Here is a 71,372-nt window from a genome sequence, read left to right as displayed (position 1 = left end):
TCCGGGAGCGGTGTTGTGAGGTCTCAGATGTGACGTAAGAAGTCAAGGTTTTTACACAATACCTGACGAGTATTTAACTTTTGAGCTTCCGTGGCGCAATGGTTAGCGCGTTCGGCTGTTAACCAATAGGTTGGTGGTTCGACCCCATCCGGGAGCGGTGTTGTGAGGTCTCAGATGTGACGTAAAAAGTCAAGTTTTTTGCACAATACCTGACGAGCATTTAGGTTTTGGGCTTCCTTGGCGCAATGGTTAGCGCGTTCGGCTGTTAAGCAATAGGTTGGTGGTTCGAGCCCATCCGGGAGCGGTGTTGTGAGGTCTCAGATGTGACGTAAAAAGTCAAGGTTTTTACACAATACCTGACGAGCATTTAAATTTTGGCTTCCTTGGCGCAATGGTTAGCGCGTTCGGCTGTTAACCAATAGGTTGGTGGTTCGACCCCATCCGGGAGCGGTGTTGTGAGGTCTCAGATGTGACGTAAAAAGTCAAGTTTTTTGCACAATACCTGACGAGCATTTAGGTTTTGGGCTTCCGTGGCGCAATGGTTAGCGCGTTCGGCTGTTAAGCAATAGGTTGGTGGTTCGAGCCCATCCGGGAGCGGTGTTGTGAGGTCTCAGATGTGACGTAAAAAGTCAAGGTTTTTACACAATACCTGACGAGCATTTAAATTTTGGGCTTCCTTGGCGCAATGGTTAGCGCGTTCGGCTGTTAACCAATAGGTTGGTGGTTCGACCCCATCCGGGAGCGGTGTTGTGAGGTCTCAGATGTGACGTAAAAAGTCAAGTTTTTTGCACAATACCTGACGAGCATTTAGGTTTTGGGCTTCCGTGGCGCAATGGTTAGCGCGTTCGGCTGTTAAGCAATAGGTTGGTGGTTCGAGCCCATCCGGGAGCGGTGTTGTGAGGTCTCATATGTGACGTAAAAAGTCAAGGTTTTTACACAATACCTGACGAGCATTTAAATTTTGGGCTTCCTTGGCGCAATGGTTAGCGCGTTCGGCTGTTAACCAATAGGTTGGTGGTTCGAGCCCATCCGGGAGCGGTGTTGTGAGGTCTCAGATGTGACGTAAAAAGTCAAGGTTTTCCACAATACCTGACAACCATTTAATTTCTGAGCTTCCGTGGCTCAATGGTTAGCGCGTTCGGCTGTTAACCAATAGGTTGGTGGTTCGACCCCATCCGGGAGCGGTGTTGTGAGGTCTCAGATGTGACGTAAAAAGTCAAGGTTTTTACATAATACCTGACGAGCATTTAACTTTTGGGCTTCCGTGGCGCAATGGTTAGCGCGTTCGGCTGTTAACCAATAGGTTGGTGGTTCGAGCCCATCCGGGAGCGGTGTTGTGAGGTCTCAGATGTGACGTAAAAAGTCAAGGTTTTTACACAATACCTAACGAGCATTTAACTTTTGGGCTTCCGTGGCGCAATGGTTAGCGCGTTCGGCTGTTAACCAATAGGTTGGTGGTTCGACCCCATCCGGGAGCGGTGTTGTGAGGTCTCAGATGTGACGTAAAAAGTCAAGTTTTTTGCACAATACCTGACGAGCATTTAGGTTTTGGGCTTCCGTGGCGCAATGAATAGCGCGTTCGGCTGTTAAGCAATAGGTTGGTGGTTCGAGCCCATCCGGGAGCGGTGTTGTGAGGTCTCAGATGTGACGTAAAAAGTCAAGGTTTTTACACAATACCTGACGAGCATTTAAATTTTGGGCTTCCTTGGCGCAATGGTTAGCGCGTTCGGCTGTTAACCAATAGGTTGGTGGTTCGACCCCATCCGGGAGCGGTGTTGTGAGGTCTCAGATGTGACGTAAAAAGTCAAGTTTTTTGCACAATACCTGACGAGCATTTAGGTTTTGGGCTTCCGTGGCGCAATGGTTAGCGCGTTCGGCTGTTAAGCAATAGGTTGGTGGTTCGAGCCCATCCGGGAGCGGTGTTGTGAGGTCTCAGATGTGACGTAAAAAGTCAAGGTTTTTACACAATACCTGACGAGCATTTAAATTTTGGGCTTCCTTGGCGCAATGGTTAGCGCGTTCGGCTGCTAACCAATAGGTTGGTGGTTCGACCCCATCCGGGAGCGGTGTTGTGAGGTCTCAGATGTGACGTAAAAAGTCAAGTTTTTTGCACAATACCTGACGAGCATTTAGGTTTTGGGCTTCCGTGGCGCAATGGTTAGCGCGTTCGGCTGTTAAGCAATAGGTTGGTGGTTCGAGCCCATCCGGGAGCGGTGTTGTGAGGTCTCATATGTGACGTAAAAAGTCAAGGTTTTTACACAATACCTGACGAGCATTTAAATTTTGGGCTTCCTTGGCGCAATGGTTAGCGCGTTCGGCTGTTAACCAATAGGTTGGTGGTTCGAGCCCATCCGGGAGCGGTGTTGTGAGGTCTCAGATGTGACGTAAAAAGTCAAGGTTTTCCACAATACCTGACAACCATTTAATTTCTGAGCTTCCGTGGCTCAATGGTTAGCGCGTTCGGCTGTTAACCAATAGGTTGGTGGTTCGACCCCATCCGGGAGCGGTGTTGTGAGGTCTCAGATGTGACGTAAAAAGTCAAGGTTTTTACATAATACCTGACGAGCATTTAACTTTTGGGCTTCCGTGGCGCAATGGTTAGCGCGTTCGGCTGTTAACCAATAGGTTGGTGGTTCGAGCCCATCCGGGAGCGGTGTTGTGAGGTCTCAGATGTGACGTAAAAAGTCAAGGTTTTTACACAATACCTAACGAGCATTTAACTTTTGGGCTTCCGTGGCGCAATGGTTAGCGCGTTCGGCTGTTAACCAATAGGTTGGTGGTTCGACCCCATCCGGGAGCGGTGTTGTGAGGTCTCAGATGTGACGTAAAAAGTCAAGGTTTTTACACAATACCTGACGAGCATTTAAATTTTGGGCTTCCTTGGCGCAATGGTTAGCGCGTTCGGCTGTTAACCAATAGGTTGGTGGTTCGACCCCATCCGGGAGCGGTGTTGTGAGGTCTCAGATGTGACGTAAAAAGTCAAGTTTTTTGCACAATACCTGACGAGCATTTAGGTTTTGGGCTTCCGTGGCGCAATGGTTAGCGCGTTCGGCTGTTAAGCAATAGGTTGGTGGTTCGAGCCCATCCGGGAGCGGTGTTGTGAGGTCTCATATGTGACGTAAAAAGTCAAGGTTTTTACACAATACCTGACGAGCATTTAAATTTTGGGCTTCCTTGGCGCAATGGTTAGCGCGTTCGGCTGTTAACCAATAGGTTGGTGGTTCGAGCCCATCCGGGAGCGGTGTTGTGAGGTCTCAGATGTGACGTAAAAAGTCAAGGTTTTCCACAATACCTGACAACCATTTAATTTCTGAGCTTCCGTGGCTCAATGGTTAGCGCGTTCGGCTGTTAACCAATAGGTTGGTGGTTCGACCCCATCCGGGAGCGGTGTTGTGAGGTCTCAGATGTGACGTAAAAAGTCAAGGTTTTTACATAATACCTGACGAGCATTTAACTTTTGGGCTTCCGTGGCGCAATGGTTAGCGCGTTCGGCTGTTAACCAATAGGTTGGTGGTTCGAGCCCATCCGGGAGCGGTGTTGTGAGGTCTCAGATGTGACGTAAAAAGTCAAGGTTTTTACACAATACCTAACGAGCATTTAACTTTTGGGCTTCCGTGGCGCAATGGTTAGCGCGTTCGGCTGTTAACCAATAGGTTGGTGGTTCGAGCCCATCCGGGAGCGGTGTTGTGAGGTCTCAGATGTGACGTAAAAAGTCAAGGTTTTTACACAATACCTGACGAGCACTTAACTTTTGGGCTTCCGTGGCGCAATGGTTAGGGCGTTCGGCTGTTAACCAATAGGTTGGTGGTTCGAGCCCATCCGGGAGCGGTGTTGTGAGGTCTCAGATGTGACGTAAGAAGTCAAGGTTTTTACACAATACCTGACGAGTATTTAACTTTTGGGCTTCCGTGGCGCAATGGTTAGTGCGTTCGGCTGTTAACCAATAGGTTGGTGGTTCGACCCCATCCGGGAGGGGTGTTGTGAGGTCTCAGATGTGACGTAAAAAGTCAAGTTTTTTGCACAATACCTGACGAGCATTTAGGTTTTGGGCTTCCGTGGCGCAATGGTTAGCGCGTTCGGCTGTTAAGCAATAGGTTGGTGGTTCGAGCCCATCCGGGAGCGGTGTTGTGAGGTCTCAGATGTGACGTAAAAAGTCAAGGTTTTTGCACAATACCTGACGAGCATTTAAATTTTGGGCTTCCTTGGCGCAATGGTTAGCGCGTTCGGCTGTTAACCAATAGGTTGGTGGTTCGACCCCATCCGGGAGCGGTGTTGTGAGGTCTCAGATGTGACGTAAAAAGTCAAGTTTTTTGCACAATACCTGACGAGCATTTAGGTTTTGGGCTTCCGTGGCGCAATGGTTAGCGCGTTCGGCTGTTAAGCAATAGGTTGGTGGTTCGAGCCCATCCGGGAGCGGTGTTGTGAGGTCTCAGATGTGACGTAAAAAGTCAAGGTTTTTACACAATACCTGACGAGCATTTAAATTTTGGGCTTCCTTGGCGCAATGGTTAGCGCGTTCGGCTGTTAACCAATAGGTTGGTGGTTCGAGCCCATCCGGGAGCGGTGTTGTGAGGTCTCAGATGTGACGTAAAAAGTCAAGGTTTTCCACAATACCTGACAACCATTTAATTTCTTAGCTTCCGTGGCTCAATGGTTAGCGCGTTCGGCTGTTAACCAATAGGTTGGTGGTTCGACCCCATCCGGGAGCGGTGTTGTGAGGTCTCAGATGTGACGTAAAAAGTCAAGGTTTTTACATAATACCTGACGAGCATTTAACTTTTGGGCTTCCGTGGCGCAATGGTTAGCGCGTTCGGCTGTTAACCAATAGGTTGGTGGTTCGAGCCCATCCGGGAGCGGTGTTGTGAGGTCTCAGATGTGACGTAAAAAGTCAAGGTTTTTACACAATACCTAACGAGCATTTAACTTTTGGGCTTCCGTGGCGCAATGGTTAGCGCGTTCGGCTGTTAACCAATAGGTTGGTGGTTCGAGCCCATCCGGGAGCGGTGTTGTGAGGTCTCAGATGTGACGTAAAAAGTCAAGGTTTTTACACAATACCTGACGAGCACTTAACTTTTGGGCTTCCGTGGCGCAATGGTTAGCGCGTTCGGCTGTTAACCAATAGGTTGGTGGTTCGAGCCCATCCGGGAGCGGTGTTGTGAGGTCTCAGATGTGACGTAAGAAGTCAAGGTTTTTACACAATACCTGACGAGTATTTAACTTTTGGGCTTCCGTGGCGCAATGGTTAGCGCGTTCGGCTGTTAACCAATAGGTTGGTGGTTCGACCCCATCCGGGAGCGGTGTTGCGAGGTCTCAGATGTGACGTAAAAAGTCAAGTTTTTTGCACAATACCTGACGAGCATTTAGGTTTTGGGCTTCCGTGGCGCAATGGTTAGCGCGTTCGGCTGTTTAGCAATAGGTTGGTGGTTCGAGCCCATCCGGGAGCGGTGTTGTGAGGTCTCAGATGTGACGTAAAAAGTCAAGGTTTTTACACAATACCTGACGAGCATTTAAATTTTGGGCTTCCTTGGCGCAATGGTTAGCGCGTTCGGCTGTTAACCAATAGGTTGGTGGTTCGACCCCATCCGGGAGCGGTGTTGTGAGGTCTCAGATGTGACGTAAAAAGTCAAGTTTTTTGCACAATACCTGACGAGCATTTAGGTTTTGGGCTTCCGTGGCGCAATGGTTAGCGCGTTCGGCTGTTAAGCAATAGGTTGGTGGTTCGAGCCCATCCGGGAGCGGTGTTGTGAGGTCTCAGATGTGACGTAAAAAGTCAAGGTTTTTACACAATACCTGACGAGCATTTAAATTTTGGGCTTCCTTGGCGCAATGGTTAGCGCGTTCGGCTGTTAACCAATAGGTTGGTGGTTCGAGCCCATCCGGGAGCGGTGTTGTGAGGTCTCAGATGTGACGTAAAAAGTCAAGGTTTTTACACAATACCTGACGAGCACTTAACATTTGGGCTTCCGTGGCGCAATGGTTAGCGCGTTCGGCTGTTAACCAATAGGTTGGTGGTTCGAGCCCATCCGGGAGCGGTGTTGTGAGGTCTCAGATGTGACGTAAGAAGTCAAGGTTTTTACACAATACCTGACGAGTATTTAAATTTTGGGCTTCCGTGGCGCAATGGTTAGCGCGTTCGGCTGTTAACCAATAGGTTAGTGGTTCGACCCCATCCGGGAGCGGTGTTGTGAGGTCTCAGATGTGACGTAAAAAGTCAAGGTTTTTACACAATACCTGACGAGCACTTAACTTTTGGGCTTCCGTGGCGCAATGGTTAGCGCGTTCGGCTGTTAACCAATAGGTTGGTGGTTCGAGCCCATCCGGGAGCGGTGTTGTGTGATCTCAAATGTAACGTAGAAAGCCAAAGTTTTTCCACAATACCTGACGACCATTTAATTTTTGGGCTTCCGTGGCGCAATGGTTAGCACGTTCGGCTTTTAACCAATAGATTGGTGGGTTCGAGCCCATCCGGGAGCGGTGTTGTGAGGTCTCAGATGTGACGTAAAAAGTCAAGGTTTTCCACAATACCTGACAACCATTTAATTTCTGAGCTTCCGTGGCTCAATGGTTAGCGCGTTCGGCTGTTAACCAATAGGTTTTTGGTTCGACCCCATCCAGGAGCGGTGTTGTGAGGTCTCAGATGTGACGTAAAAAGTCAAGGTTTTTACATAATACCTAAACGAGCATTTAACTTTTGGGCTTCCGTGGCGCAATGGTTAGCGCGTTCGGCTGTTAACCAATAGGTTGGTGGTTCGAGCCCATCCGGGAGCGGTGTTGTGAGATCTCAGATGTGACGTAAAAAGTCAAGGTTTTTACACAATACCTAACGAGCATTTAACTTTTGGGCTTCCGTGGCGCAATGGTTAGCGCGTTCGGCTGTTAATCGAAAGGTTGGTGGTTCGAGCCCACCCGGGAGAGGTGTTGTGGGGTCTCAAATGTAACGTAGAAAGCCAAAGTTTTTCCACAACACCTGACAACCATTAAATTTCTGAGCTTCCGTGGCTCAATGGTTAGCGCGTTCGGCTGTTAACCAATAGGTTGGTGGTTCGAGCCCATCCGGGAGCGGTGTTGTGAGGTCTCAGATGTGACGTAAAAAGTCAAGGTTTTTACACAATACCTGACGAGCACTTAACTTTTGGGCTTCCGTGGCGCAATGGTTAGCGCGTTCGGCTGTTAACCAATAGGTTGGTGGTTCGAGCCCATCCGGGAGCGGTGTTGTGAGGTCTCAGATGTGACGTAAGAAGTCAAGGTTTTTACACAATACCTGACGAGTATTTAACTTTTGGGCTTCCGTGGCGCAATGGTTAGCGCGTTCGGCTGTTAACCAATAGGTTGGTGGTTCGACCCCATCCGGGAGCGGTGTTGTGAGGTCTCAGATGTGACGTAAAAAGTCAAGTTTTTTGCACAATACCTGACGAGCATTTAGGTTTTGGGCTTCCGTGGCGCAATGGTTAGCGCGTTCGGCTGTTAAGCAATAGGTTGGTGGTTCGAGCCCATCCGGGAGCGGTGTTGTGAGGTCTCAGATGTGACGTAAAAAGTCAAGGTTTTTACACAATACCTGACGAGCATTTAAATTTTGGGCTTCCTTGGCGCAATGGTTAGCGCGTTCGGCTGTTAACCAATAGGTTGGTGGTTCGACCCCATCCGGGAGCGGTGTTGTGAGGTCTCAGATGTGACGTAAAAAGTCAAGTTTTTTGCACAATACCTGACGAGCATTTAGGTTTTGGGCTTCCGTGGCGCAATGGTTAGCGCGTTCGGCTGTTAAGCAATAGGTTGGTGGTTCGAGCCCATCCGGGAGCGGTGTTGTGAGGTCTCAGATGTGACGTAAAAAGTCAAGGTTTTTACACAATACCTGACGAGCATTTAAATTTTGGGCTTCCTTGGCGCAATGGTTAGCGCGTTCGGCTGTTAACCAATAGGTTGGTGGTTCGAGCCCATCCGGGAGCGGTGTTGTGAGGTCTCAGATGTGACGTAAAAAGTCAAGGTTTTTACACAATACCTGACGAGCACTTAATATTTGGGCTTCCGTGGCGCAATGGTTAGCGCGTTCGGCTGTTAACTAATAGGTTGGTGGTTCGAGCCCATCCGGGAGCGGTGTTGTGAGGTCTCAGATGTGACGTAAGAAGTCAAGGTTTTTACACAATACCTGACGAGTATTTATTTTTTGGGCTTCCGTGGCGCAACGGTTAGCGCGTTCGGCTGTTAACCAATAGGTTAGTGGTTCGACCCCATCCGGGAGCGGTGTTGTGAGGTCTCAGATGTGACGTAAAAAGTCAAGGTTTTTACACAATACCTGACGAGCACTTAACTTTTGGGCTTCCGTGGCGCAATGGTTAGCGCGTTCGGCTGTTAACCAATAGGTTGGTGGTTCGAGCCCATCCGGGAGCGGTGTTGTGTGATCTCAAATGTAACGTAGAAAGCCAAAGTTTTTCCACAATACCTGACGACCATTTAATTTTTGGGCTTCCGTGGCGCAATGGTTAGCACGTTCGGCTTTTAACCAATAGATTGGTGGTTCGAGCCCATCCGGGAGCGGTGTTGTGAGGTCTCAGATGTGACGTAAAAAGTCAAGGTTTTCCACAATACCTGACAACCATTTAATTTCTGAGCTTCCGTGGCTCAATGGTTAGCGCGTTCGGCTGTTAACCAATAGGTTTTTGGTTCGACCCCATCCAGGAGCGGTGTTGTGAGGTCTCAGATGTGACGTAAAAAGTCAAGGTTTTTACATAATACCTAAACGAGCATTTAACTTTTGGGCTTCCGTGGCGCAATGGTTAGCGCGTTCGGCTGTTAACCAATAGGTTGGTGGTTCGAGCCCATCCGGGAGCGGTGTTGTGAGATCTCAGATGTGACGTAAAAAGTCAAGGTTTTTACACAATACCTAACGAGCATTTAACTTTTGGGCTTCCGTGGCGCAATGGTTAGCGCGTTCGGCTGTTAATCGAAAGGTTGGTGGTTCGAGCCCACCCGGGAGAGGTGTTGTGGGGTCTCAAATGTAACGTAGAAAGCCAAAGTTTTTCCACAACACCTGACAACCATTAAATTTCTGAGCTTCCGTGGCTCAATGGTTAGCGCGTTCGGCTGTTAACCAATAGGTTGGTGGTTCGAGCCCATCCGGGAGCGGTGTTGTGAGGTCTCAGATGTGACGTAAAAAGTCAAGGTTTTGACACAATACCTGACGAGCACTTAACTTTTGGGCTTCCGTGGCGCAATGGTTAGCGCGTTCGGCTGTTAACCAATAGGTTGGTGGTTCGAGCCCATCCGGGAGCGGTGTTGTGAGGTCTCAGATGTGACGTAAGAAGTCAAGGTTTTTACACAATACCTGACGAGTATTTAACTTTTGGGCTTCCGTGGCGCAATGGTTAGCGCGTTCGGCTGTTAACCAATAGGTTGGTGGTTCGACCCCATCCGGGAGCGGTGTTGTGAGGTCTCAGATGTGACGTAAAAAGTCAAGTTTTTTGCACAATACCTGACGAGCATTTAGGTTTTGGGCTTCCGTGGCGCAATGGTTAGCGCGTTCGGCTGTTAAGCAATAGGTTGGTGGTTCGAGCCCATCCGGGAGCGGTGTTGTGAGGTCTCAGATGTGACGTAAAAAGTCAAGGTTTTTACACAATACCTGACGAGCATTTAAATTTTGGGCTTCCTTGGCGCAATGGTTAGCGCGTTCGGCTGTTAACCAATAGGTTGGTGGTTCGACCCCATCCGGGAGCGGTGTTGTGAGGTCTCAGATGTGACGTAAAAAGTCAAGTTTTTTGCACAATACCTGACGAGCATTTAGGTTTTGGGCTTCCGTGGCGCAATGGTTAGCGCGTTCGGCTGTTAAGCAATAGGTTGGTGGTTCGAGCCCATCCGGGAGCGGTGTTGTGAGGTCTCAGATGTGACGTAAAAAGTCAAGGTTTTTACACAATACCTGACGAGCACTTAACTTTTGGGCTTCCGTGGCGCAATGGTTAGCGCGTTCGGCTGTTAACCAATAGGTTGGTGGTTCGAGCCCATCCGGGAGCGGTGTTGTGAGGTCTCAGATGTGACGTAAGAAGTCAAGGTTTTTACACAATACCTGACGAGTATTTAAATTTTGGGCTTCCGTGGCGCAATGGTTAGCGCGTTCGGCTGTTAACCAATAGGTTGGTGGTTCGACCCCATCCGGGAGCGGTGTTGTGAGGTCTCAGATGTGACGTAAGAAGTCAAGGTTTTTACACAATACCTGACGAGTATTTAACTTTTGGGCTTCCGTGGCGCAATGGTTAGCGCGTTCGGCTGTTAACCAATAGGTTGGTGGTTCGAGCCCATCCGGGAGCGGTGTTGTGAGGTCTCAGATGTGACGTAAGAAGTCAAGGTTTTTACACAATACCTGACGAGTATTTAACTTTTGGGCTTCCGTGGCGCAATGGTTAGCGCGTTCGGCTGTTAACCAATAGGTTGGTGGTTCGACCCCATCCGGGAGCGGTGTTGTGAGGTCTCAGATGTGACGTAAAAAGTCAAGTTTTTTGCACAATACCTGACGAGCATTTAGGTTTTGGGCTTCCGTGGCGCAATGGTTAGCGCGTTCGGCTGTTAAGCAATAGGTTGGTGGTTCGAGCCCATCCGGGAGCGGTGTTGTGAGGTCTCAGATGTGACGTAAAAAGTCAAGTTTTTTGCACAATACCTGACGAGCATTTAGGTTTTGGGCTTCCGTGGCGCAATGGTTAGCGCGTTCGGCTGTTAAGCAATAGGTTGGTGGTTCGAGCCCATCCGGGAGCGGTGTTGTGAGGTCTCAGATGTGACGTAAAAAGTCAAGGTTTTTACACAATACCTGACGAGCACTTAACTTTTGGGCTTCCGTGGCGCAATGGTTAGCGCGTTCGGCTGTTAACCAATAGGTTGGTGGTTCGAGCCCATCCGGGAGCGGTGTTGTGAGGTCTCAGATGTGACGTAAGAAGTCAAGGTTTTTACACAATACCTGACGAGTATTTAAATTTTGGGCTTCCGTGGCGCAATGGTTAGCGCGTTCGGCTGTTAACCAATAGGTTGGTGGTTCGACCCCATCCGGGAGCGGTGTTGTGAGGTCTCAGATGTGACGTAAAAAGTCAAGGTTTTTACACAATACCTGACGAGCACTTAACTTTTGGGCTTCCGTGGCGCAATGGTTAGCGCGTTCGGCTGTTAACCAATAGGTTGGTGGTTCGAGCCCATCCGGGAGCGGTGTTGTGTGATCTCAAATGTAACGTAGAAAGCCAAAGTTTTTCCACAATACCTGACGACCATTTAATTTTTGGGCTTCCGTGGCGCAATGGTTAGCACGTTCGGCTTTTAACCAATAGATTGGTGGTTCGAGCCCATCCGGGAGCGGTGTTGTGAGGTCTCAGATGTGACGTAAAAAGTCAAGGTTTTCCACAATACCTGACAACCATTTAATTTCTGAGCTTCCGTGGCTCAATGGTTAGCGCGTTCGGCTGTTAACCAATAGGTTGGTGGTTCGACCCCATCCGGGAGCGGTGTTGTGAGGTCTCAGATGTGACGTAAAAAGTCAAGTTTTTTGCACAATACCTGACGAGCATTTAGGTTTTGGGCTTCCGTGGCGCAATGGTTAGCGCGTTCGGCTGTTAAGCAATAGGTTGGTGGTTCGAGCCCATCCGGGAGCGGTGTTGTGAGGTCTCAGATGTGACGTAAAAAGTCAAGGTTTTTACACAATACCTGACGAGCACTTAACTTTTGGGCTTCCGTGGCGCAATGGTTAGCGCGTTCGGCTGTTAACCAATAGGTTGGTGGTTCGAGCCCATCAGGGAGCGGTGTTGTGAGATCTCAGATGTGACGTAAAAAGTCAAGGTTTTTACACAATACCTGACGAGCATTTAAATTTTGGGCTTCCTTGGCGCAATGGTTAGCGCGTTCGGCTGTTAACCAATAGGTTGGTGGTTCGACCCCATCCGGGAGCGGTGTTGTGAGGTCTCAGATGTGACGTAAAAAGTCAAGTTTTTTGCACAATACCTGACGAGCATTTAGGTTTTGGGCTTCCGTGGCGCAATGGTTAGCGCGTTCGGCTGTTAAGCAATAGGTTGGTGGTTCGAGCCCATCCGGGAGCGGTGTTGTGAGGTCTCAGATGTGACGTAAAAAGTCAAGGTTTTTACACAATACCTGACGAGCACTTAACTTTTGGGCTTCCGTGGCGCAATGGTTAGCGCGTTCGGCTGTTAACCAATAGGTTGGTGGTTCGAGCCCATCCGGGAGCGGTGTTGTGAGGTCTCAGATGTGACGTAAGAAGTCAAGGTTTTTACACAATACCTGACGAGTATTTAAATTTTGGGCTTCCGTGGCGCAATGGTTAGCGCGTTCGGCTGTTAACCAATAGGTTGGTGGTTCGACCCCATCCGGGAGCGGTGTTGTGAGGTCTCAGATGTGACGTAAAAAGTCAAGGTTTTTACACAATACCTGACGAGCACTTAACTTTTGGGCTTCCGTGGCGCAATGGTTAGCGCGTTCGGCTGTTAACCAATAGGTTGGTGGTTCGAGCCCATCCGGGAGCGGTGTTGTGTGATCTCAAATGTAACGTAGAAAGCCAAAGTTTTTCCACAATACCTGACGACCATTTAATTTTTGGGCTTCCGTGGCGCAATGGTTAGCACGTTCGGCTTTTAACCAATAGATTGGTGGTTCGAGCCCATCCGGGAGCGGTGTTGTGAGGTCTCATATGTGACGTTAAAAGTCAAGGTTTTCCACAATACCTGACAACCATTTAATTTCTGAGCTTCCGTGGCTCAATGGTTAGCGCGTTCGGCTGTTAACCAATAGGTTGGTGGTTCGACCCCATCCAGGAGCGGTGTTGTGAGGTCTCAGATGTGACGTAAAAAGTCAAGGTTTTTACATAATACCTGACGAGCATTTAACTTTTGGGCTTCCGTGGCGCAATGGTTAGCGCGTTCGGCTGTTAACCAATAGGTTGGTGGTTCGAGCCCATCCGGGAGCGGTGTTGTGAGATCTCAGATGTGACGTAAAAAGTCAAGGTTTTTACACAATAGCTAACGAGCATTTAACTTTTGGGCTTCCGTGGCGCAATGGTTAGCGCGTTCGGCTGTTAATCGAAAGGTTGGTGGTTCGAGCCCACCCGGGAGAGGTGTTGTGGGGTCTCAAATGTAACGTAGAAAGCCAAAGTTTTTCCACAACACCTGACAACCATTTAATTTCTGAGCTTCCGTGGCTCAATGGTTAGCGCGTTCGGCTGTTAACCAATAGGTTGGTGGTTCGACCCCATCCAGGAGCGGTGTTGTGAGGTCTCAGATGTGACGTAAAAAGTCAAGGTTTTTACACAATACCTGACGAGCACTTAACTTTTGGGCTTCCGTGGCGCAATGGTTAGCGCGTTCGGCTGTTAACCAATAGGTTGGTGGTTCGAGCCCATCCGGGAGCGGTGTTGTGAGGTCTCAGATGTGACGTAAGAAGTCAAGGTTTTTACACAATACCTGACGAGTATTTAACTTTTGGGCTTCCGTGGCGCAATGGTTAGCGCGTTCGGCTGTTAACCAATAGGTTGGTGGTTCGACCCCATCCGGGAGCGGTGTTGTGAGGTCTCAGATGTGACGTAAAAAGTCAAGTTTTTTGCACAATACCTGACGAGCATTTAGGTTTTGGGCTTCCTTGGCGCAATGGTTAGCGCGTTCGGCTGTTAAGCAATAGGTTGGTGGTTCGAGCCCATCCGGGAGCGGTGTTGTGAGGTCTCAGATGTGACGTAAAAAGTCAAGGTTTTTACACAATACCTGACGAGCATTTAAATTCTGGGCTTCCTTGGCGCAATGGTTAGCGCGTTCGGCTGTTAACCAATAGGTTGGTGGTTCGACCCCATCCGGGAGCGGTGTTGTGAGGTCTCAGATGTGACGTAAAAAGTCAAGGTTTTTACACAATACCTGACGAGCATTTAAATTTTGGGCTTCCTTGGCGCAATGGTTAGCGCGTATGGCTGTTAACCAATAGGTTAGTGGTTCGAGCCCATCCGGGAGCGGTGTTGTGAGGTCTCAGATGTGACGTAAAAAGTCAAGTTTTTTACACAATACCTGACGAGCACTTAACTTTTGGGCTTCCGTGGCGCAATGGTTAGCGCGTTCGGCTGTTAACCAATAGGTTGGTGGTTCGAGCCCATCCGGGAGCGGTGTTGTGTGATCTCAAATGTAACGTAGAAAGCCAAAGTTTTTCCACAAAACCTGACGACCATTTAATTTTTGGGCTTCCGTGGCGCAATGGTTAGTACGTTCGGCTTTGAACCAATAGATTGGTGGTTCGAGCCCATCCGGGAGCGGTGTTGTGAGGTCTCAGATGTGACGTAAAAAGTCAAGGTTTTCCACAATACCTGACAACCATTTAATTTCTGAGCTTCCGTGGCTCAATGGTTAGCGCGTTCGGCTGTTAACCAATAGGTTGGTGGTTCGACCCCATCCGGGAGCGGTGTTGTGAGGTCTCAGATGTGACGTAAAAAGTCAAGGTTTTTACATAATACCTGACGAGCATTTAACTTTTGGGCTTCCGTGGCGCAATGGTTAGCGCGTTCGGCTGTTAACCAATAGGTTGGTGGTTCGAGCCCATCCGGGAGCGGTGTTGTGAGGTCTCAGATGTGACGTAAAAAGTCAAGGTTTTTACACAATACCTAACGAGCATTTAACTTTTGGGCTTCCGTGGCGCAATGGTTAGCGCGTTCGGCTGTTAATCGAAAGGTTGGTGGTTCGAGCCCACCCGGGAGAGGTGTTGTGGGGTCTCAAATGTAACGTAGAAAGCCAAAGTTTTTCCACAACACCTGACAACCATTAAATTTCTGAGCTTCCTTGGCTCAATGACTAGCGCGTTCGGCTGTTAACCAATAGGTTGGTGGTTCGAGCCCATCCGGGAGCGGTGTTGTGAGGTCTCAGATGTGACGTAAAAAGTCAAGGTTTTTACACAATACCTGACGAGCACTTAACTTTTGGGCTTCCGTGGCGCAATGGTTAGCGCGTTCGGCTGTTAACCAATAGGTTGGTGGTTCGACCCCATCCGGGAGCGGTGTTGTGAGGTCTCAGATGTGACGTAAGAAGTCAAGGTTTTTACACAATACCTGACGAGTATTTAACTTTTGGGCTTCCGTGGCGCAATGGTTAGCGCGTTCGGCTGTTAACCAATAGGTTGGTGGTTCGATCCCATCCGGGAGCGGTGTTGTGAGGTCTCAGATGTGACGTAAAAAGTCAAGTTTTTTGCACAATACCTGACGAGCATTTAGGTTTTGGGCTTCCGTGGCGCAATGGTTAGCGCGTTCGGCTGTTAAGCAATAGGTTGGTGGTTCGAGCCCATCCGGGAGCGGTGTTGTGAGGTCTCAGATGTGACGTAAAAAGTCAAGGTTTTTACACAATACCTGACGAGCATTTAAATTTTGGGCTTCCTTGGCGCAATGGTTAGCGCGTTCGGCTGTTAACCAATAGGTTGGTGGTTCGACCCCATCCGGGAGCGGTGTTGTGAGGTCTCAGATGTGACGTAAAAAGTCAAGTTTTTTGCACAATACCTGACGAGCATTTAGGTTTTGGGCTTCCGTGGCGCAATGGTTAGCGCGTTCGGCTGTTAAGCAATAGGTTGGTGGTTCGAGCCCATCCGGGAGCGGTGTTGTGAGGTCTCAGATGTGACGTAAAAAGTCAAGGTTTTTACACAATACCTGACGAGCATTTAAATTTTGGGCTTCCTTGGCGCAATGGTTAGCGCGTTCGGCTGTTAATCGAAAGGTTGGTGGTTCAAGCCCACACGGGAGAGGTGTTGTGGGGTCTCAAATGTAACGTAGAAAGCCAAAGTTTTTCCACAACACCTGACAACCATTAAATTTCTGAGCTTCCGTGGCTCAATGGTTAGCGCGTTCGACTGTTAACCAATAGGTTGGTGGTTCGAGCCCATCCGGGAGCGGTGTTGTGAGGTCTCAGATGTGACGTAAAAAGTCAAGGTTTTTACACAATACCTGACGAGCATTTAAATTTTGGGCTTCCTTGGCGCAATGGTTAGCGCGTTCGGCTGTTAACCAATAGGTTGGTGGTTCGACCCCATCCGGGAGCGGTGTTCTGAGGTCTCAGATGTGACGTAAGAAGTCAAGGTTTTTACACAATACCTGACGAGTATTTAACTTTTGGGCTTCCGTGGCGCAATGGTTAGCGCGTTCGGCTGTTAACCAATAGGTTGGTGGTTCGAGCCCATCCGGGAGCGGTGTTGTGAGGTCTCAGATGTGACGTAAAAAGTCAAGGTTTTTACACAATACCTGACGAGCATTTAAATTTTGGGCTTCCTTGGCGCAATGGTTAGCGCGTTCGGCTGTTAACCAATAGGTTGGTGGTTCGACCCCATCCGGGAGCGGTGTTGTGAGGTCTCAGATGTGACGTAAAAAGTCAAGGTTTTTACACAATACCTAACGAGCATTTAACTTTTGGGCTTCCGTGGCGCAATGGTTAGCGCGTTCGGCTGTTAATCGAAAGGTTGGTGGTTCGAGCCCACCCGGGAGAGGTGTTGTGGGGTCTCAGATGTGACGTAAAAAGTCAAGGTTTTTACACAATACCTGACGAGTATTTAACTTTTGGGCTTCCGTGGCGCAATGGTTAGCGCGTTCGGCTGTTAACCATTAGGTTGGTGGTTCGATCCCATCCGGGAGCGGTGTTGTGAGGTCTCAGATGTGACGTAAAAAGTCAAGTTTTTTGCACAATACCTGACGAGCATTTAGGTTTTGGGCTTCCGTGGCGCAATGGTTAGCGCGTTCGGCTGTTAAGCAATAGGTTGGTGGTTCGAGCCCATCCGGGAGCGGTGTTGTGAGGTCTCAGATGTGACGTAAAAAGTCAAGGTTTTTACACAATACCTGACGAGCATTTAAATTTTGGGCTTCCTTGGCGCAATGGTTAGCGCGTTCGGCTGTTAACCAATAGGTTGGTGGTTCGACCCCATCCGGGAGCGGTGTTGTGAGGTCTCAGATGTGACGTAAAAAGTCAAGTTTTTTGCACAATACCTGACGAGCATTTAGGTTTTGGGCTTCCGTGGCGCAATGGTTAGCGCGTTCGGCTGTTAAGCAATAGGTTGGTGGTTCGAGCCCATCCGGGAGCGGTGTTGTGAGGTCTCAGATGTGACGTAAAAAGTCAAGGTTTTTACACAATACCTGACGAGCACTTAACTTTTGGGCTTCCGTGGCGCAATGGTTAGCGCGATCGGCTGTTAACCAATAGGTTGGTGGTTCGAGCCCATCCGGGAGCGGTGTTGTGAGGTCTCAGATGTGACGTAAGAAGTCAAGGTTTTTACACAATACCTGACGAGTATTTAACTTTTGGGCTTCCGTGGCGCAATGGTTAGCGCGTTCGGCTGTTAACCAATAGGTTGGTGGTTCGAGCCCATCCGGGAGCGGTGTTGTGAGGTCTCAGATGTGACGTAAAAAGTCAAGGTTTTTACACAATACCTGACGAGCATTTAAATTTTGGGCTTCCTTGGCGCAATGGTTAGCGCGTTCGGCTGTTAACCAATAGGTTGGTGGTTCGACCCCATCCGGGAGCGGTGTTGTGAGGTCTCAGATGTGACGTAAGAAGTCAAGGTTTTTACACAATACCTGACGAGCATTTAAATTTTGGGCTTCCTTGGCGCAATGGTTAGCGCGTTCGGCTGTTAATCGAAAGGTTGGTGGTTCGAGCCCACCCGGGAGAGGTGTTGTGGGGTCTCAAATGTAACGTAGAAAGCCAAAGTTTTTCCACAACACCTGACAACCATTAAATTTCTGAGCTTCCGTGGCTCAATGGTTAGCGCGTTCGGCTGTTAACCAATAGGTTGGTGGTTCGAGCCCATCCGGGAGCGGTGTTGTGAGGTCTCAGATGTGACGTAAAAAGTCAAGGTTTTTACACAATACCTGACGAGCACTTAACTTTTGGGCTTCCGTGGCGCAATGGTTAGCGCGTTCAGCTGTTAACCAATAGGTTGGTGGTTCGAGCCCACCCGGGAGCGGTGTTGTGGGATCTGAAATGTAACGTAGAAAGCCAAAGTTTTTGCACAATAAATGACGACCATTTAATTTTTGGGCTTCCGTGGCGCAATGGTTAGCGCGTTCGGCTGTTAACCCATAGGGTGGTGGTTCGACCCCATCCGGGAGCGGTGTTGTGAGGTCTCAGATGTGACGTAAAAAACAAGGTTTTTACATAATACCTGACGAGCGTTTAACTTTTGGGCTTCCGTGGCGCAATGGTTAGCGCGTTCGGCTGTTAACCAATAGGTTGGTGGTTCGAGCCCATCCGGGAGCGGTGTTGTGAGGTCTCAGATGTGACGTAAAAAGTCAAGGTTTTTACACAATACCTGACGAGCATTTAAATTTTGGGCTTCCGTGGCGCAATGGTTAGCGTGTTCGGCTGTTAACCAATAGGTTGGTGGTTCGAGCCCATCCGGGAGCGGTGTTGTGAGGTCTCAGATGTGACGTAAAAAGTCAAGTTTTTTGCACAATACCTGACGAGCATTTATCTTTTGGGCTTCCGTGGCGCAATGGTTAGCGCGTTCGGCTGTTAAGCAATAGGTTGGTGGTTCGAGCCCATCCGGGAGCGGTGTTGTGAGGTCTCAGATGTGACGTAAAAAGTCAAGGTTTTTACACAAGACCTGACGAGCATTTAAATTTTGGGCTTCCTTGGCGCAATGGTTAGCGCGTTCGGCTGTTAATCGAAAGGTTGGTGGTTCGAGCCCACACGGGAGAGGTGTTGTGGGGTCTCAAATGTAACGTAGAAAGCCAAAGTTTTTCCACAACACCTGACAACCATTAAATTTCTGAGCTTCCGTGGCTCAATGGTTAGCGCGTTCGACTGTTAACCAATAGGTTGGTGGTTCGAGCCCATCCGGGAGCGGTGTTGTGAGGTCTCAGATGTGACGTAAAAAGTCAAGGTTTTTACACAATACCTGACGAGCACTTAACTTTTGGGCTTCCGTGGCGCAATGGTTAGCGCGATCGGCTGTTAACCAATAGGTTGGTGGTTCGAGCCCATCCGGGAGCGGTGTTCTGAGGTCTCAGATGTGACGTAAGAAGTCAAGGTTTTTACACAATACCTGACGAGTATTTAACTTTTGGGCTTCCGTGGCGCAATGGTTAGCGCGTTCGGCTGTTAACCAATAGGTTGGTGGTTCGAGCCCATCCGGGAGCGGTGTTGTGAGGTCTCAGATGTGACGTAAAAAGTCAAGGTTTTTACACAATACCTGACGAGCATTTAAATTTTGGGCTTCCTTGGCGCAATGGTTAGCGCGTTCGGCTGTTAACCAATAGGTTGGTGGTTCGAAGCCATCCGGGAGCGGTGTTGTGAGGTCTCAGATGTGACGTAAAAAGTCAAGGTTTTTACACAATACCTAACGAGCGTTTAACTTTTGGGCTTCCGTGGCGCAATGGTTAGCGCGTTCGGCTGTTAATCGAAAGGTTGGTGGTTCGAGCCCACCCGGGAGAGGTGTTGTGGGGTCTCAAATGTAACGTAGAAAGCCAAAGTTTTTCCACAACACCTGACAACCATTAAATTTCTGAGCTTCCTTGGCTCAATGGTTAGCGCGTTCGGATGTTAACCAATAGGTTGGTGGTTCGAGCCCATCCGGGAGCTGTGTTGTGAGGTCTCAGATGTGACGTAAAAAGTCAAGGTTTTTACACAATACCTGACGAGCACTTAACTTTTGGGCTTCCGTGGCGCAATGGTTAGCGCGTTCGGCTGTTAACCAATAGGTTGGTGGTTCGACCCCATCCGGGAGCGGTGTTGTGAGGTCTCAGATGTGACGTAAGAAGTCAAGGTTTTTACACAATACCTGACGAGTATTTAACTTTTGGGCTTCCGTGGCGCAATGGTTAGCGCGTTCGGCTGTTAACCAATAGGTTGGTGGTTCGATCCCATCCGGGAGCGGTGTTGTGAGGTCTCAGATGTGACGTAAAAAGTCAAGTTTTTTGCACAATACCTGACGAGCATTTAGGTTTTGGGCTTCCGTGGCGCAATGGTTAGCGCGTTCGGCTGTTAAGCAATAGGTCGGTGGTTCGAGCCCATCCGGGAGCGGTGTTGTGAGGTCTCAGATGTGACGTAAAAAGTCAAGGTTTTTACACAATACCTGACGAGCATTTAAATTTTGGGCTTCCTTGACGCAATGGTTAGCGCGTTCGGCTGTTAACCAATAGGTTGGTGGTTCGACCCCATCCGGGAGCGGTGTTGTGAGGTCTCAGATGTGACGTAAAAAGTCAAGTTTTTTGCACAATACCTGACGAGCATTTAGGTTTTGGGCTTCCGTGGCGCAATGGTTAGCGCGTTCGGCTGTTAAGCAATAGGTTGGTGGTTCGAGCCCATCCGGGAGCGGTGTTGTGAGGTCTCAGATGTGACGTAAAAAGTCAAGGTTTTTACACAATACCTGACGAGCATTTAAATTTTGGGCTTCCTAAGCGCAATGGTTAGCGCGTTCGGCTGTTAATCGAAAGGTTGGTGGTTCGAGCCCACACGGGAGAGGTGTTGTGGGGTCTCAAATGTAACGTAGAAAGCCAAAGTTTTTCCACAACACCTGACAACCATTAAATTTCTGAGCTTCCGTGGCTCAATGGTTAGCGCGTTCGGCTGTTAACCAATAGGTTGGTGGTTCGAGCCCATCCGGGAGCGGTGTTGTGAGGTCTCAGATGTGACGTAAAAAGTCAAGGTTTTTACACAATACCTGACGAGCACTTAACTTTTGGGCTTCCGTGGCGCAATGGTTAGCGCGTTCAGCTGTTAACCAATAGGTTGGTGGTTCGAGCCCACCCGGGAGCGGTGTTGTGGGATCTGAAATGTAACGTAGAAAGCCAAAGTTTTTGCACAATAAATGACGACCATTTAATTTTTGGGCTTCCGTGGCGCAATGGTTAGCGCGTTCGGCTGTTAACCCATAGGGTGGTGGTTCGACCCCATCCGGGAGCGGTGTTGTGAGGTCTCAGATGTGACGTAAAAAACAAGGTTTTTACATAATACCTGACGAGCGTTTAACTTTTGGGCTTCCGTGGCGCAATGGTTAGCGCGTTCGGCTGTTAACCAATAGGTTGGTGGTTCGAGCCCATCCGGGAGCGGTGTTGTGAGGTCTCAGATGTGACGTAAAAAGTCAAGGTTTTTACACAATACCTGACGAGCATTTAACTTTTGGGCTTCCGTGGCGCAATGGTTAGCGTGTTCGGCTGTTAACCAATAGGTTGGTGGTTCGAGCCCATCCGGGAGCGGTGTTGTGAGGTCTCAGATGTGACGTAAAAAGTCAAGTTTTTTGCACAATACCTGACGAGCATTTATCTTTTGGGCTTCCGTGGCGCAATGGTTAGCGCGTTCGGCTGTTAACCAATAGGTTGGTGGTTCGAGCCCATCCGGGAGCGGTGTTGTGAGGTCTCAGATGTGACGTAAAAAGTCAAGGTTTTTACACAATACCTGACGAGCATTTAACTTTTGGGCTTCCGTGGCGCAATGGTTAGCGCGTTCGGCTGTTAACCAATAGGTTGGTGGTTCGAGCCCATCCGGGAGCGGTGTTGTGGGATCTCAAATGTAACGTAGAAATCCAAAGTTTTTGCACAATAAATGACGACCATTTAATTTTTGGGCTTCCGTGGCGCAATGGTTAGCGCGTTCGGCTGTTAACCAGTAGGTTGGTGGTTCGACCCCATCCGGGAGCGGTGTTGTGAGGTCTTAGATGTGACGTAAAAAGTCAAGGTTTTTACACAATACCTGACGAGCATTTAACTTTTGGGCTTCCGTGGCGCAATAGTTAGCGCGTTCGGCTGTTAACCAATAGGTTTGTGGTTCGAGCCCATCCGGGAGCGGTGTTGTGAGGTCTCAGATGTGACGTAAAAAGTCAAGGTTTTTACACAATACCTGACGAGCACTTAACTTTTGGGCTTCCGTGGCGCAATGGTTAGCGCGTTCAGCTGTTAATCGAAAGGTTGGTGGTTCGAGCCCACCCGGGAAAGGTGTTGTGGGGTCTCAAATGTAACGTAGAAAGCCAAAGTTTTTCCACAATACCTGACAACCATTTAATTTTTGGGCTTCCGTGGCGCAATAGTTAGCGCGTTCGGCTGTTAACCAATAGGTTGGTGGTTCGACCCCATCCGGGAGCGGTGTTGTGAGGTCTCAGATGTGACGTAAAAAGTCAAGGTTTTTACACAATACCTGACGAGCATTTAAATTTTGGGCTTCCTTGGCGCAATGGTTAGCGCGTTCGGCTGTTAACCAATAGGTTGGTGGTTCGAGCCCATCCGGGAGCGGTGTTGTGTGATCTCAAATGTAACGTAGAAAGCCAATGTTTTTCCTCAATACCTGACGACCATTTAATTTTTGGGCTTCCGTGGCGCAATGGTTAGCACGTTCGGCTGTTAACCAATAGGTTGGTGGTTCGAGCTCATCCGGGAGCGGTGTTGTGAGGTCTCAGATGTGACGTAAAAAGTCAAGGTTTTCCACAATACCTGACAACCATTTAATTTCTGAGCTTCCGTGGCTCAATGGTTAGCGCGTTCGGCTGTTAACCAAAAGGTTGGTGGTTCGAGCCCACCCGGGAGCGGTGTTGTGGGATCTGAAATGTAACGTAGAAAGCCAAAGTTTTTGCACAATAAATGACGACCATTTAATTTTTGGGCTTCCGTGGCGCAATGGTTAGCGCGTTCGGCTGTTAACCCATAGGGTGGTGGTTCGACCCCATCCGGGAGCGGTGTTGTGAGGTCTCAGATGTGACGTAAAAAACAAGGTTTTTACATAATACCTGACGAGCGTTTAACTTTTGGGCTTCCGTGGCGCAATGGTTAGCGCGTTCGGTTGTTAACCAATAGGTTGGTGGTTCGAGCCCATCCGGGAGCGGTGTTGTGAGGTCTCAGATGTGACGTAAAAAGTCAAGGTTTTTACACAATACCTGACGAGCATTTAACTTTTGGGCTTCCGTGGCGCAATGGTTAGCGCGTTCGGCTGTTAACCAATAGGTTGGTGGTTCGAGCCCATCCGGGAGCGGTGTTGTGAGGTCTCAGATGTGACGTAAAAAGTCAAGTTTTTTGCACAATACCTGACGAGCATTTATCTTTTGGGCTTCCGTGGCGCAATGGTTAGCGCGTTCGGCTGTTAACCAATAGGTTGGTGGTTCGAGCCCATCCGGGAGCGGTGTTGTGAGGTCTCAGATGTGACGTAAAAAGTCAAGGTTTTTACACAATACCTGACGAGCATTTAACTTTTGGGCTTCCGTGGCGCAATGGTTAGCGCGTTCGGCTGTTAACCAATAGGTTGGTGGTTCGAGCCCATCCGGGAGCGGTGTTGTGGGATCTCAAATGTAACGTAGAAAGCCAAAGTTTTTGCACAATAAATGACGACCATTTAATTTTTGGGCTTCCGTGGCGCAATGGTTAGCGCGTTCGGCTGTTAACCAGTAGGTTGGTGGTTCAACCCCATCCGGGAGCGGTGTTGTGAGGTCTTAGATGTGACGTAAAAAGTCAAGGTTTTTACACAATACCTGACGAGCATTTAACTTTTGGGCTTCCGTGGCGCAATGGTTAGCGCGTTCGGCTGTTAACCAATAGGTTGGTGGTTCGAGCCCATCCGGGAGCGGTGTTGTGAGGTCTCAGATGTGACGTAAAAAGTCAAGGTTTTTACACAATACCTAACGAGCATTTAACTTTTGGGCTTCCGTGGCGCAATGGTTAGCGCGTTCGGCTGTTAACCAATAGGTTGGTGGTTCGAGCCCATCCGGGAGCGGTGTTGTGAGGTCTCAGATGTGACGTAAAAAGTCAAGGTTTTTACACAATACCTGACGAGCATTTAACTTTTGTGCTTCCGTGGCGCAATGGTTAGCGCGTTCGGCTGTTAACCAATAGGTTGGTGGTTCGAGCCCATCCGGGAGCGGTGTTGTGAGGTCTCAGATGTGACGTAAAAAGTCAAGGTTTTTACATAATACCTGACGAGCATTTAACTTTTGGGCTTCCGTGGCGCAATGGTTAGCGCGTTCGGCTGTTAACCAAAAGGTTGGTGGTTCGAGCCCATCCGCGAGCGGTGTTGTGAGGTCTTAGATGTGACGTAAAAAGTCAAGGTTTTTACACAATACCTGACGAGCATTTAACTTTTGGGCTTCCGTGGCGCAATGGTTAGCGCGTTCGGCTGTTAACCAATAGGTTGGTGGTTCGAGCCCATCCGGGAGCGGTGTTGTGAGGTCTCAGATGTGACGTAAAAAGTCAAGGTTTTTACACAATACCTAACGAGCATTTAACTTTTGGGCTTCCGTGGCGCAATGGTTAGCGCGTTCGGCTGTTAACCAATAGGTTGGTGGTTCGAGCCCATCCGGGAGCGGTGTTGTGAGGTCTCAGATGTGACGTAAAAAGTCAAGGTTTTTACACAATACCTGACGAGCATTTAACTTTTGGGCTTCCGTGGCGCAATAGTTAGCGCGTTCGGCTGTTAACCAATAGGTTTGTGGTTCGAGCCCTTCCGGGAGCGGTGTTGTGAGGTCTCAGATGTGACGTAAAAAGTCAAGGTTTTTACACAATACCTGACGAGCACTTAACTTTTGGGCTTCCGTGGCGCAATGGTTAGCGCGTTCAGCTGTTAATCGAAAGGTTGGTGGTTCGAGCCCACCCGGGAAAGGTGTTGTGGGGTCTCAAATGTAACGTAGAAAGCCAAAGTTTTTCCACAATACCTGACAACCATTTAATTTTTGGGCTTCCGTGGCGCAATAGTTAGCGCGTTCGGCTGTTAACCAATAGGTTGGTGGTTCGACCCCATCCGGGAGCGGTGTTGTGAGGTCTCAGATGTGACGTAAAAAGTCAAGGTTTTTACACAATACCTGACGAGCATTTAAATTTTGGGCTTCCTTGGCGCAATGGTTAGCGCGTTCGGCTGTTAACCAATAGGTTGGTGGTTCGAGCCCATCCGGGAGCGGTGTTGTGTGATCTCAAATGTAACGTAGAAAGCCAATGTTTTTCCTCAATACCTGACGACCATTTAATTTTTGGGCTTCCGTGGCGCAATGGTTAGCACGTTCGGCTGTTAACCAATAGGTTGGTGGTTCGAGCTCATCCGGGAGCGGTGTTGTGAGGTCTCAGATGTGACGTAAAAAGTCAAGGTTTTCCACAATACCTGACAACCATTTAATTTCTGAGCTTCCGTGGCTCAATGGTTAGCGCGTTCGGCTGTTAACCAAAAGGTTGGTGGTTCGAGCCCACCCGGGAGCGGTGTTGTGGGATCTGAAATGTAACGTAGAAAGCCAAAGTTTTTGCACAATAAATGACGACCATTTAATTTTTGGGCTTCCGTGGCGCAATGGTTAGCGCGTTCGGCTGTTAACCCATAGGGTGGTGGTTCGACCCCATCCGGGAGCGGTGTTGTGAGGTCTCAGATGTGACGTAAAAAACAAGGTTTTTACATAATACCTGACGAGCGTTTAACTTTTGGGCTTCCGTGGCGCAATGGTTAGCGCGTTCGGTTGTTAACCAATAGGTTGGTGGTTCGAGCCCATCCGGGAGCGGTGTTGTGAGGTCTCAGATGTGACGTAAAAAGTCAAGGTTTTTACACAATACCTGACGAGCATTTAACTTTTGGGCTTCCGTGGCGCAATGGTTAGCGCGTTCGGCTGTTAACCAATAGGTTGGTGGTTCGAGCCCATCCGGGAGCGGTGTTGTGAGGTCTCAGATGTGACGTAAAAAGTCAAGTTTTTTGCACAATACCTGACGAGCATTTATCTTTTGGGCTTCCGTGGCGCAATGGTTAGCGCGTTCGGCTGTTAACCAATAGGTTGGTGGTTCGAGCCCATCCGGGAGCGGTGTTGTGAGGTCTCAGATGTGACGTAAAAAGTCAAGGTTTTTACACAATACCTGACGAGCATTTAACTTTTGGGCTTCCGTGGCGCAATGGTTAGCGCGTTCGGCTGTTAACCAATAGGTTGGTGGTTCGAGCCCATCCGGGAGCGGTGTTGTGGGATCTCAAATGTAACGTAGAAAGCCAAAGTTTTTTTACAATAAATGACGACCATTTAATTTTTGGGCTTCCGTGGCGCAATGGTTAGCGCGTTCGGCTGTTAACCAGTAGGTTGGTGGTTCAACCCCATCCGGGAGCGGTGTTGTGAGGTCTTAGATGTGACGTAAAAAGTCAAGGTTTTTACACAATACCTGACGAGCATTTAACTTTTGGGCTTCCGTGGCGCAATGGTTAGCGCGTTCGGCTGTTAACCAATAGGTTGGTGGTTCGAGCCCATCCGGGAGCGGTGTTGTGAGGTCTCAGATGTGACGTAAAAAGTCAAGGTTTTTACACAATACCTAACGAGCATTTAACTTTTGGGCTTCCGTGGCGCAATGGTTAGCGCGTTCGGCTGTTAACCAATAGGTTGGTGGTTCGAGCCCATCCGGGAGCGGTGTTGTGAGGTCTCAGATGTGACGTAAAAAGTCAAGGTTTTTACACAATACCTGACGAGCATTTAACTTTTGTGCTTCCGTGGCGCAATGGTTAGCGCGTTCGGCTGTTAACCAATAGGTTGGTGGTTCGAGCCCATCCGGGAGCGGTGTTGTGAGGTCTCAGATGTGACGTAAAAAGTCAAGGTTTTTACATAATACCTGACGAGCATTTAACTTTTGGGCTTCCGTGGCGCAATGGTTAGCGCGTTCGGCTGTTAACCAAAAGGTTGGTGGTTCGAGCCCATCCGCGAGCGGTGTTGTGAGGTCTCAGATGTGACGTAAAAAGTCAAGGTTTTTACACAATACCTAACGAGCATTTAACTTTTGGGCTTCCGTGGCGCAATGGTTAGCGCGTTCGGCTGTTAACCAATAGGTTGGTGGTTCGAGCCAATCCGGGAGCGGTGTTGTGAGGTCTCAGATGTGACGTAAAAAGTCAAGGTTTATACACAATACCTGACGAGCATTTAACTTTTGTGCTTCCGTGGCGCAATGGTTAGCGCGTTCGGCTGTTAACCAATAGGTTGGTGGTTCGAGCCCATCCGGGAGCGGTGTTGTGAGGTCTCAGATGTGACGTAAGAAGTCAAGGTTTTTACACAATACCTGACGAGTATTTAACTTTTGGGCTTCCGTGGCGCAATGGTTAGCGCGTTCGGCTGTGAACCAATAGGTTGGTGGTTCGACCCCATCCGGGAGCGGTGTTGTGAGGTCTCAGATTTTACGTAAAAAGTCAAGGTTTTTACACAATACCTGACGAGCATTTAACTTTTGGGCTTCCGTGGCGCAATGGTTAGCGCGTTCGGCTGTTAACCAATAGGTTGGTGGTTCGAGCCCATCCGGGAGCGGTGTTGTGAGGTCTCAGATGTGACGTAAAAAGTCAAGGTTTTTACACAATACCTGACGAGCATTTAATTTTTGGGCTTCCGTGGCGCAATGGTTAGCGCGTTCAGCTGTTAATCGAAAGGTTGGTGGTTCGAGCCCACCCGGGAAAGGTGTTGTGGGGTCTCAAATGTAACGTAGAAAGCCAAAGTTTTTCCACAATACCTGACAACCATTTAATTTCTGAGCTTCCGTGGATCAATGGTTAGCGCGTTCGGCTGTTAACCAATAGGTTGGTGGTTCGAGCCCATCCGGGAGCGGCATTGTGTGATCTCAAATGTAACGTAGAAAGCCAAAGTTTTTCCACAATACCTGACGACCATTTAATTTTTGGGCTTCCGTGGCGCAATAGTTAGCGCGTTCGGCTGTTAACCAATAGGTTGGTGGTTCGACCCCATCCGGGAGCGGTGTTGTGAGGTCTCAGATGTGACGTAAAAAGTCAAGGTTTTTACATAATACCTGACGCGCATTTAACTTTTGGGCTTCCGTGGCGCAATGGTTAGCGCGTTCGGCTGTTAACCAATAGGTTGGTGGTTCGAGCCCATCCGGGAGCGGTGTTGTGAGGTCTCAGATGTGACGTAAAAAGTCAAGGTTTTTACACAATACCTAACGAGCATTTAACTTTTGGGCTTCCGTGGCGCAATGGTTAGCGCGTTCGGCTGTTAACCAATAGGTTGGTGGTTCGAGCCCATCCGGGAGCGGTGTTGTGAGGTCTCAGATGTGACGTAAAAAGTCAAGGTTTTTACACAATACCTGACGAGCATTTAACTTTTGTGCTTCCGTGGCGCAATGGTTAGCGCGTTCGGCTGTTAACCAATAGGTTGGTGGTTCGAGCCCATCCGGGAGCGGTGTTGTGAGGTCTCAGATGTGACGTAAGAAGTCAAGGTTTTTACACAATACCTGACGAGTATTTAACTTTTGGGCTTCCGTGGCGCAATGGTTAGCGCGTTCGGCTGTTAACCAATAGGTTGGTGGTTCGAGCCCATCCGGGAGCGGTGTTGTGAGGTCTCAGATGTGACGTAAAAAGTCAAGGTTTTTACACAATACCTGACGAGCATTTAATTTTTGGGATTCCGTGGCAAAATGGTTAGCGCGTTCAGCTGTTAATCGAAAGGTTGGTGGTTCGAGCCCACCCGGGAAAGGTGTTGTGGGGTCTCAAATGTAACGTAGAAAGCCAAAGTTTTTCCACAACACCTGACAACCATTTAATTTCTGAGCTTCCGTGGCTCAATGGTTAGCGCGTTCGGCTGTTAACCAATAGGTTGGTGGTTCGAGCCCATCCGGGAGCGGTGTTGTGAGGTCTCAGATGTGACGTAAAAAGTCAAGGTTTTTACACAATACCTGACGAGCATTTAACTTTTGGGCTTCCGTGGCGCAATGGTTAGCGCGTTCGGCTGTTAACCAATAGGTTGGTGGTTCGAGCCCATCCGGGAGCGGTGTTGTGAGGTCTCAGATGTGACGTAAAAAGTCAAGGTTTTTACACAATACCTGACGAGCATTTAAATTTTGGGCTTCCTTGGCGCAATGGTTAGCGCGTTCGGCTGTTAACCAATAGGTTGGTGGTTCGAGCCCACCCGGGAGCGGTGTTGTGTGATCTCAAATGTAACGTAGAAAGCCAAAGTTTTTCCATAATACCTGACGACCATTTAATTTTTGGGCTTCCGTGGCGCAATGGTTAGCACGTTCGGCTGTTAACCAATAGGTTGGTGGTTCGAGCCCATCCGGGAGCGGTGTTGTGAGGTCTCAGATGTGACGTAAGAAGTCAAGGTTTTTACACAATACCTGACGAGTATTTAACTTTTGGGCTTCCGTGGCGCAATGGTTAGCGCGTTCGGCTGTTAACCAATAGGTTGGTGGTTCGAGCCCATCCGGGAGCGTTGTTGTTAGGTCTCAGATGTGACGTAAAAAGTCAAGGTTTTGACACAATACCTGACGAGCATTTAACATTTGGGCTTCCGTGGCGCAATGGTTAGCGCGTTCGGCTGTTAACCAATAGGTAGGTGGTTCGAGCCCATCCGGGAGCGGTGTTGTGAGGTCTCAGATGTGACGTAAGAAGTCAAGGTTTTTACACAATACCTGACGAGTTAAAACTTTTGGGCTTCCGTGGCGCAATGGTTAGCGCGTTCGGCTGTTAACCAATAGGTTGGTGGTTCGAGCCCATCCGGGAGCGGTGTTGTGAGGTCTCAGATGTGACGTAAAAAGTCAAGTTTTTTGCACAATACCTGACGAGCATTTAGGTTTTGGGCTTCCGTGGCGCAATGGTTAGCGCGTTCGGCTGTTAAGCAATAGGTTGGTGGTTCGAGCCCATCCGGGAAAGGTGTTGTGGGGGCTCAAATGTAACGTACAAAGCCAAAGTTTTTCCACAATACCTGACAACCATTTAATTTCTGAGCTTCCGTGTCTCAATGGTTAGCGCGTTCGGCTGTTAACCAATAGGTTGGTGGTTCGACCCCATCCGGGAGCGGTGTTGTGAGGTCTCAGATGTGACGTAAAAAGTCAAGGTTTTTACATAATACCTGACGAGCATTTAACTTTTGGGCTTCCGTGGCGCAATGGTTAGCGCGTTCGGCTGTTAACCAATAGGTTGGTGGTTCGAGCCCATCCGGGAGCGGTGTTGTGAGGTCTCAGATGTGACGTAAAAAGTCAAGGTTTTTACACAATACCTAACGAGCATTTAACTTTTGGGCTTCCGTGGCGCAATGGTTAGCGCGTTCGGCTGTTAACCAATAGGTTGGTGGTTCGAGCCCATCCGGGAGCGGTGTTGTGAGGTCTCAGATGTGACGTAAAAAGTCAAGGTTTTTACACAATACCTGACGAGCATTTAACTTTTGGGCTTCCGTGGCGCAATGGTTAGCGCGTTCGGCTGTTAACCAATAGGTTGGTGGTTCGAGCCCATCCGGGAGCGGTGTTGTGAGGTCTCAGATGTGACGTAAGAAGTCAAGGTTTTTACACAATACCTGACGAGTATTTAACTTTTGGGCTTCCGTGGCGCAATGGTTAGCGCGTTCGGCTGTTAACCAATAGGTTGGTGGTTCGAGCCCATCCGGGAGCGGTGTTGTGAGGTCTCAGATGTGACGTAAAAAGTCAAGTTTTTTGCACAATACCTGACGAGCATTCAAGTTTTGGGCTTCCGTGGCGCAATGGTTAGCGCGTTCGGCTGTTAAGCAATAGGTTGGTGGTTCGAGACCATCAGGGAGCGGTGTTGTGAGGTCTCAGATGTGACGTAAAAAGTCAAGGTTTTTACACAATACCTGACGAGCATTTAAATTTTGGGCTTCCTTGGCGCAATGGTTAGCGCGTTCGGCTGTTAACCAATAGATTGGTGGTTCGAGCCCACCCGGGAGCGGTGTTGTGTGATCTCAAATGTAACGTAGAAAGCCAAAGTTTTTCCACAATACCTGACGACCATTTAATTTTTGGGCTTCCGTGGCGCAATGGTTAGCACGTTCGGCTGTTAACCAATAGGTTGGTGGTTCGAGCCCATCCGGGAGCGGTGTTGTGAGGTCTCAGATGTGACGTAAGAAGTCAAGGTTTTTACACAATACCTGACGAGTATTTAACTTTTGGGCTTCCGTGGCGCAATGGTTAGCGCGTTCGGCTGTTAACCAATAGGTTGGTGGTTCGAGCCCATCCGGGAGCGGTGTTGTTAGGTCTCAGATGTGACGTAAAAAGTCAAGGTTTTTACACAATACCTGACGAGCATTTAATTTTTGGGATTCCGTGGCGCAATGGTTAGCACGTTCAGCTGTTAATCGAAAGGTTGGTGGTTCGAGCCCATCCGGGAGAGGTGTTGTGGGGTCTCAAATGTAACGTAGAAAGCCAAAGTTTTTCCACAACACCTGACAACCATTTAATTTCTGAGCTTCCGTGGCTCAATGGTTAGCGCGTTCGGATGTTAACCAATAGGTTGGTGGTTCGAGCCCATCCGGGAGGGGTGTTGTGAGGTCTCAGATGTGACGTAAAAAGTCAAGGTTTTGACACAATACCTGACGAGCATTTAACATTTAGGCTTCCGTGGCGCAATGGTTAGCGCGTTCGGCTGTTAACCAATAGGTTGGTGGTTCGACCCCATCCGGGAGCGGTGTTGTGAGGTCTCAGATTTGACGTAAAAAGTCAAGGTTTTTACACAATACCTGACGAGCATTTAATTTGGGGCTTCCGTGGCGCAATGGTTAGCGCGTTCGGCTGTTAACCAATAGGTTGGTGGTTCGAGCCCATCCGGGAGCGGTGTTGTGAGGTCTCAGATGTGACGTAAAAAGTCAAGGTTTTTACACAATACCTGACGAGCATTTAATTTTTGGGCTTCCGTGGCGCAATGGTTAGCGCGTTCAGCTGTTAATCGAAAGGTTGGTGGTTCGAGCCCACCCGGGAAAGGTGTTGTGGGGTCTCAAATGTAACGTAGAAAGCCAAAGTTTTTCCACAATACCTGACAACCATTTAATTTCTGAGCTTCCGTGGATCAATGGTTAGCGCGTTCGGCTGTTAACCAATAGGTTGGTGGTTCGAGCCCATCCGGGAGCGGCGTTGTGTGATCTCAAATGTAACGTAGAAAGCCAAAGTTTTTCAAGAATACCTGACGACCATTTAATTTTTGGGCTTCCGTGGCGCAATAGTTAGCGCGTTCGGCTGTTAACCAATAGGTTGGTGGTTCGACCCCATCCGGGAGCGGTGTTGTGAGGTCTCAGATGTGACGTAAAAAGTCAAGGTTTTTACATAATACCTGACGAGCATTTAACTTTTGGGCTTCCGTGGCGCAATGGTTAGCGCGTTCGGCTGTTAACCAATAGGTTGGTGGTTCGAGCCCATCCGGGAGCGGTGTTGTGAGGTCTCAGATGTGACGTAAAAAGTCAAGGTTTTTACACAATACCTAACGAGCATTTAACTTTTGGGCTTCCGTGGCGCAATGGTTAGCGCGTTCGGCTGTTAACCAATAGGTTGGTGGTTCGAGCCCATCCGGGAGCGGTGTTGTGAGGTCTCAGATGTGACGTAAAAAGTCAAGGTTTTTACACAATACCTGACGAGCATTTAACTTTTGTGCTTCCGTGGCGCAATGGTTAGCGCGTTCAGCTGTTAACCAATAGGTTGGTGGTTCGAGCCCATCCGGGAGCGGTGTTGTGAGGTCTCAGATGTGACGTAAGAAGTCAAGGTTTTTACACAATACCTGACGAGTATTTAACTTTTGGGCTTCCGTGGCGCAATGGTTAGCGCGTTCGGCTGTTAACCAATAGGTTGGTGGTTCGAGCCCATCCGGGAGCGGTGTTGTGAGGTCTCAGATGTGACGTAAAAAGTCAAGGTTTTTACACAATACCTGACGAGCATTTAATTTTTGGGATTCCGTGGCAAAATGGTTAGCGCGTTCAGCTGTTAATCGAAAGGTTGGTGGTTCGAGCCCACCCGGGAAAGGTGTTGTGGGGTCTCAAATGTAACGTAGAAAGCCAAAGTTTTTCCACAACACCTGACAACCATTTAATTTCTGAGCTTCCGTGGCTCAATGGTTAGCGCGTTCGGCTGTTAACCAATAGGTTGGTGGTTCGAGCCCATCCGGGAGCGGTGTTGTGAGGTCTCAGATGTGACGTAAAAAGTCAAGGTTTTTACACAATACCTGACGAGCATTTAACTTTTGGGCTTCCGTGGCGCAATGGTTAGCGCGTTCGGCTGTTAACCAATAGGTTGGTGCTTCGAGCCCATCCGGGAGCGGTGTTGTGAGGTCTCAGATGTGACGTAAGAAGTCAAGGTTTTTACACAATACCTGACGAGTATTTAACTTTTGGGCTTCCGTGGCGCAATGGTTAGCGCGTTCGGCTGTTAACCAATAGGTTGGTGGTTCGAGCCCATCCGGGAGCGGTGTTGTGAGATCTCAGATGTGACGTAAAAAGTCAAGTTTTTTGCACAATACCTGACGAGAATTTAGGTTTTGGGCTTTCGTGGCGCAATGGTTAGCGCGTTCGGCTGTTAAGCAATAGGTTGGTGGTTCGAGCCCATCCGGGAGCGGTGTTGTGAGGTCTCAGATGTGACGTAAAAAGTCAAGGTTTTTACACAATACCTGACGAGCATTTAAATTTTGGGCTTCCTTGGCGCAATGGTTAGCGCGTTCGGCTGTTAACCAATAGGTTGGTGGTTCGAGCCCACCCGGGAGCGGTGTTGTGTGATCTCAAATGTAACGTAGAAAGCCAAAGTTTTTCCACAATACCTGACGACCATTTAATTTTTGGGCTTCCGTGGCGCAATGGTTAGCACGTTCGGCTGTTAACCAATAGGTTGGTGGTTCGAGCCCATCCGGGAGCGGTGTTGTGAGGTCTCAGATGTGACGTAAGAAGTCAAGGTTTTTACACAATACCTGACGAGTATTTAACTTTTGGGCTTCCGTGGCGCAATGGTTAGCGCGTTCGGCTGTTAACCAATAGGTTGGTGGTTCGAGCCCATCCGGGAGCGGTGTTGTTAGGTCTCAGATGTGACGTAAAAAGTCAAGGTTTTTACACAATACCTGACGAGCATTTAATTTTTGGGATTCCGTGGCGCAATGGTTAGCGCGTTCAGCTGTTAATCGAAAGGTTGGTGGTTCGAGCCCATCCGGGAGAGGTGTTGTGGGGTGTCAAATGTAACGTAGAAAGCCAAAGTTTTTCCACAACACCTGACAACCATTTAATTTCTGAGCTTCCGTGGCTCAATGGTTAGCGCGTTCGGATGTTAACCAATAGGTTGGTGGTTCGAGCCCATCCGGGAGCGGTGTTGTGAGGTCTCAGATGTGACGTAAAAAGTCAAGGTTTTGACACAATACCTGACGAGCATTTAACATTTGGGCTTCCGTGGCGCAATGGTTAGCGCGTTCGGCTGTTAACCAATAGGTTGGCGGTTCGAGCCCATCCGGGAGCGGTGTTGTGAGGTCTCAGATGTGACGTAAGAAGTCAAGGTTTTTACACAATACCTGACGAGTTAAAACTTTTGGGCTTCCGTGGCGCAATGGTTAGCGCGTTCGGCTGTTAACCAATAGGTTGGTGGTTCGAGCCCATCCGGGAGCGGTGTTGTGAGGTCTCAGATGTGACGTAAAAAGTCAAGTTTTTTGCACAATACCTGACGAGCATTTAGGTTTTGGGCTTCCGTGGCGCAATGGTTAGCGCGTTCGGCTGTTAAGCAATAGGTTGGTGGTTCGAGCCCATCCGGGAAAGGTGTTGTGGGGTCTCAAATGTAACGTACAAAGCCAAAGTTTTTCCACAATACCTGACAACCATTTAATTTCTGAGCTTCCGTAGATCAATGGTTAGCGCGTTCGGCTGTTAACCAATAGGTTGGTGGTTCGAGCCCATCCGTGAGCGGTGTTGTGTGATCTCAAATGTAACGTAGAAAGCCAAAGTTTTTCCACAATACCTGACGACCATTTAATTTTTGGGCTTCCGTGGCGCAATGGTTAGCAGGTTCGGCTTTTAACCAATAGATTGGTGGTTCGAGCCCATCCGGGAGCGGTGTTGTGAGGTCTCAGATGTGACGTAAAAAGTCAAGGTTTTCCACAATACCTGACAACCATTTAATTTCTGAGCTTCCGTGGCTCAATGGTTAGCGCGTTCGGCTGTTAACCAATAGGTTGGTGGTTCGACCCCATCCGGGAGCGGTGTTGTGAGGTCTCAGATGTGACGTAAAAAGTCAAGGTTTTTACATAATACCTGACGAGCATTTAACTTTTGGGCTTCCGTGGCGCAATGGTTAGCGCGTTCGGCTGTTAACCAATAGGTTGGTGGTTCGAGCCCATCCGGGAGCGGTGTTGTGAGGTCTCAGATGTGACGTAAAAAGTCAAGTTTTTTGCACAATACCTGACGAGCATTTAGGTTTTGGGCTTCCGTGGCGCAATGGTTAGTGCGTTCGGCTGTTAAGCAATAGGTTGGTGGTTCGAGCCCATCCGGGAGCGGTGTTGTGAGGTCTCAGATGTGACGTAAAAAGTCAAGGTTTTTACACAATACCTGACGAGCATTTAAATTTTGGGCTTCCTTGGCGCAATGGTTAGCGCGTTCGGCTGTTAACCAATAGGTTGGTGGTTCGACCCCATCCGGGAGCGGTGTTGTGAGGTCTCAGATGTGACGTAAAAAGTCAAGTTTTTTGCACAATACCTGACGAGCATTTAGGTTTTGGGCTTCCGTGGCGCAATGGTTAGGGCGTTCGGCTGTTAAGCAATAGGTTGGTGGTTCGAGCCCATCCGGGAGCGGTGTTGTGAGGTCTCAGATGTGACGTAAAAAGTCAAGGTTTTTACACAATACCTGACGAGCATTTAAATTTTGGGCTTCCTTGGCGCAATGGTTAGCGCGTTCGGCTGTTAACCAATAGGTTGGTGGTTCGAGCCCATCCGGGAGCGGTGTTGTGAGGTCTCAGATGTGACGTAAAAAGTCAAGGTTTTCCACAATACCTGACAACCATTTAATTTCTGAGCTTCCGTGGCTCAATGGTTAGCGCGTTCGGCTGTTAACCAATAGGTTGGTGGTTCGACCCCATCCGGGAGCGGTGTTGTGAGGTCTCAGATGTGACGTAAAAAGTCAAGGTTTTTACATAATACCTGACGAGCATTTAACTTTTGGGCTTCCGTGGCGCAATGGTTAGCGCGTTCGGCTGTTAACCAATAGGTTGGTGGTTCGAGCCCATCCGGGAGCGGTGTTGTGAGGTCTCAGATGTGACGTAAAAAGTCAAGGTTTTTACACAATACCTAACGAGCATTTAATTTTTGGGCTTCCGTGGCGCAATGGTTAGCGCGTTCGGCTGTTAACCAATAGGTTGGTGGTTCGTGCCCATCAGGGAGCGGTGTTGTGAGGTCTCAGATGTGACGTAAAAAGTCAAGGTTTTTACACAATACCTGACGAGCATTTAATTTTTGGAATTCCGTGGCGCAATGGTTAGCGCGTTCAGCTGTTAATCGAAAGGTTGGTGGTTCGAGCCCACCCGGGAGAGGTGTTGTGGGGTCTCAAATGTAACGTAGAAAGCCAAAGTTTTTCCACAACACCTGACAACCATTAAATTTCTGAGCTTCCGTGGCTCAATGGTTAGCGCGTTCGGCTGTTAACCAATAGGTTGGTGGTTCGAGCCCATCCGGGAGCGGTGTTGTGAGGTCTCAGATGTGACGTAAAAAGTCAAGGTTTTTACACAATACCTGACGAGCACTTAACTTTTGGGCTTCTGTGGCGCAATGGTTAGCGCGTTCGGCTATTAACCAATAGGTTGGTGGTTCGAGACCATCCGGGAGCGGTGTTGTGAGGTCTCAGATGTGACGTAAGAAGTCAAGGTTTTTACACAATACCTGACGAGTATTTAACTTTTGGGCTTCCGTGGCGCAATGGTTAGCGCGTTCGGCTGTTAACCAATAGGTTGGTGGTTCGACCCCATCCGGGAGCGGTGTTGTGAGGTCTCAGATGTGACGTAAAAAGTCAAGTTTTTTGCACAATACCTGACGAGCATTTAGGTTTTGGGCTTCCGTGGCGCAATGGTTAGCGCGTTCGGCTGTTAAGCAATAGGTTGGTGGTTCGAGCCCATCCGGGAGCGGTGTTGTGAGGTCTCAGATGTGACGTAAAAAGTCAAGGTTTTTACACAATACCTGACGAGCATTTAAATTTTGGGCTTCCTTGGCGCAATGGTTAGCGCGTTCGGCTGTTAACCAATAGGTTGGTGGTTCGAGCCCATCCGGGAGCGGTGTTGTGAGGTCTCAGATGTGACGTAAAAAGTCAAGTTTTTTACACAATACCTGACGAGCACTTAACTTTTGGGCTTCCGTGGCGCAATGGTTAGCGCGTTCGGCTGTTAACCAATAGGTTGGTGGTTCGAGCCCATCCGGGAGCGGTGTTGTGTGATCTCAAATGTAACGTAGAAAGCCAAGGTTTTCCACAATACCTGACAACCATTTAATTTCTGAGCTTCCGTGGCTCAATGGTTAGCGCGTTCGGCTGTTAACCAATAGGTTGGTGGTTCGACCCCATCCGGGAGCGGTGTTGTGAGGTCTCAGATGTGACGTAAAAAGTCAAGGTTTTTACATAATACCTGACGAGCATTTAACTTTTGGGCTTCCGTGGCGCAATGGTTAGCGCGTTCGGCTGTTAATCGAAAGGTTGGTGGTTCGAGCCAACCCGGGAGAGGTGTTGTGGGGTCTCAAATGTAACGTAGAAAGCCAAAGTTTTTCCACAACACCTGACAACCATTAAATTTCTGAGCTTCCGTGGCTCAATGGTTAGCGCGTTCGGCTGTTAACCAATAGGTTGGTGGTTCGAGCCCATCCGGGAGCGGTGTTGTGAGGTCTCAGATGTGACGTAAAAAGTCAAGGTTTTTACACAATACCTGACGAGCACTTAACTTTTGGGCTTCCGTGGCGCAATGGTTAGCGCGTTCGGCTGTTAACCAATAGGTTGGTGGTTCGAGCCCATCCGGGAGCGGTGTTGTGAGGTCTCAGATGTGACGTAAGAAGTGAAGGTTTTTACACAATACCTGACGAGTATTTAACTTTTGGGCTTCCGTGGCGCAATGGTTAGCGCGTTCGGCTGTTAACCAATAGGTTGGTGGTTCGACCCCATCCGGGAGCGGTGTTGTGAGGTCTCAGATGTGACGTAAAAAGTCAAGTTTTTTGCACAATACCTGACGAGCATTTAGGTTTTGGGCTTCCGTGGCGCAATGGTTAGCGCGTTCGGCTGTTAAGCAATAGGTTGGTGGTTCGAGCCCATCCGGGAGCGGTGTTGTGAGGTCTCAGATGTGACGTAAAAAGTCAAGGTTTTTACACAATACCTGACGAGCATTTAAATTTTGGGCTTCCTTGGCGCAATGGTTAGCGCGTTCGGCTGTTAACCAATAGGTTGGTGGTTCGACCCCATCCGGGAGCGGTGTTGTGAGGTCTCAGATGTGACGTAAAAAGTCAAGTTTTTTGCACAATACCTGACGAGCATTTAGGTTTTGGGCTTCCGTGGCGCAATGGTTAGCGCGTTCGGCTGTTAAGCAATAGGTTGGTGGTTCGAGCCCATCCGGGAGCGGTGTTGTGAGGTCTCAGATGTGACGTAAAAAGTCAAGGTTTTTACACAATACCTGACGAGCATTTATATTTTGGGCTTCCTTGGCGCAATGGTTAGCGCGTTCGGCTGTTAACCAATAGGTTGGTGGTTCGAGCCCATCCGGGAGCGGTGTTGTGAGGTCTCAGATGTGACGTAAAAAGTCAAGTTTTTTACACAATACCTGACGAGCACTTAACTTTTGGGCTTCCGTGGCGCAATGGTTAGCGCGTTCGGCTGTTAACCAATAGGTTGGTGGTTCGAGCCCATCCGGGAGCGGTGTTGTGTGATCTCAAATGTAACGTAGAAAGCCAAAGTTTTTCCACAATACCTGACGACCATTTAATTTTTGGGCTTCCGTGGCGCAATGGTTAGCACGTTCGGCTTTTAACCAATAGATTGGTGGTTCGAGCCCATCCGGGAGCGGTGTTGTGAGGTCTCAGATGTGACGTAAAAAGTCAAGGTTTTCCACAATACCTGACAACCATTTAATTTCTGAGCTTCCGTGGCTCAATGGTTAGCGCGTTCGGCTGTTAACCAATAGGTTGGTGGTTCGACCCCATCCGGGAGCGGTGTTGTGAGGTCTCAGATGTGACGTAAAAAGTCAAGGTTTTTACATAATACCTGACGAGCATTTAACTTTTGGGCTTCCGTGGCGCAATGGTTAGCGCGTTCGGCTGTTAACCAATAGGTTGGTGGTTCGAGCCCATCCGGGAGCGGTGTTGTGAGGTCTCAGATGTGACGTAAAAAGTCAAGGTTTTTACACAATACCTAACGAGCATTTAACTCTTGGGCTTCCGTGGCGCAATGGTTAGCGCGTTCGGCTGTTAATCGAAAGGTTGGTGGTTCGAGCCCACCCGGGAGAGGTGTTGCGGGGTCTCAAATGTAACGTAGAAAGCCAAAGTTTTTCCACAACACCTGACAACCATTAAATTTCTGAGCTTCCGTGGCTCAATGGTTAGCGCGTTCGGCTGTTAACCAATAGGTTGGTGGTTCGAGCCCATCCGGGAGCGGTGTTGTGAGGTCTCAGATGTGACGTAAAAAGTCAAGGTTTTTACACAATACCTGACGAGCACTTAACTTTTGGGCTTCCGTGGCGCAATGGTTAGCGCGATCGCCTGTTAACCAATAGGTTGGTGGTTCGAGCCCATCCGGGAGCGGTGTTGTGAGGTCTCAGATGTGACGTAAGAAGTCAAGGTTTTTACACAATACCTGACGAGTATTTAACTTTTGGGCTTCCGTGGCGCAATGGTTAGCGCGTTCGGCTGTTAACCAATAGGTTGGTGGTTCGACCCCATCCGGGAGCGGTGTTGTGAGGTCTCAGATGTGACGTAAAAAGTCAAGTTTTTTGCACAATACCTGACGAGCATTTAGGTTTTGGGCTTCCGTGGCGCAATGGTTAGCGCGTTCGGCTGTTAAGCAATAGGTTGGTGGTTCGAGCCCATCCGGGAGCGGTGTTGTGAGGTCTCAGATGTGACGTAAAAAGTCAAGGTTTTTACACAATACCTGACGAGCATTTAAATTTTGGGCTTCCTTGGCGCAATGGTTAGCGCGTTCGGCTGTTAACCAATAGGTTGGTGGTTCGAGCCCACCCGGGAGCGGTGTTGTGTGATCTCAAATGTAACGTAGAAAGCCAATGTTTTTCCAGAATACCTGACGACCATTTAATTTTTGGGCTTCCGTGGCGCAATGGTTAGCACGTTCGGCTGTTAACCATTAGGTTGGTGGTTCGAGCTCATCCGGGAGCGGTGTTGTGAGGTCTCAGATGTGACGTAAAAAGTCAAGGTTTTCCACAATACCTGACAACCATTTAATTTCTGAGCTTCCGTGGCTCAATGGTTAGCGCGTTCGGCTGTTAACCAAAAGGTTGGTGGTTCGAGCCCACCCGGGAGCGGTGTTGTGGGATCTGAAATGTAACGTAGAAAGCCAAAGTTTTTGCACAATAAATGACGACCATTTAATTTTTGGGCTTCCGTGGCGCAATGGTTAGCGCGTTCGGCTGTTAACCCATAGGGCGGTGGTTCGACCCCATCCGGGAGCGGTGTTGTGAGGTCTCAGATGTGACGTAAAAAACAAGGTTTTTACATAATACCTGACGAGCATTTATATTTTGGGCTTCCTTGGCGCAATGGTTAGCGCGTTCGGCTGTTAAGCAATAGGTTGGTGGTTCGAGCCCATCCGGGAGCGGTGTTGTGAGGTCTCAGATGTGACGTAAAAAGTCAAGGTTTTTACACAATACCTGACGAGCATTTATATTTTGGGCTTCCTTGGCGCAATGGTTAGCGCGTTCGGCTGTTAACCAATAGGTTGGTGGTTCGAGCCCATCCGGGAGCGGTGTTGTGAGGTCTCAGATGTGACGTAAAAAGTCAAGTTTTTTACACAATACCTGACGAGCACTTAACTTTTGGGCTTCCGTGGCGCAATGGTTAGCGCGTTCGGCTGTTAACCAATAGGTTGGTGGTTCGAGCCCATCCGGGAGCGGTGTTGTGTGATCTCAAATGTAACGTAGAAAGCCAAAGTTTTTCCACAATACCTGACGACCATTTAATTTTTGGGCTTCCGTGGCGCAATGGTTAGCACGTTCGGCTTTTAACCAATAGATTGGTGGTTCGAGCCCATCCGGGAGCGGTGTTGTGAGGTCTCAGATGTGACGTAAAAAGTCAAGGTTTTCCACAATACCTGACAACCATTTAATTTCTGAGCTTCCGTGGCTCAATGGTTAGCGCGTTCGGCTGTTAACCAATAGGTTGGTGGTTCGACCCCATCCGGGAGCGGTGTTGTGAGGTCTCAGATGTGACGTAAAAAGTCAAGGTTTTTACATAATACCTGACGAGCATTTAACTTTTGGGCTTCCGTGGCGCAATGGTTAGCGCGTTCGGCTGTTAACCAATAGGTTGGTGGTTCGAGCCCATCCGGGAGCGGTGTTGTGAGGTCTCAGATGTGACGTAAAAAGTCAAGGTTTTTACACAATACCTAACGAGCATTTAACTCTTGGGCTTCCGTGGCGCAATGGTTAGCGCGTTCGGCTGTTAATCGAAAGGTTGGTGGTTCGAGCCCACCCGGGAGAGGTGTTGCGGGGTCTCAAATGTAACGTAGAAAGCCAAAGTTTTTCCACAACACCTGACAACCATTAAATTTCTGAGCTTCCGTGGCTCAATGGTTAGCGCGTTCGGCTGTTAACCAATAGGTTGGTGGTTCGAGCCCATCCGGGAGCGGTGTTGTGAGGTCTCAGATGTGACGTAAAAAGTCAAGGTTTTTACACAATACCTGACGAGCACTTAACTTTTGGGCTTCCGTGGCGCAATGGTTAGCGCGATCGGCTGTTAACCAATAGGTTGGTGGTTCGAGCCCATCCGGGAGCGTTGTTGTGAGGTCTCAGATGTGACGTAAGAAGTCAAGGTTTTTACACAATACCTGACGAGTATTTAACTTTTGGGCTTCCGTGGCGCAATGGTTAGCGCGTTCGGCTGTTAACCAATAGGTTGGTGGTTCGACCCCATCCGGGAGCGGTGTTGTGAGGTCTCAGATGTGACGTAAAAAGTCAAGTTTTTTGCACAATACCTGACGAGCATTTAGGTTTTGGGCTTCCGTGGCGCAATGGTTAGCGCGTTCGGCTGTTAAGCAATAGGTTGGTGGTTCGAGCCCATCCGGGAGCGGTGTTGTGAGGTCTCAGATGTGACGTAAAAAGTCAAGGTTTTTACACAATACCTGACGAGCATTTAAATTTTGGGCTTCCTTGGCGCAATGGTTAGCGCGTTCGGCTGTTAACCAATAGGTTGGTGGTTCGAGCCCACCCGGGAGCGGTGTTGTGTGATCTCAAATGTAACGTAGAAAGCCAATGTTTTTCCAGAATACCTGACGACCATTTAATTTTTGGGCTTCCGTGGCGCAATGGTTAGCACGTTCGGCTGTTAACCATTAGGTTGGTGGTTCGAGCTCATCCGGGAGCGGTGTTGTGAGGTCTCAGATGTGACGTAAAAAGTCAAGGTTTTCCACAATACCTGACAACCATTTAATTTCTGAGCTTCCGTGGCTCAATGGTTAGCGCGTTCGGCTGTTAACCAAAAGGTTGGTGGTTCGAGCCCACCCGGGAGCGGTGTTGTGGGATCTGAAATGTAACGTAGAAAGCCAAAGTTTTTGCACAATAAATGACGACCATTTAATTTTTGGGCTTCCGTGGCGCAATGGTTAGCGCGTTCGGCTGTTAACCCATAGGGCGGTGGTTCGACCCCATCCGGGAGCGGTGTTGTGAGGTCTCAGATGTGACGTAAAAAACAAGGTTTTTACATAATACCTGACGAGCGTTTAACTTTTGGGCTTCCGTGGCGCAATGGTTAGCGCGTTCGGCTGTTAACCAATAGGTTGGTGGTTCGAGCCCATCCGGGAGCGGTGTTGTGAGGTCTCAGATGTGACGTAAAAAGTCAAGGTTTTTACACAATACCTAACGAGCATTTAACTTTTGGGCTTCCGTGGCGCAATGGTTAGCGCGTTCGGCTGTTAATCGAAAGGTTGGTGGTTCGAGCCAACCCGGGAGAGGTGTTGTGGGGTCTCAAATGTAACGTAGAAAGCCAAAGTTTTTCCACAACACCTGACAACCATTAAATTTCTGAGCTTCCGTGGCTCAATGGTTAGCGCGTTCGGCTGTTAACCAATAGGTTGGTGGTTCGAGCCCATCCGGCAGCGGTGTTGTGAGGTCTCAGATGTGACGTAAAAAGTCAAGGTTTTTACACAATACCTGACGAGCACTTAACTTTTGGGCTTCCGTGGCGCAATGGTTAGCGCGTTCGGCTGTTAACCAATAGGTTGGTGGTTCGAGCCCATCCGGGAGCGGTGTTGTGAGGTCTCAGATGTGACGTAAGAAGTCAAGGTTTTTACACAATACCTGACGAGTATTTAACTTTTGGGCTTCCGTGGCGCAATGGTTAGCGCGTTCGGCTGTTAACCAATAGGTTGGTGGTTCGACCCCATCCGGGAGCGGTGTTGTGAGTTCTCAGATGTGACGTAAAAAGTCAAGTTTTTTGCACAATACCTGACGAGCATTTAGGTTTTGGGCTTCCGTGGCGCAATGGTTAGCGCGTTCGGCTGTTAAGCAATAGGTTGGTGGTTCGAGCCCATCCGGGAGCGGTGTTGTGAGGTCTCAGATGTGACGTAAAAAGTCAAGTTTTTTGCACAATACCTGACGAGCATTTAGGTTTTGGGCTTCCGTGGCGCAATGGTTAGCGCGTTCGGCTGTTAAGCAATAGGTTGGTGGTTCGAGCCCATCCGGGAGCGGTGTTGTGAGGTCTCAGATGTGACGTAAAAAGTCAAGGTTTTTACACAATACCTGACGAGCATTTATATTTTGGGCTTCCTTGGCGCAATGGTTAGCGCGTTCGGCTGTTAACCAATAGGTTGGTGGTTCGAGCCCATCCGGGAGCGGTGTTGTGAGGTCTCAGATGTGACGTAAAAAGTCAAGTTTTTTACACAATACCTGACGAGCACTTAACTTTTGGGCTTCCGTGGCGCAATGGTTAGCGCGTTCGGCTGTTAACCAATAGGTTGGTGGTTCGAGCCCATCCGGGAGCGGTGTTGTGTGATCTCAAATGTAACGTAGAAAGCCAAAGTTTTTCCACAATACCTGACGACCATTTAATTTTTGGGCTTCCGTGGCGCAATGGATAGCACGTTCGGCTTTTAACCAATAGATTGGTGGTTCGAGCCCATCCGGGAGCGGTGTTGTGAGGTCTCAGATGTGACGTAAAAAGTCAAGGTTTTCCACAATACCTGACAACCATTTAATTTCTGAGCTTCCGTGGCTCAATGGTTAGCGCGTTCGGCTGTTAAGCAATAGGTTGGTGGTTCGAGCCCATCCGGGAGCGGTGTTGTGAGGTCTCAGATGTGACGTAAAAAGTCAAGGTTTTTACACGATACCTGACGAGCATTTATATTTTGGGCTTCCTTGGCGCAATGGTTAGCGCGTTCGGCTGTTAACCAATAGGTTGGTGGTTCGAGCCCATCCGGGAGCGGTGTTGTGAGGTCTCAGATGTGACGTAAAAAGTCAAGTTTTTTACACAATACCTGACGAGCACTTAACTTTTGGGCTTCCGTGGCGCAATGGTTAGCGCGTTCGGCTGTTAACCAATAGGTTGGTGGTTCGAGCCCATCCGGGAGCGGTGTTGTGTGATCTCAAATGTAACGTAGAAAGCCAAAGTTTTTCCACAATACCTGACGACCATTTAATTTTTGGGCTTCCGTGGCGCAATGGTTAGCACGTTCGGCTTTTAACCAATAGATTGGTGGTTCGAGCCCATCCGGGAGCGGTGTTGTGAGGTCTCAGATGTGACGTAAAAAGTCAAGGTTTTCCACAATACCTGACAACCATTTAATTTCTGAGCTTCCGTGGCTCAATGGTTAGCGCGTTCGGCTGTTAGACAATAGGTTGGTGGTTCGACCCCATCCGGGAGCGGTGTTGTGAGGTCTCAGATGTGACGTAAAAAGTCAAGGTTTTTACATAATACCTGACGAGCATTTAACTTTTGGGCTTCCGTGGCGCAATGGTTAGCGCGTTCGGCTGTTAACCAATAGGTTGGTGGTTCGAGCCCATCCGGGAGCGGTGTTGTGAGGTCTCAGATGTGACGTAAAAAGTCAAGGTTTTTACACAATACCTAACGAGCATTTAACTCTTGGGCTTCCGTGGCGCAATGGTTAGCGCGTTCGGCTGTTAATCGAAAGGTTGGTGGTTCGAGCCCACCCGGGAGAGGTGTTGCGGGGTCTCAAATGTAACGTAGAAAGCCAAAGTTTTTCCACAACACCTGACAACCATTAAATTTCTGAGCTTCCGTGGCTCAATGGTTAGCGCGTTCGGCTGTTAACCAATAGGTTGGTGGTTCGAGCCCATCCGGGAGCGGTGTTGTGAGGTCTCAGATGTGACGTAAAAAGTCAAGGTTTTTACACAATACCTGACGAGCACTTAACTTTTGGGCTTCCGTGGCGCAATGGTTAGCGCGATCGGCTGTTAACCAATAGGTTGGTGGTTCGAGCCCATCCGGGAGCGGTGTTGTGAGGTCTCAGATGTGACGTAAGAAGTCAAGGTTTTTACACAATACCTGACGAGTATTTAACTTTTGGGCTTCCGTGGCGCAATGGTTAGCGCGTTCGGCTGTTAACCAATAGGTTGGTGGTTCGACCCCATCCGGGAGCGGTGTTGTGAGGTCTCAGATGTGACGTAAAAAATCAAGTTTTTTGCACAATACCTGACGAGCATTTAGGTTTTGGGCTTCCGTGGCGCAATGGTTAGCGCGTTCGGCTGTTAAGCAATAGGTTGGTGGTTCGAGCCCATCCGGGAGCGGTGTTGTGAGGTCTCAGATGTGACGTAAAAAGTCAAGGTTTTTACACAATACCTGACGAGCATTTAAATTTTGGGCTTCCTTGGCGCAATGGTTAGCGCGTTCGGCTGTTAACCAATAGGTTGGTGGTTCGAGCCCACCCGGGAGCGGTGTTGTGTGATCTCAAATGTAACGTAGAAAGCCAATGTTTTTCCAGAATACCTGACGACCATTTAATTTTTGGGCTTCCGTGGCGCAATGGTTAGCACGTTCGGCTGTTAACCATTAGGTTGGTGGTTCGAGCTCATCCGGGAGCGGTGTTGTGAGGTCTCAGATGTGACGTAAAAAGTCAAGGTTTTCCACAATACCTGACAACCATTTAATTTCTGAGCTTCCGTGGCTCAATGGTTAGCGCGTTCGGCTGTTAACCAAAAGGTTGGTGGTTCGAGCCCACCCGGGAGCGGTGTTGTGGGATCTGAAATGTAACGTAGAAAGCCAAAGGTTTTGCACAATAAATGACGACCATTTAATTTTTGGGCTTCCGTGGCGCAATGGTTAGCGCGTTCGGCTGTTAACCCATAGGGTGGTGGTTCGACCCCATCCGGGAGCGGTGTTGTGAGGTCTCAGATGTGACGTAAAAAACAAGGTTTTTACATAATACCTGACGAGCGTTTAACTTTTGGGCTTCCGTGGCGCAATGGTTAGCGCGTTCGGCTGTTAACCAATAGGTTGGTGGTTCGAGCCCATCCGGGAGCGGTGTTGTGAGGTCTCAGATGTGACGTAAAAAGTCAAGGTTTTTACACAATACCTGACGAGCATTTAACTTTTGGGCTTCCGTGGCGCAATGGTTAGCGCGTTCGGCTGTTAACCAATAGGTTGGTGGTTCGAGCCCATCCGGGAGCGGTGTTGTGAGGTCTCAGATGTGACGTAAAAAGTCAAGTTTTTTGCACAATACCTGACGAGCATTTAGCTTTTGGGCTTCCGTGGCGCAATGGTTAGCGCGTTCGGCTGTTAACCAATAGGTTGGTGGTTCGAGCCCATCCGGGAGCGGTGTTGTGAGGTCTCAGATGTGACGTAAAAAGTCAAGGTTTTTACACAATACCTGACGAGCATTTAACTTTTGGGCTTCCGTGGCGCAATGGTTAGCGCGTTCGGCTGTTAACCAATAGGTTGGTGGTTCGAGCCCATCCGGGAGCGGTGTTGTGGGATCTCAAATGTAACGTAGAAAGCCAAAGTTTTTGCACAATAAATGACGACCATTTAATTTTTGGGCTTCCGTGGCGCAATGGTTAGCGCGTTCGGCTGTTAACCAGTAGGTTGGTGGTTCGACCCCATCCGGGAGCGGTGTTGTGAGGTCTCAGATGTGACGTAAAAAGTCAAGGTTTTTACACAATACCTGACGAGCATTTAACTTTTGGGCTTCCGTGGCGCAATGGTTAGCGCGTTCGGCTGTTAAGCAATAGGTTGGTGGTTCGAGCCCATCCGGGAGCGGTGTTGTGAGGTCTCAGATGTGACGTAAAAAGTCAAGGTTTTTACACAATACCTGACGAGCATTTAAATTTTGGGCTTCCTTGGCGCAATGGTTAGCGCGTTCGGCTGTTAACCAATAGGTTGGTGGTTCGAGCCCACCCGGGAGCGGTGTTGTGTGATCTCAAATGTAACGTAGAAAGCCAATGTTTTTCCACAATACCTGACGACCATTTAATTTTTGGGCTTCCGTGGCGCAATGGTTAGCACGTTCGGCTGTTAACCAATAGGTTGGTGGTTCGAGCTCATCCGGGAGCGGTGTTGTGAGGTCTCAGATGTGACGTAAAAAGTCAAGGTTTTCCACAATACCTGACAACCATTTAATTTCTGAGCTTCCGTGGCTCAATGGTTAGCGCGTTCGGCTGTTAACCAAAAGGTTGGTGGTTCGAGCCCACCCGGGAGCGGTGTTGTGGGATCTGAAATGTAACGTAGAAAGCCAAAGTTTTTGCACAATAAATGACGACCATTTAATTTTTGGGCTTCCGTGGCGCAATGGTTAGCGCGTTCGGCTGTTAACCCATAGGGCGGTGGTTCGACCCCATCCGGGAGCGGTGTTGTGAGGTCTCAGATGTGACGTAAAAAACAAGGTTTTTACATAATACCTGACGAGCGTTTAACTTTTGGGCTTCCGTGGCGCAATGGTTAGCGCGTTCGGCTGTTAACCAATAGGTTGGTGGTTCGAGCCCACCCGGGAGCGGTGTTGTGTGATCTCAAATGTAACGTAGAAAGCCAATGTTTTTCCAGAATACCTGACGACCATTTAATTTTTGGGCTTCCGTGGCGCAATGGTTAGCACGTTCGGCTGTTAACCATTAGGTTGGTGGTTCGAGCCCATCCGGGAGCGGTGTTGTGAGGTCTCAGATGTGACGTAAAAAGTCAAGGTTTTTACACAATACCTGACGAGCATTTAAATTTTGGGCTTCCTTGGCGCAATGGTTAGCGCGTTCGGCTGTTAACCAATAGGTTGGTGGTTCGAGCCCACCCGGGAGCGGTGTTGTGTGATCTCAAATGTAACGTAGAAAGCCAATGTTTTTCCAGAATACCTGACGACCATTTAATTTTTGGGCTTCCGTGGCGCAATGGTTAGCACGTTCGGCTGTTAACCATTAGGTTGGTGGTTCGAGCTCATCCGGGAGCGGTGTTGTGAGGTCTCAGATGTGACGTAAAAAGTCAAGGTTTTCCACAATACCTGACAACCATTTAATTTCTGAGCTTCCGTGGCTCAATGGTTAGCGCGTTCGGCTGTTAACCAAAAGGTTGGTGGTTCGAGCCCACCCGGGAGCGGTGTTGTGGGATCTGAAATGTAACGTAGAAAGCCAAAGGTTTTGCACAATAAATGACGACCATTTAATTTTTGGGCTTCCGTGGCGCAATGGTTAGCGCGTTCGGCTGTTAACCCATAGGGTGGTGGTTCGACCCCATCCGGGAGCGGTGTTGTGAGGTCTCAGATGTGACGTAAAAAACAAGGTTTTTACATAATACCTGACGAGCGTTTAACTTTTGGGCTTCCGTGGCGCAATGGTTAGCGCGTTCGGCTGTTAACCAATAGGTTGGTGGTTCGAGCCCATCCGGGAGCGGTGTTGTGAGGTCTCAGATGTGACGTAAAAAGTCAAGGTTTTTACACAATACCTGACGAGCATTTAACTTTTGGGCTTCCGTGGCGCAATGGTTAGCGCGTTCGGCTGTTAACCAATAGGTTGGTGGTTCGAGCCCATCCGGGAGCGGTGTTGTGAGGTCTCAGATGTGACGTAAAAAGTCAAGGTTTTTACACAATACCTGACGAGCATTTAACTTTTGGGCTTCCGTGGCGCAATGGTTAGCGCGTTCGGCTGTTAACCAATAGGTTGGTGGTTCGAGCCCATCCGGGAGCGGTGTTGTGGGATCTCAAATGTAACGTAGAAAGCCAAAGTTTTTGCACAATAAATGACGACCATTTAATTTTTGGGCTTCCGTGGCGCAATGGTTAGCGCGTTCGGCTGTTAACCAGTAGGTTGGTGGTTCGACCCCATCCGGGAGCGGTGTTGTGAGGTCTCAGATGTGACGTAAAAAGTCAAGGTTTTTACACAATACCTGACGAGCATTTAACTTTTGGGCTTCCGTGGCGCAATGGTTAGCGCGTTCGGCTGTTAAGCAATAGGTTGGTGGTTCGAGCCCATCCGGGAGCGGTGTTGTGAGGTCTCAGATGTGACGTAAAAAGTCAAGGTTTTTACACAATACCTGACGAGCATTTAAATTTTGGGCTTCCTTGGCGCAATGGTTAGCGCGTTCGGCTGTTAACCAATAGGTTGGTGGTTCGAGCCCACCCGGGAGCGGTGTTGTGTGATCTCAAATGTAACGTAGAAAGCCAATGTTTTTCCACAATACCTGACGACCATTTAATTTTTGGGCTTCCGTGGCGCAATGGTTAGCACGTTCGGCTGTTAACCAATAGGTTGGTGGTTCGAGCTCATCCGGGAGCGGTGTTGTGAGGTCTCAGATGTGACGTAAAAAGTCAAGGTTTTCCACAATACCTGACAACCATTTAATTTCTGAGCTTCCGTGGCTCAATGGTTAGCGCGTTCGGCTGTTAACCAAAAGGTTGGTGGTTCGAGCCCACCCGGGAGCGGTGTTGTGGGATCTGAAATGTAACGTAGAAAGCCAAAGTTTTTGCACAATAAATGACGACCATTTAATTTTTGGGCTTCCGTGGCGCAATGGTTAGCGCGTTCGGCTGTTAACCCATAGGGCGGTGGTTCGACCCCATCCGGGAGCGGTGTTGTGAGGTCTCAGATGTGACGTAAAAAACAAGGTTTTTACATAATACCTGACGAGCGTTTAACTTTTGGGCTTCCGTGGCGCAATGGTTAGCGCGTTCGGCTGTTAACCAATAGGTTGGTGGTTCGAGCCCATCCGGGAGCGGTGTTGTGAGGTCTCAGATGTGACGTAAAAAGTCAAGGTTTTTACACAATACCTGACGAGCATTTAACTTTTGGGCTTCCGTGGCGCAATGGTTAGCGCGTTCGGCTGTTAACCAATAGGTTGGTGGTTCGAGCCCATCCGGGAGCGGTGTTGTGAGGTCTCAGATGTGACGTAAAAAGTCAAGTTTTTTGCACAATACCTGACGAGCATTTAGGTTTTGGGCTTCCGTGGCGCAATGGTTAGCGCGTTCGGCTGTTAACCAATAGGTTGGTGGTTCGAGCCCATCCGGGAGCGGTGTTGTGAGGTCTCAGATGTGACGTAAAAAGTCAAGGTTTTTACACAATACCTGACGAGCATTTAACTTTTGGGCTTCCGTGGCGCAATGGTTAGCGCGTTCGGCTGTTAACCAATAGGTTGGTGGTTCGAGCCCATCCGGGAGCGGTGTTGTGGGATCTCAAATGTAACGTAGAAAGCCAAAGTTTTTGCACAATAAATGACGACCATTTAATTTTTGGGCTTCCGTGGCGCAATGGTTAGCGCGTTCGGCTGTTAACCAGTAGGTTGGTGGTTCGAGCCCATCCGGGAGCGGTGTTGTGAGGTCTCAGATGTGACGTAAAAAGTCAAGGTTTTTACACAATACCTGACGAGCATTTAACTTTTGGGCTTCCGTGGCGCAATGGTTAGCGCGTTCGGCTGTTAACCAATAGGTTGGTGGTTCGAGCCCATCCGGGAGCGGTGTTGTGAGGTCTCAGATGTGACGTAACAAGTTGGGAAAACCAAAATACTACCTCTCCGAGTCAAGAGAAGGACTACCTACAAACTTATTTACCCAGTTATGGAAATGTTTCTTTTTTTTTATGAACAAATACTGAAGTTAAAATTTATGAAATATTAAAGCAGTATACAAAGCATAGAAAATATACTGTAAATCAGACGACATTTTACATCCAATAAGGATATACTTGTACACATTAAAATCATCCGATGGGGGAAAAACGGGAAATGAAGAGATAAAACTTTGGAGGGATATTACCTTTACGTGTTTGTAAAGGCCCAATTTGCTACTCCTCAACTGTATACCCTCTATGTTCAAAGCCATATTCACAACAGGGTTGCCATGTAAACACTATCCTCTCCTTTCACCTCAACAATTTTCTTAGTTTGTCAACATGACGATTAAAGTTACATAACACCAAAGCTAATTTGTGGCTACACACACTGAAAGTAAACGTGCACCATTAAAATCATGATAACATGAAGCTATAATCCGATTACGATCAGACCTTTCACTGATCTGGGCTGCGTTCAGCAGAGCTCACCAAAAAAGACAGCGGATTTTGGAAAACGTTTACCGGTGAGATCTGTCGTCATAGCTTTTCTCCGGTCATCGGTGTTTTAAAAATGAAGCTAGCGCAATAAAGCGTGCAAGGTACAAAGGCTTAACAAAAATTGTATGATAACATATTTATGGAGATAGATAAGAACAACTTTTATAATTAAACATAGAAACTAACATATCTCTTAAAATTCTCGCGTGATCAACTGGTTTCACGTCAAATAAATAGCTATAGTCCCATCAGAACATAGAGACTAGAAACCCCAAGGAGTGGCAGGTCCCCCGCTCTACAAGCGCAAATAATATGTTGCTCATAAATTGGTACATGAGAGCTTCCGGCCCGTTTAATTTTGCTTAGCGGAAGTCGCCGTGTACCCGTTGCGTGTACCATGAAAAAGGGCAACAAGTTGAGGCATTCCTGCCACTCCTTGGGGTTTCTAGTCTCTATGATCAGAATCAGCAAGAGCTATTTGTATTAATTCCTCCATGTTTTTTTCGCCAAGCTGAGAACTACGCGTTTTACGTCACGTTATCCAAAAACCTGACTATTTTCTTTGGTGACCGCGCTGGCTCAACGCTGAGCACCGTGCCGTCAAAATTCATAACCAAAATCCCGTTCTGTAGGACACTGCTAACAGCGCTGAGCTCTGCTCAACGCGGCCCAGACTTCCACCATGTTTATAAAATCTTAGCCTGATTATTTAAAAGTGTAATTAACTTCGGCTCACTCTGAACCGTTAATGTCTCTGCATTACAGAAACGAAAACCTAGCGTTTACTTTATGGTTCACTAGGCCTATTGACAGATGAAAGTTCATTTGACCAATATAGTGGCGTTCTTCTTGAAATCACTTTAGAAAGGATTATGCTATAAACAGATGTAGTATAGCTTAAGTAATATATAAACATCGATTTCAAATAATAATATTAAAAAAAGTTCTTGGGATATCAAAATGAAACAGAGCTTTATAGCTACAAAACCACTAAAGGCATCGAAATTACGAAAAATATTTCCATATATTAATTATACATTATGAGAAAACCAAATATTAAGGTTTTGTAGGATTTCTTTCCACAAAACAAAGCGAACTGCTAACGCGATGCACTAACGGACGGACATACACAGACTAAAACATAGACTGCTTTTTAACTCTTTCCGTTTTAATTTTGAGTTGAGAAACAAGATTATCTTAAATATTAAAATAAATATAATTAATATTAAATATTTTCTTCGTTAGTTGTTCGCCTTATTGAGCGTCACATCGCGTTGATAAAGAACAATTAGACATTCTTGAGAGACTTGACTAATATTGGCGTTTGAAATGAAGCATACGCCGGTTGCATTACCTTACTCAAATAGGTAGTATATAAGGGTGTCGAACTACAGCTAAAAGCAAGAACAACCGCAATTGCGAAAACCTTTGGTGGACAACCCACCCTAGGGAGGCTAGACGTTTCTCGTAACCCTAGCTGATCGCCGCGAATGTCTTAAACCCAACGATGACGATGGAGTAGAAGCCAGGTGTACAGACTGGTGTCCAAGTGGAATGGACGAAGACCAGAAGATGGTGGTGATTAGAAGCCAGTATGTACAGACTGGTGTCCATGTGGGATGGACGAAGACCAGAAGATGGTGGTGATTAGAAGCCAGTATGTACAGACTGGTGTCCATGTGGGATGGACGAAGACCAAAAGATGGTGGTGATTAGAAGCCAGTATGTACAGACTGGTGTCCATGTGGGATGGACGAATACCAAAAGATGGTGGTGATTAGAAGCCAGTATGTACAGACTGGTGTCCAAGTGGAATGGACGAAGACGAGAAGATGGTGGTGTGAGAGCTCAAGTAAAGGAGCCATTTCCGTGACTGTGAAAGCAGTTCGGAAATGGCGAACACGTTTGCTCCGATTTGGAAACTGCGAACGCGGTCACGTGGGTGTAACAATAGACACACACACACACAGACACACACACAGACACACACACACGTCGAAATTAGAACCTCTCCGTGACATACGTCACTCGGAGAGGTAAAAAGTCAAGGTTTTTACACAATACCTGACGAGCATTTAACTTTTGGGCTTCCGTGGCGCAATGGTTAGCGCGTTCGGCTGTTAACCAATAGGTTGGTGGTTCGAGCCCATCCGGGAGCGGTGTTGTGAGGTCTCAGATGTGACGTAAAAAGTCATGGTTTTTGCACAATACCTGACGGGCATTTAGCTTTTGGGCTTCCGTGGCGCAATGGTTAGCGCGTTCGGCTGTTAACCAATAGGTTGGTGGTTCGAGCCCATCCGGGAGCGGTGTTGTGAGGTCTCAGATGTGACGTAAAAAGTCAAGGTTTTTACACAATACCTGACGAGCATTTAACTTTTGGGCTTCCGTGGCGCAATGGTTAGCGCGTTCGGCTGTTAACCAATAGGTTGGTGGTTCGAGCCCATCCGGGAGCGGTGTTGTGAGGTCTCAGATGTGACGTAAAAAGTCAAGGTTTTTACACAATACCTGACGAGCATTTAAATTTTGGGCTTCCTTGGCGCAATGGTTAGCGCGTTCGGCTGTTAACCAATAGGTTGGTGGTTCGAGCCCACCCGGGAGCGGTGTCGTGTGATCTCAAATGTAACGTAGAAAGCCAATGTTTTTCCACAATACCTGACGACCATTTAATTTTTGGGCTTCCGTGGCGCAATGGTTAGCACGTTCGGCTGTTAACCAATAGGTTGGTGGTTCGAGCTCATCCGGGAGCGGTGTTGTGAGGTCTCAGATGTGACGTAAAAAGTCAAGGTTTTCCACAATACCTGACAACCATTTAATTTCTGAGCTTCCGTGGCTCAATGGTTAGCGCGTTCGGCTGTTAACAAATAGGTTGGTGGTTCGAGCCCACCCGGGAGCGGTGTTGTGGGATCTGAAATGTAACGTAGAAAGCCAAAGTTTTTGCACAATAAATGACGACCATTTAATTTTTGGGCTTCCGTGGCGCAATGGTTAGCGCGTTCGGCTGTTAACCCATAGGGTGGTGGTTCGACCACATCCGGGAGCGGTGTTGTGAGGTCTCAGATGTGACGTAAAAAATCAAGGTTTTTACATAATACCTGACGAGCGCTTAACTTTTGGGCTTCCGTGGCGCAATGGTTAGCGCGTTCGGCTGTTAACCAATAGGTTGGTGGTTCGAGCCCATCCGGGAGCGGTGTTGTGAGGTCTCGGATGTGACGTAAAAAGTCAAGGTTTTTGCACAATACCTGACGAGCATTTAACTTTTGGGCTTCCGTGGCGCAATGGTTAGCGCGTTCGGGTGTTAACCAATAGGTTGGTGGTTCGAGCCCATCCGGGAGCGGTGTTGTGAGGTCTCAGATGTGACGTAAAAAGTCATGGTTTTTGCACAATACCTGACGGGCATTTAGCTTTTGTGCTTCCGTGGCGCAATGGTTAGCGCGTTCGGCTGTTAACCAATAGGTTGGTGGTTCGAGCCCATCCGGGAGCGGTGTTGTGGGATCTCAAATGTAACGTAGAAAGGCAAAGTTTTTCCACAATACGTTACGACCATTTAATTTCTGAGCTTCCGTGGCTCAATGGTTAGCGCGTTCGGCTGTTAACCAATAGGTTGGTGGTTCGAGCCCATCCGGGAGCGGTGTTGTCAGGTCTCAGAAGTGACGTAAAAAGTCAAGGTTTTTCCACAATACCTGACGAACATTTAATTTTTGGGCTTCCTTGGCGCAATGGTTAGCGCGTTCGGCTGTTAACCGAAAGGTTGGTGGTTCGAGCCCAACCGGGAGAGGTGTTGTAGGGTCTCAGATGTAACGTAATAAGTCATAACTTATCCACAATACCTGACAACCATTTAATTTCTGAGCTTCCGTGGCTCAATGGTTAGCGCGTTCGGCTGTTAACCAATAGGTTGGTGTTCGAGCCCATCCGGGAGCGGTGTTGTGACGTCTCAGATGTAACGTAAAATGTCAGAGTTTTTCCACAATACCTGACAACCATTTAATTTCTGAGCTTCCGTGGCTCAATGGTTAGCGCGTTCGGCTGTTAACCAATAGGTTGGTGGTTCGAGCCCATCCGGGAGCGGTGTTGTGACGTCTCAGATGTAACGTAAAATGTCAGAGTTTTTCCACAATACCTGACGAACATTTAATTTTTGGGCTTCCGTGGCGCAATGATTAGCGCGTTCAGCTGTTAATCGAAAGGTTGAAGGTTCGAGCCCACCCGGGAGAGGTGTTGTAGGGTCTCAGATGTAACGTAAAAAGTCATAACTTATCAACAATACCTGACAACCATTTAATTTCTGAGCTTCCGTGGCTCAAAGGTTAGCGCGTTCGGCTGTTTACCAATAGGTGTGTGGTTCGAGCCCATCCGGGAGCGGTGTTGAGACGTCTCGATTGTGACGTAAAAAGTCAAGGTTTTTTCCACAACACCTGACGACCATTTAAATTCTGAGCTTCCGTGGCTCAATGGTTAGCGAATTCGGCTGTTAACAAATAGGTTGGTGGTTCGAGCCCACCCGGGAGCGGTGTTTTGGGATCTCAAATGTAACGTTGAAAGCCAAAATTTTTCCACAATACCTGACGACCATTTAATTTTTGGGCTTCCGTGGCGCAATGGTCAGCGCGTTCAGCTGTTCACCGAAAGGTTGGTGGTTCGAGCCCATCCGGGAGCGGTGTTGTGACGTCTCAGATGTAACGTAAAATGTCAGAGTTTTTCCACAATACCTGACGAACATTTAATTTTTGGGCTTCCGTGGCGCAATTATTAGCGCGATCAACTGTTAATCGAAAGGCTGGTGGTTCAAGCGCACCCGGAAGAGGTGTTGTGGGGTCTCAGATGTAGCGTAAAAAGTCAAAACTTATCGACAATACGTGACAACCATTTAACTTCTGAGCTTCCGTGGCTCAATGGTTAGCGCGTTCGGCTGTTAACCAATAGGTTGGTGGTTCGAGCCCACCCGGGAGCGGTTGGTGTGGTATCTCAAATGTAACGTAGAAAGCCAAAATTTTGCCACAATACCTGACGACCATTAAATTTTTGGGCTTCCTTGGCGCAATGGTTAGCGCGTTCGGCTGTTAACCGAAAGGTTGGTGGTTCGAGCCCAACCGGAAGAGGTGTTGTAGGGTCTCAGATGTAACGTAAAAAGTCATAACTTATCCACAATACCTGACAACCATTTAATTTCTGAGCTTCCGTGGCTCAAAGGTTAGCGCGTTCGGCTGTTAACCAATAGGTGTGTGGCTCGAGCCCATCCGGGAGCGGTGTTGTGACGTCTCAGATGTGACGTAAAAAGTCAAGGTTTTTTCCACAACACCTGACGACCATTTAATTTTTGGGCTTCCGTGGCGCAATGGTTAGCGCGTTCGGCTGTTAACCAATAGGTTGGTGGTTCGAGCCCATCCGGGAGCGGTGTTGTGAGGTCTCAGATGTAACGTAAAATGTCAGAGTTTTTCCACAATACCTGACGAACATTTAATTTTTGGGCTTCCGTGGCGCAATGATTAGCGCGTTCAGCTGTTAAGCGAAAGGTTGAAGGTTCGAGCCCACCCGGGAGAGGTGTTGTGGGGTCTCAGATGTAGCGTAAAAAGTCAAAACTTTTCCACAATACGTGACAACCATTTAATTTCTGAGCTTCCGTGGCTCAATGGTTAGCGCGTTCGGCTGTTAACCAATAGGTTGGTGGTTCGAGCCCATCCGGGAGCGGTGTTGTGACGTCTCAGATGTAGCGTAAAAAGTCAAAACTTTTCCACAATACGTGACAACCATTTAATTTCTGAGCTTCCGTGGCTCAATGGTTAGCGCGTTCGGCTGTTAACCAATAGGTTGGTGGTTCGAGCCCATCCGGGAGCGGTATTGTGACGTCTCAGATGTGACGTTAAAAGTCAAGGTTTTTCCAAAATACCTGACGACCATTTAATTTTTGGGCTTCCGTGGCGCAATGGTTATCGCGTTCACCTGCTATTCAAAAGACTGGTGGTTTAAGCCCTCCCGGGAGCGGTGTTGTGACGTCTCAAATGTAACATAAAATGTCAGAGTTTTTCCACAATACCTGTCGAACATTAAATTTTTGGGCTTCCGTGGCGCAATGGTTAGCGCGTTCAGCTGTTAATCGAAAGGTTGGTGGTACGAGCCCACCCGGGAGAGGTGCTGTGGGGTCTCAGATGTAGCGTAAAAAGTCAAAACTTTTCCACAATATGTGACAACCATTTAATTTCTGAGCTTCCGTGGCTCAATGATTAGCGCGTTCGGCTGTTAACCAATAGGTTGGTGGTTCGAGCCCACCCGGGAGCGGTGTTGTGGGATCTCAAATGTAACGTAAAAATTCAAGGTTTTTCCACAATACCTGACGAACATTTAATTTTTGGGGTTCCTTGGGGCAATGGTTAGCGCGTTCGGCTGTTAACCGAAAGGTTGGTGGTTCGATGCCAACCGAGAGAGGTGTTGTAGGGTATCAGATATAACGTAATAAGTCATAACTTATCCACAATACCTGACAACCATTTAATTTCTGAGCTTCCGTGGCTCAATGGTTATCGCGTTCGGCTGTTAACCAATAGATTTGTGGTTCGAGCCCATCCTGGATGCGGTGTTGTGAGGTCTCAGATGTAACGTAAAATGTCAGAGTTTTTCACAATACCTGACGAACATTTAATTCTTGGGCTTCCGTGACGCAATGATTAGCGCGTTCAGCTGTTAATCGAAAGGTTGAAGGTTCGAGCCCACCCGGGAGAGGTGTTGTGGGGTCTCAGATGTAGCGTAAAAAGTCAAAACTTTTCCACAATACGTGACAACCATTTAATTTCTGAGCTTCCGTGGCTCTATGGTTAGCGCGTTCGGCTGTTAACCAATAGGTTGGTGGTTCGAGCCCATCCGGGAGCGGTGTTGTGAGGTCTCAGATGTGACGTAAAAAGTCAAGGTTTTTACACAATACCTGACGAGCATTTAACTTTGGGCTTCCGTGGCTCAATGGTTAGCGCGTTCGGCTGTTAACCAATAGGTTGGTGGTTCGAGCCCATCCGGGAGCGGTGTTGTGAGGTCTCAGATGTAACGTAAAATGTCAGAGTTTTTCCACAATACCTGACGAACATTTAATTTTTGGGTTTCCGTGACGCAATGATTAGCGCGTTCAGCTGTTAATCGAAAGGTTGAAGGTTCGAGCCCACCCGGGAGAGGTGTTGTGGGGTCTCAGATGTAGCGTAAAAAGTCAAAACGTTTCCACAATACGTGACAACCATTTAATTTCTGAGCTTCCGTGGCTCAATGGTTAGCGCGTTCGGCTGTTAACCAATAGGTTGGTGGTTCGAGCCCATCCGGGAGCGGTATTGTGACGTCTCAGATGTGACGTTAAAAGTCAAGGTTTTTCCAAAATACCTGACGACCATTTAATTTTTGGGCTTCCGTGGCGCAATGGTTATCGCGTTCAGCTGCTATTCAAAAGACTGGTGGTTTAAGCCCTCCCGGGAGCGGTGTTGTGACGTCTCAAATGTAACATAAAATGTCAGAGTTTTTCCACAATACCTGTCGAACATTAAATTTTTGGGCTTCCGTGGCGCAATGGTTAGCGCGTTCAGCCGATAATCGAAAGGTTGGTGGTACGAGCCCACCCGGGAGAGGTGCTGTGGGGTCTCAGATGTAGCGTAAAAAGTCAAAACTTTTCCACAATACGTGACAACCATTTAATTTCTGAGCTTCCGTGGCTCAATGATTAGCGCGTTCGGCTGTTAACCAATAGGTTGGTGGTTCGAGCCCACCCGGGAGCGGTGTTGTGGGATCTCAAATGTAACGTAAAAATTCAAGGTTTTTCCGCAATACCTGACGAACATTTAATTTTTGGGGTTCCTTGGGGCAATGGTTAGCGCGTTCGGCTGTTAACCGAAAGGTTGGTGGTTCGATGCCAACCGAGAGAGGTGTTGTAGGGTATCAGATATAACGTAATAAGTCATAACTTATCCACAATACCTGACAACCATTTAATTTCTGAGCTTCCGTGGCTCAATGGTTATCGCGTTCGGCTGTTAACCAATAGATTTGTGGTTCGAGCCCATCCTGGATGCGGTGTTGTGAGGTCTCAGATGTAACGTAAAATGTCAGAGTTTTTCACAATACCTGACGAACATTTAATTCTTGGGCTTCCGTGACGCAATGATTAGCGCGTTCAGCTGTTAATCGAAAGGTTGAAGGTTCGAGCCCACCCGGGAGAGGTGTTGTGGGGTCTCAGATGTAGCGTAAAAAGTCAAAACTTTTCCACAATACGTGACAACCATTTAATTTCTGAGCTTCCGTGGCTCTATGGTTAGCGCGTTCGGCTGTTAACCAATAGGTTGGTGGTTCGAGCCCATCCGGGAGCGGTGTTGTAAGGTCTCAGATGTGACGTAAAAAGTCAAGGTTTTTACACAATACCTGACGAGCATTTAACTTTGGGCTTCCGTGGCTCAATGGTTAGCGCGTTCGGCTGTTAACCAATAGGTTGGTGGTTCGAGCCCATCCGGGAGCGGTGTTGTGAGGTCTCAGATGTAACGTAAAATGTCAGAGTTTTTCCACAATACCTGACGAACATTTAATTTTTGGGTTTCCGTGACGCAATGATTAGCGCGTTCAGCTGTTAATCGAAAGGTTGAAGGTTCGAGCCCACCCGGGAGAGGTGTTGTGGGGTCTCAGATGTAGCGTAAAAAGTCAAAACGTTTCCACAATACGTGACAACCATTTAATTTCTGAGCTTCCGTGGCTCAATGGTTAGCGCGTTCGGCTGTTAACCAATATGTTGGTGGTTCGAGCCCATAAGGGAGCGGTATTGTGACGTCTCAGATGTGACGTTAAGAGTCAAGGTTTTTCCAAAATACCTGACGACCATTTAATTTTTGGGCTTCCGTGGCGCAATGGTTAGCGCGTTCAGCTGCTATTCAAAAGACTGGTGGTTTGAGCCCTCCCGGGAGCGGTGTTGTGACGTCTCAAATGTAACATAAAATGTCAGAGTTTTTCCACAATACCTGTCGAACATTGAATTTTTGGGCTTCCGTGGCGCAATGGTTAGCGCGATCAGCTGTTAATCGAAAGGTTGGTGGTACGAGCCCACCCGGGAGAGGGGTTGTAGGGTCTCAGATGTAGCGTAAAAGGTCATAACTTTTCCACAATACGTGACAACCATTTAATTTCTGAACTTCCGTGGCTCAATGGTTAGCGCGTTCGGCTGTTAACCATTAGGTTAGTGGTTCGAGCCCATCCGGGAACGGTGTTGTGAGGTCTCAGATGTGACGTAAAAAGTCAAGGTTTTTACACAATACCTGACGAGCATTTAATTTTTGGGCTTCCGTGGCGCAATGGTTAGCGCGTTCGGCTGTTAACCAATAGGTTGGTGGTTCGGCCCATGTTTGTCGTAGAGCCGAGATATTAAGCAAAATGTTCGTCAACTTTGGTATCGTCTCACTTATTTTTATTATGTTACTTATGATTTTTGCACTAAACTTTGGAGGCTCATAACTCTTGTTCTACAAGAGATACTGGGATCTCCTTTGGATATGTTATAGTACTCTTTGCTCCCCATACAAGGATACTTTAAACTTGAGGCTACCTCAATATCGTCGTCAACATACTTTTTGTCTCACTTATTGTTAGAAGGTTACTTTTGATTTTTGAAAATATACTTTGCAGGCTCGTAACTCTGTTTCTACTGGAGATACGGGGATGTCCTTTGAGTATGTTATAGACCAATTTGTCCCCCATCTAGCCATACTAAGAATTAGGGCTACGACAAACAGTAGTCGAGTAATTAAGCTAATCGTATACAAACAAACCCCTCCATAGGAAATACATTAGACTAAATTCTGGAGGCTCGTAACTCTGGTTCTACTAGAGATACGGGGATGTAAATAATGTGACCTTGACACAAATGTTCGGATAATTATAAAGGTCTTTGCATGTTCCAAGCAAAAAAAAAACTTCGCGGTTTCGAACCTGAGGCCTTCCGAGAGTGAGGCGGATGCGATAACCGCTACACTAAAGATATGTTATTATTTTTAATCGAAAGAACAGGGTCAAGTAATTAAGCAATACGTGAACAAACAAACCCCTCCATAGAAAATGCATTAGACTATACTTTGCAGGCTCGTAACTCTGTTTCTACTGGAGATACGGGGATGTCCTTTGAGTATGTTATAGTACAATTTGTCCCCCATCTAACCATACTAAAAACAATGAGCTACGACAAACAGTAGTCGAGTAATTAAGCTAATCGTAAACAAACAAACCCCTCCATAGGAAATGCATTAGACTATACTTTGCAGGCCCATAACTCTGTGTCTACTAGAGATACGGGGATGTCCTTAGGATATGTTATAGTCCAAATTGTCCCCCATCTAACCATACTAAAAACTTTGGGCTACGACAAACAGGGGCCGAGTACTTAAGCAAAACGTAACGAAACAAACCCCCTCCATAGGAAATGCATTAGACTATACTTTGCAGGCTCGTAAATCTGTTTCTACTGGAGATACGGCGATGTCCTTTGAGTATGTTATAGTCCAATTTGTCCCCCATCTAACCATACTACAAATAATGAGCTACGACAAACAAGGGCCGAGTAATTAAGCTAAACGTAAACAAACAACCCGTCCATAGGAAATGCAGTAGACTATATTTTGCAGGCCCATAACTCTGTGTGTACTAGAGATACGGGGATGTCCTTAGGATATGTTATAGTCCAAATTGTCCCCCATCTAACCATACTAAAAACTTTGGGCTACGACAAACAGGGGCCGAGTAATTAAGCTAAACGTAAACAAACAACCCCTCCATAGGAAATGCATTAGACTATAATTTGCAGGCCCATAACTCTGTGTCTACTAGAGATACGAGGATGTCCTTAGGATATGTTATAGTCCAAATTGTCCCCCATCTAACCATACTAAAAACTTTGGGCTACGACAAACAGGGGCCGAGTACTTAAGCAAAACGTAACGAAACAAACCCCCTCCATAGGAAATGCATTAGACTATACTTTGCAGGCTCGTAAATCTGTTTCTACTGGAGATACGGGGATGTCCTTTGAGTATGTTATAGTCCAATTTGTCCCCCATCTAACCATACTACAAATAATGAGCTACGACAAACAAGGGCCGAGTAATTAAGCTAAACGTAAACAAACAACCCGTCCATAGGAAATGCATTAGACTATATTTTGCAGGCCCATAACTTTGTGTCTACTAGAGATACGGGGATGTCCTTAGGATATGTTATAGTCCAAATTGTCCCCCATCTAACCATACTAAAAACTTTGGGCTACGAAAAACAGGGGCCGAGTACTTAAGCAAAACGTAACGAAACAAACCCCCTCCATAGGAAATGCATTAGACTATACTTTGCAGGCTCGTAAATCTGTTTCTACTGGAGATACGGAGATGTCCTTTGAGTATGTTATAGTCCAATCTGTCCCCCATCTAACCATACTACAAATAATGAGCTACGACAATTAAGGGCCGAGTAATTAAGCTAAACGTAAACAAACAACCCGTCCATAGGAAATGCAGTAGACTATATTTTGCAGGCCCATAACTCTGTGTCTACTAGAGGTACGGGGATGTCCTTAGGATATGTTATAGTCCAAATTGTCCCCCATCTAACCATACTAAAAACTTTGGGCTACGACAAACAGGGGCCGAGTACTTAAGCAAAACGTAACGAAACAAACCCCCTCCATAGGAAATGCATTAGACTATAGTTTGCAGGCTCGTAACTCTGTTTCTATTGGAGATACGGGGATGTCCTTTGAGTATGTTATAGTCCAATTTGTCCCCCATCTAACCATACTAAAAACATTGAGCTACGACAACCAGGGGCCGAGTAATTAAGCTGAACGTAAACAAACAACCCGTCCATAGCAAATGCATTAGACTATACTTTGCAGGTCCATAACTCTGTGTCTACTAGAGATACGGGGATGTCCTTAGGATATGTTATAGTCCAAATTGTCCCCCATCTAACCAAACTAAAAACATTGAGCTAGGACAAACAGGGTCCGAGATATTAAGCAAAATGTTCGTCAACTTTTGTATCGTCTCACTTATTTTTATTATGTTACTTATGATTTTTGCACTAAACTTTGGAGGCTCATAACTCTTGTTCTACAAGAGATACTGGGATCTCCTTTGGATATGTTATTGTACTCTTTGCTCCCCATACAAGGATACTTTAAACTTGAGGCTACCTCAATATCGTCGTCAACTTATTTTTTGTCTCACTTATTGTTAGAAGGTTACTTTTGATTTTTGAAAATAAACTTTGCAGGCTCGTAACTCTGGTTCTACCAGAGATACGGGGATGTAAATAATGTGACCTTGACACAAATGTTCGGATAATTATAAAGGTCTTTGCATGTTCCAAGCAAAAAAAAACTTCGCGGTTTCGAACCTGAGGCCTTCCGAGAGTGAGGCGGATGCGATAACCGCTACACTAAAGATATGTTATTATTTTTAATCGAAAGAACAGGGTCAAGTAATTAAGCAATACGTGAACAAACAAACCCCTCCATAGAAAATGCATTAGACTATACTTTGCAGGCTCGTAACTCTGTTTCTACTGGAGATACGGGGATGTCCTTTGAGTATGTTATAGTACAATTTGTCCCCCATCTAACCATACTAAAAACAATGAGCTACGACAAACAGTAGTCGAGTAATTAAGCTAATCGTAAACAAACAAACCCCTCCATAGGAAATGCATTAGACTATACTTTGCAGGCCCATAACTCTGTGTCTACTAGAGATACGGGGATGTCCTTAGGATATGTTATAGTCCAAATTGTCCCCCATCTAACCATACTAAAAACTTTGGGCTACGACAAACAGGGGCCGAGTACTTAAGCAAAACGTAACGAAACAAACCCCCTCCATAGGAAATGCATTAGACTATACTTTGCAGGCTCGTAAATCTGTTTCTACTGGAGATACGGGGATGTCCTTTGAGTATGTTATAGTCCAATTTGTCCCCCATCTAACCATACTACAAATAATGAGCTACGACAAACAAGGGCCGAGTAATTAAGCTAAACGTAAACAAACAACCCGTCCATAGGAAATGCATTAGACTATATTTTGCAGGCCCATAACTTTGTGTCTACTAGAGATACGGGGATGTCCTTAGGATATGTTATAGTCCAAATTGTCCCCCATCTAACCATACTAAAAACTTTGGGCTACGAAAAACAGGGGCCGAGTACTTAAGCAAAACGTAACGAAACAAACCCCCTCCATAGGAAATGCATTAGACTATACTTTGCAGGCTCGTAAATCTGTTTCTACTGGAGATACGGAGATGTCCTTTGAGTATGTTATAGTCCAATCTGTCCCCCATCTAACCATACTACAAATAATGAGCTACGACAATTAAGGGCCGAGTAATTAAGCTAAACGTAAACAAACAACCCGTCCATAGGAAATGCAGTAGACTATATTTTGCAGGCCCATAACTCTGTGTCTACTAGAGATACGGGGATGTCCTTAGGATATGTTATAGTCCAAATTGTCCCCCATCTAACCATACTAAAAACTTTGGGCTACGACAAACAGGGGCCGAGTACTTAAGCAAAACGTAACGAAACAAACCCCCTCCATAGGAAATGCATTAGACTATAGTTTGCAGGCTCGTAACTCTGTTTCTATTGGAGATACGGGGATGTCCTTTGAGTATGTTATAGTCCAATTTGTTCCCCATCTAACCATACTAAAAACATTGAGCTACGACAAACAGGGGCCGAGTAATTAAGCTAAACGTAAACAAACAACCCGTCCATAGCAAATGCATTAGACTATACTTTGCAGGTCCATAACTCTGTGTCTACTAGAGATACGGGGATGTCCTTAGGATATGTTATAGTCCAAATTGTCCCCCATCTAACCATACTAAAAACATTGAGCTAGGACAAACAGGGTCCGAGATATTAAGCAAAATGTTCGTCAACTTTTGTATCGTCTCACTTATTTTTATTATGTTACTTATGATTTTTGCACTAAACTTTGGAGGCTCATAACTCTTGTTCTACAAGAGATACTGGGATCTCCTTTGGATATGTTATTGTACTCTTTGCTCCCCATACAAGGATACTTTAAACTTGAGGCTACCTCAATATCGTCGTCAACTTATTTTTTGTCTCACTTATTGTTAGAAGGTTACTTTTGATTTTTGAAAATAAACTTTGCAGGCTCGTAACTCTGGTTCTACCAGAGATACGGGGATGTAAATAATGTGACCTTGACACAAATGTTCGGATAATTATAAAGGTCTTTGCATGTTCCAAGCAAAAAAAAACTTCGCGGTTTCGAACCTGTGGCCTTCCGAGAGTGAGGCGGATGCGATAACCGCTACACTAAAGATATGTTATTATTTTTAATCGAAAGAACAGGGTCAAGTAATTAAGCAATACGTGAACAAACAAACCCCTCCATAGAAAATGCATTAGACTATACTTTGCAGGCTCGTAACTCTGTTTCTACTGGAGATACGGGGATGTCCTTAGGATATGTTATAGTCCAAATTGTCCCCCATCTAACCATACTAAAAACTTTGGGCTACGACAAACAGGGGCCGAGTACTTAAGCAAAACGTAACGAAACAAACCCCCTCCATAGAAAATGCATTAGACTATACTTTGCAGCCTCGTAACTCTGTTTCTACTGGAGATACGGGGATGTCCTTTGAGTATGTTATAGTCCAATTCGTCCCCCATCTAACCATACTAAAAACATTGAGCTACGACAAACAGCAGTCGAGTAATTAAGCTAATCGTAAACAAACAAACCCCTCCATAGGAAATGCATTAGACTATACTTTGCAGGCCCATAACTCTGTGTCTACTAGAGATACGGGGATGTCCTTAGGATATGTTATAGTCCAAATTGTCCCCCATCTAACCATACTAAAAACTTTGGGCTACGACAAACAGGGGCCGAGTAATTAAGCTAAACGTAAACAAACAACCCCTCCATAGGAAATGCATTAGACTATAATTTGCAGGCCCATAACTCTGTGTCTACTAGATATACGGGGATGTCCTTAGGATATGTTATAGTCCAAATTGTCCCCCATCTAACCATACTAAAAACTTTGGGCTACGACAAACAGGGGCCGAGTACTTAAGCAAAACGTAACGAAACAAACCCCCTCCATAGGAAATGCATTAGACTATACTTTGCAGGCTCTTAAATCTGTTTCTACTGGAGATACGGGGATGTCCTTTGAGTATGTTATAGTCCAATTTGTCCCCCATCTAACCATACTACAAATAATGAGCTACGACAATTAAGGGCCGAGTAATTAAGCTAAACGTAAACAAACAACCCGTCCATAGGAAATGCAGTAGACTATATTTTGCAGGCCCATAACTCTGTGTCTACTAGAGATACGGGGATGTCCTTAGGATATGTTATAGTCCAAATTGTCCCCCATCTAACCATACTAAAAACTTTGGGCTACGACAAACAGGGGCCGAGTACTTAAGCAAAACGTAACGAAACAAACCCCCTCCATAGAAAATGCATTAGACTATACTTTGCAGGCTCGTAACTCTGTTTCTACTGGAGATACGGGGATGTCCTTTGAGTATGTTATAGTCCAATTTGTCCCCCATCTAACCATACTAAAAACATTGAGCTACGACAAACAGCAGTCGAGTAATTAAGCTAATCGTAAACAAACAAACCCCTCCATAGGAAATGCATTAGACTATACTTTGCAGGCCCATAACTCTGTGTCTACTAGAGATACGGGGATGTCCTTAGGATATGTTATAGTCCAAATTGTCCCCCATCTAACCATACTAAAAACTTTGGGCTACGACAAACAGGGGCCGAGTAATTAAGCTAAACGTAAACAAACAACCCCTCCATAGGAAATGCATTAGACTATAATTTGCAGGCCCATAACTCTGTGTCTACTAGAGATACGGGGATGTCCTTAGGATATGTTATAGTCCAAATTGTCCCCCATCTAACCATACTAAAAACTTTGGGCTACGACAAACAGGGGCCGAGTACTTAAGCAAAACGTAACGAAACAAACCCCCTCCATAGGAAATGCATTAGACTATACTTTGCAGGCTCGTAAATCTGTTTTTACTGGAGATACGGGGATGTCCTTTGAGTATGTTATAGTCCAATTTGTCCCCCATCTAACCATACTACAAATAATGAGCTACGACAATTAAGGGCCGAGTAATTAAGCTAAACGTAAACAAACAACCCGTCCATAGGAAATGCAGTAGACTATATTTTGCAGGCCCATAACTCTGTGTCTATTAGAGATACGGGGATGTCCTTAGGATATGTTATAGTCCAAATTGTCCCCCATCTAACCATACTAAAAACTTTGGGCTACGACAAACAGGGGCCGAGTACTTAAGCAAAACGTAACGAAACAAACCCCCTCCATAGGAAATGCATTAGACTATAGTTTGCAGGCTCGTAACTCTGTTTCTATTGGAGATACGGGGATGTCCTTTGAGTATGTTATAGTCCAATTTGTCCCCCATCTAACCATACTAAAAACATTGAGCTACGACAAACAGGGGCCGAGTAATTAAGCTAAACGTAAACAAACAACCCGTCCATAGGAAATGCATTAGACTATACTTTGCAGGCCCATAACTCTGTGTCTACTAGAGATACGGGGATGTCCTTAGGATATGTTATAGTCCAAATTGTCCCCCATCTAACCATACTAAAAACATTGAGCTAGGACAAACAGGGTCCGAGATATTAAGCAAAATGTTCGTCAACTTTTGTATCGTCTCACTTATTTTTATTATGTTACTTATGATTTTTGCACTAAACTTTGGAGGCTCATAACTCTTGTTCTACAAGAGATACTGGGATCTCCTTTGGATATGTTATTGTACTCTTTGCTCCCCATACAAGGATACTTTAAACTTGAGGCTACCTCAATATCGTCGTCAACTTATTTTTTGTCTCACTTATTGTTAGAAGGTTACTTTTGATTTTTGAAAATAAACTTTGCAGGCTCGTAACTCTGGTTCTACCAGAGATACGGGGATGTAAATAATGTGACCTTGACACAAATGTTCGGATAATTATAAAGGTCTTTGCATGTTCCAAGCAAAAAAAAAACTTCGCGGTTTCGAACCTGTGGCCTTCCGAGAGTGAGGCGGATGCAATAACCGCTACACTAAACATATGTTATTATTTTTAATCGAAAGAACAGGGTCAAGTAATTAAGCAATACGTGAACAAACAAACCCCTCCATAGAAAATGCATTAGACTATACTTTGCAGGCTCGTAACTCTGTTTCTACTGGAGATAGGATGTCCTTTGAGTATGTTATAGTACAATTTGTCCCCCATCTAACCATACTAAAAACAATGAGCTACGACAAACAGTAGTCGAGTAATTAAGCTAATCGTAAACAAACAAACCCCTCCATAGGAAATGCATTAGACTATACTTTGCAGGCCCATAACTCTGTGTCTACTAGAGATACGGGGATGTCCTTAGGATATGTTATAGTCCAAATTGTCCCCCATCTAACCATACTAAAAACTTTGGGCTACGACAAACAGGGGCCGAGTACTTAAGCAAAACGTAACGAAACAAACCCCCTCCATAGAAAATGCATTAGACTATACTTTGCAGGCTCGTAACTCTGTTTCTACTGGAGATACGGGGATGTCCTTTGAGTATGTTATAGTCCAATTTGTCCCCCATCTAACCATACTACAAATAATGAGCTACGACAAACAAGGGCCGAGTAATTAAGCTAAACGTAAACAAACAACCCGTCCATCGGAAATGCATTAGACAATATTTTGCAGGCCCATAACTCTGTGTCTACTAGAGATACGGGGATGTCCTTAGGATATGTTATATTCCAAATTGTCCCCCATCTAACCATACTAAAAACTTTGGGCTACGACAAACAGGGGCCGAGTACTTAAGCAAAACGTAACGAAACAAACCCCCTCCATAGGAAATGCATTAGACTATACTTTGCAGGCTCGTAAATCTGTTTCTACTGGAGATACGGGGATGTCCTTTGAGTATGTTATAGTCCAATTTGTCCCCCATCTAACCATACTACAAATAATGAGCTACGACAAACAAGGGCCGAGTAATTAAGCTAAACGTAAACAAACAACCCGTCCATAGGAAATGCAGTAGACTATATTTTGCAGGCCCATAACTCTGTGTCTACTAGAGATACGGGGATGTCCTTAGGATATGTTATAGTCCAAATTGTCCCCCATCTAACCATACTAAAAACTTTGGGCTACGACAAACAGGGGCCGAGTACTTAAGCAAAACGTAACGAAACAAACCCCCTCCATAGGAAATGCATTAGACTATACTTTGCAGGCTCGTAAATCTGTTTCTACTGGAGATACGGGGATGTCCTTTGAGTATGTTATAGTCCAATTTGTCCCCCATCTAACCATACTACAAATAATGAGCTACGACAAACAAGGGCCGAGTAATTAAGCTAAACGTAAACAAACAACCCGTCCATCGGAAATGCATTAGACTATATTTTGCAGGCCCATAACTCTGTGTCTACTAGAGATACGGGGATGTCCTTAGGATATGTTATAGTCCAAATTGTCCCCCATCTAACCATACTAAAAACTTTGGGCTACGACAAACAGGGGCCGAGTACTTAAGCAAAACGTAACGAAACAAACCCCCTCCATAGGAAATGCATTAGACTATACTTTGCAGGCTCGTAAATCTGTTTCTACTGGAGATACGGGGATGTCCTTTGAGTATGTTATAGTCCAATTTGTCCCCCATCTAACCATACTACAAATAATGAGCTACGACAAACAAGGGCCGAGTAATTAAGCTAAACGTAAACAAACAACCCGTCCATCGGAAATGCATTAGACTATATTTTGCAGGCCCATAACTCTGTGTCTACTAGAGATACGGGGATGTCCTTAGGATATGTTATAGTCCAAATTGTCCCCCATCTAACCATACTAAAAACATTGAGCTAGGACAAACAGGGTCCGAGATATTAAGCAAAATGTTCGTCAACTTTTGTATCGTCTCACTTATTTTTATTATGTTACTTATGATTTTTGCACTAAACTTTGGAGGCTCATAACTCTTGTTCTACAAGAGATACTGGGATCTCCTTTGGATATGTTATAGTACTCTTTGCTCCCCATACAAGGATACTTTAAACTTGAGGCTACCTCAATATCGTCGTCAACTTATTTTTTGTCTCACTTATTGTTAGAAGGTTACTTTTGATTTTTGAAAATAAACTTTGCAGGCTCGTAACTCTGGTTCTACCAGAGATACGGGGATGTAAATAATGTGACCTTGACACAAATGTTCGGATAATTATAAAGGTCTTTGCATGTTCCAAGCAAAAAAAAAACTTCGCGGTTTCGAACCTGTGGCCTTCCGAGAGTGAGGCGGATGCGATAACCGCTACACTAAAGATATGTTATTATTTTTAATCGAAAGAACAGGGTCAAGTAATTAAGCAATACGTGAACAAACAAACCCCTCCATAGGAAATGCATTAGACTATACTTTGCAGGCCCATAACTCTGTGTCTACTAGAGATACGGGGATGTCCTTAGGATACGTTATAGTCCAAATTGTCCCCCATCTAACCATACTAAAAACTTTGGGCTACGACAAACAGGGGCCGAGTACTTAAGCAAAACGTAACGAAACAAACCCCCTCCATAGAAAATGCATTAGACTATACTTTGCAGGCTCGTAACTCTGTTTCTACTGGAGATACGGGGATGTCCTTTGAGTATGTTATAGTCCAATTTGTCCCCCATCTAACCATACTAAAAACATTGAGCTACGACAAACAGCAGTCGAGTAATTAAGCTAATCGTAAACAAACAAACCCCTCCATAGGAAATGCATTAGACTATACTTTGCAGGCCCATAACTCTGTGTCTACTAGAGATACGGGGATGTCCTTAGGATATGTTTTAGTCCAAATTGTCCCCCATCTAACCATACTAAAAACTTTGGGCTACGACAAACAGGGGCCGAGTACTTAAGCAAAACGTAACGAAACAAACCCCCTCCATAGAAAATGCATTAGACTATACTTTGCAGGCTCGTAACTCTGTTT

General features: G+C 47.1%; 2 non-coding genes across 2 annotated transcripts; both read left to right on the top strand.

Moving 5' to 3' along the window:
* The first annotated feature begins 26,972 nt into the window (after positions 1-26,972).
* Positions 26,973-27,045, top strand: TRNAH-GUG (transfer RNA histidin (anticodon GUG)). The gene has a single exon. It is a non-coding gene; the product is annotated as a tRNA-His (tRNA).
* A 9,330-nt stretch (positions 27,046-36,375) lies between these two features.
* Positions 36,376-36,448, top strand: TRNAN-AUU (transfer RNA asparagine (anticodon AUU)). Its single transcript has one exon. It is a non-coding gene; the product is annotated as a tRNA-Asn (tRNA).
* The last annotated feature ends 34,924 nt before the right edge of the window (positions 36,449-71,372 follow it).

Source organism: Phalangium opilio, unplaced genomic scaffold (genome assembly GCF_054372755.1).
Source record: "Phalangium opilio isolate 3A_F unplaced genomic scaffold, DU_Popi_V2 ptg000101l_1, whole genome shotgun sequence".
NCBI classification, from domain to species: Eukaryota; Metazoa; Arthropoda; class Arachnida; order Opiliones; family Phalangiidae; genus Phalangium; species Phalangium opilio.
Note: the sequence above shows the minus strand (reverse complement) of the source record. Positions and strands in the feature narration are given on the sequence as shown.